The sequence below is a fragment of the Oryctolagus cuniculus genome, chromosome X (genome assembly GCF_964237555.1).
Source record: "Oryctolagus cuniculus chromosome X, mOryCun1.1, whole genome shotgun sequence".
Lineage (NCBI taxonomy): Eukaryota > Metazoa > Chordata > Mammalia > Lagomorpha > Leporidae > Oryctolagus > Oryctolagus cuniculus.
In genome coordinates this window covers 48,742,426-48,813,036 of record NC_091453.1, presented here as the reverse complement: position 1 = coordinate 48,813,036, position 70,611 = coordinate 48,742,426, and the positions used below count along the sequence as shown (strand labels likewise).

At 52.9% G+C, this 70,611-nt stretch overlaps 1 protein-coding gene across 1 annotated transcript; it reads right to left on the bottom strand.

Annotated features, from left to right (window-relative positions):
- Positions 1 to 37,786: 37,786 nt before the first annotated feature.
- Positions 37,787 to 51,029, bottom strand: EFNB1 (ephrin B1). The gene is made up of 5 exons (XM_002720061.5): positions 50,114 to 51,029; positions 41,288 to 41,565; positions 40,375 to 40,467; positions 40,038 to 40,163; positions 37,787 to 39,788 (listed from the first exon to the last, which is right to left on the bottom strand). The coding sequence occupies exons 1-5, from the start codon at positions 50,239 to 50,241 to the stop codon at positions 39,367 to 39,369; spliced, it is 1,047 nt and encodes a 348-aa protein (XP_002720107.1). The 5' UTR covers positions 50,242 to 51,029; the 3' UTR covers positions 37,787 to 39,366.
- Positions 51,030 to 70,611: the final 19,582 nt, after the last annotated feature.

Sequence of the window (70,611 nt, the reverse complement as noted above, 5' to 3'; positions counted from 1 at the left end):
CCCTCTTTCTTTCCCCTGATCCTGGAGCAAAGCTGGAAGGGACGGGGCTTTAAGGGCTGGGCACCCCTGCTCTCCCCCTCCAGGACAACCTCCCCTCTGTACCCCATCCCTTGGCTCCTGACATGCTCAGCACCCCTGCCGCCACCACCCCCCATGCCCCACCGCCCCCCAAAGCAAGCAGGAGGCAGAGGCATTGAAGTGGCTGCTGACAAGTTGGAACAGCCTAACAAATTACTTCTAATAAACTACTGGGGGCGAGAGGAGGGGAGGCCGGAAGCCAGCCTGCTCCTGAAACGGCCCCTCTCTTGTGCCCTGGTCCACCAGGCTGCTCCCTGGGCGAGGCCGTCTACTCAGCCTGGCAACGAGCACAGCCTGGGGGCCAGCCTGCAGGGAGACCTCCATGGAAAACCTCCCTGGCCCCACCCACAGGCAGCCCTGGGCTCTGAGTTTTCCCAGGCTTCTGAACCCCAGGAGGTCTGAGTTCTTGCTTTTTGTAAAAGCCAAGGCCTCGGCCCAGCTCTGCCTGGTACAGCCCTCAGCGAGAAAGACCCGTGGCTCAATGAAGAAGCCTCCTGTTTATTTGGTGTCTGGCCATGGCCACCAGCAACTGTGCTGGTGGGATGCCCCCCCCCCCCACTAGGAGCACAGCTCCGGCCACTGACCAGGGCAAATCATGTCTCCTATTGCCCTTGCGTGCTTTCTCCTGCTTCATGTGCAAGCTGCTCATCCCCTATCTGTCCACCTCCTGGGGCTGCCCTAGGTCAGAATAAGATCAAGGCCAAGAAAGGGCTTCCTGCACTTGCAGGTGCCACCCACGGGCCGGGGGTTGGCATGGCTGCTGATTGCTCCTCCTTTTCCTCCTGAATGCTTCACCTCTGGCCTCAGCCGGACTGGCCCAGCAGGAAGGCAGCGTTGACTGAACTCCAACAGCGATTAGGAACACTTGCAAAGCACTTTCGCTGAACACATCTGCCTTAATCCTAATGCATCTGATTTAATCCTCACGTCGAATGCTTCGAGGGAGGCGTCATGGTCCCCTTTTGAAAAGGAGAAAATGGAGGCTCAGAGAGGCTAGGCAACTTGCCTGAGCTCACACAGCTGGGAAGTGGTAGAGCTTAGCTTTGACCTTGGGTCTCCAGAGCAAACCTCATGCTCTCCGAATAGCCTCATTGGTGGGCCTGGATCTTCCCAGGTTGGACAGAATGAGGGTGGGGATGGAGGCTGGTTTCCACAGTGAAGGCTCAAATGCCAGGCTTCAGAGTTAGTCCCAGCCACAAGGTATGAGCTCCAATGCGGACAGCCCTGGAACTGAGTGGCGTTCCAGGGTGAGCAGGGCACTGCTGGGACATACCGTGTGCCGAAGCCTATAATCTGATTAAGCCATTAGAGCCACTGCCCCAAGCACGTGCTGCCAGGCCGCCAAGTCCCCACATTAATCCCCAGATTAATCTACTCTTTCTCCCCATTGCCTCCCCCCACCCCCAGCCCCAGGACGCCCCCTCAAGCCTGGAGGGCGGCCAGCCCACAGCAGGGGCTCCAGGCAGCTCCCCGGAGTGCCATTGCTGCTGCCCCTTGGGGCAGGGGGTTTGCACCTGAACTTGAGTCCGTCTTCCCCTTCAGCCCTTAGGCCCTCTACTCTTTCAGGGGCTTCGTTCCTTCAACAATTTATTGAGCACTTAGTACACGCCAAGCAGTGATCAGAGGACCCATAGGTGAACAAAACAGACGAGGCCCCCAGGAGAGAGGAGAGGCAGATGCAGACGGACAGCCAGTTCGGTGTGCTTGGTTCCACGGCAGGGGTGGGGCCGGGCACCAACCGTTATTGAATTAGGCTGAAGGCAGAACGGAGTATCCCATCCAGAAAGGACATGTGCAGAGGCCCCACACAGTACCGTGTGGTCCCACAGCCTGCTTAAGGAAGGTAGCTTGGAGCCAGGCACAGGCTCATGGCTCCTGAGGCTGTGGCGAGCTGCCACGCGTGTGTGTGAGATGGCATGAGTGACGCATCGGTGTCTGTGTGTGCACACGCTTGCTCAGCTTGTGAGCTTGTACGGTGGTGATTGACACTTGGATCTGAATGTGTGCTCCTACGTATGCCTAAATTTGGGGAAGGGGGCGGTGCGTGAGTCCACAACCACCTCCTCCAGGAAGTCTTCATGGGTCCTCCTGAGCCATCTCCAAAAGCCCTTTTTCTCACTGCCCCTTCAACTCCAGCAGATATCGGGGCCAGCCACAGGCTCTTCCTTAGTCAGCGAGTCTCCATATGCATTGGGTCTCCTCTACCACACTGCCAGTAATCCCAGGGGGAGCGACCAGGTTCGTCATTTCTCCTGGAAATGTTTTACCTACCAAGGATCAGGAGGCGTGCTCTGTACATGAGCAGCTTCAGGCAGAGCATCACTGGACAGCTCGCTCACTCAGACAAGCCAGCTTCCCGGTGCATGGGAGCCCCTAGCACAGGAATCCTGTCTCCCATGTCGCTCTGCCCTGATGCACCCTGCTAAGCGCCTCTCCAGCCCCACCCACCCTGGCTGACCAGCAAGATTGCTGCCAGGCCTCCTTTCTGTGTCTCGGCTTCCCCTGGACCCACCGAAGCTGCTTCTACACAGCAGTCAGGTGGACCAGTTCAAACACAGCCAGAGCCCATCAGTCGCCTGCTGCAAGCCACACAAGGCCTCCAATCTTGCTCAGAGGAAAAGTCACCATCTCTCCCGTGGCCCTTACCATGGCGCTCCAGGATGTGGCCTCACCATCCCCCGTCATCACTCCTCCGATCTCCTCTCCTACCACTCTCCCCCTTGTCCAGTGCCTTCCAGCCACAAAGGCCTCTTTGCTGCTCCTTCTACAGCCTGGGCACTTTCCTGCCTCAGGGCCTTTGCACTTGCTCTATCTTCTGCCTGTGGGGCGTTTCCTCTCTCTCTCCTCCTTCACACACCTCCTACCAGCTTTACCATGAGGTCCACCAGGACCACTCTATTTAAAATTGCAGAGCTCGGCCCACCCGCCCTGGCACTCCCCAATCCCCTGTCTCAGATCCCTGTTCTTTCCAGGGCACTTGCCAAGTTCCAACACCGTGCGTGATTGATTTTGTCATTGTCTGGCTCCCCTTACTAGAACGTAGCTCCACGTGGCTCTCTGTCAGATCTAACAGCTGCCTTCCTGCTCCCATAACATGGATTGGCACCCATGTAGGCACACAGTTGAAAGGAGACAGCCTCAGAGCCGGCGCTGTGGCACAGCGGGTAAAGCCACCACCTGCAGTGCTGGCATCCCATATGGGCGCCGGTTCTAGTCCCAGCTGCTCCACTTCCAATCCAGCTCTCTGCTATGGCCTGGGAAAGCAGTAGAAGATGGCCCAAGACCTTGGACCCCTGCACTTGTGTGGGAGACCTGGAAGAAGCTCCTGGTTCCTGGCTCCTGGCTCCTGGCTTTGGATCAGTGCAGCTCTGTTGTGGCCAATTGGGGAGTGAGTTGGTGGATGGAGGATATCTCTCTCTCTCTCTCTCTCTCTCTCTCTGCCTCTCTTTCTCTCTCTGTGTAACTCTGACTTCCAAATAAATAAATAATATCTTTTAAAAAAGAAAAGAAAGGATACAGCCTCAGCAAGAAATCCTAAGGCCAAAATTCTTCAGGTTACAGGAGCAAGCTTTCAACACGCTTTGGGATACAGGCATTCCATTCCCCAACCCCAATGATGCTTCATCGCCTCCCCTGCTACCCAGATGCTGCTAGGTTCCCCAGCATACCAAATGGGTTTAGACTGGCCAAGCAAATGTGTATGCACACGTGTGTACACACACACACACACACACACACACACACACATTGCCCAGAAGTGGGCACTGGAGCCAAGTTCTTTTTGTTAAATTTTACTTGAAAGGTAGAGTTACATAGAGGGAGAGACAGAGACAGAGACAAGGGAGAGATTTCCCATCCGCTGATTCACTCCTCAATGGCCACAACGGCCAGAGCTAGGCCAGGAGCCAGGAGCTTCTTCTGGATTTCCCACATGAGTAGCAAGGGCCCAAGCACTTGGGCCAACCTCCGCTGCTTTCCCAAGCTCATTAGCAAGGAGCTGGATTGGAAGTGGAGCAGCCAGGAATTGAACAAGTGCCCATAAGGGATGCCAGCACTGCAGGAGATGGGTTAACCTACTATGTATGCCACAGAGCCAGCCCCTGGCTCAGAGAAACCCGAGGCTGCGTCATTATCTGCCCGGGGTACCCACGCTGCTGCCTTCGTCTCCCCACTAACTGCCCTTGCTGCCCCAGAACCCCAGCACCTGTCTCTATCTGTGTTCAAAGTCTTCCCTGCTCCTCCTCCAGTGCCCCCAGGCCTTTTCCTCTCCCCCTTGCCAGTCTGTACAGTTTTTGCTCCTGTCCCCTGTTGTTCCCAGACCTTGATCCTTCCCCCTAGGAACATGCCCCAGCCACTTCCCCTCTGCTCTTAGGTTTCGCCTATCCACTGCTCCCTGTCCCTTCATGGACCCCCATCAACCCTGCCCATCTCTGCTTGGTGCCCTCAAGTTCTGCCACCCCCACACACACACTACGCTCTCTGCACACCCTCCCCATGCTGGGAAGGGTCCAAGCTCAGCTCGCATAGCCTGTGTGCATTGCTGCCTGGCCTTTGTGCCACCTGCGGGTCCACCATCCCCAAGGGCTCTCCACACAGCCACTCGCTAATTAGGTCAATTATGAGGTCAATTATCTAATCCTCTCCAATGCAGCTCTGCATTGCTCCACACACTCGAGTCCTTATGCACTTTCAGGGGCTCCAAGGCGGCAGATGCTCCGGCCCTCCCACCTCACACACAACTGCCCCCAGCCAGGCCTCCTGCCTGAGCAACTTCTGTTTTCGAACAGGACTTTGAAAGGGGCAGAAAGCACTGAAGGACAGTGGTTTCTGAAAGCAATGTGTGGGGAGTACATTCCCGAGGGATGTCCCATCATTGTGGTCATTCCCCCGCATCTACATTCTGTGTGTGTGTGTGTGTGTGTGTGTGTGCGTTGGAGATGACGGGGAGGAACCTGCCTGCCTGGAGACAATGGAAGGGGTAAGATGACCTCCAGAACAAGCCTTATCAATCTTTGCCTGAAGTCCCTGAGCCTCATGATCGTCTTCATGAAAGAAGCAGACTCTTGGGGCTGGCGCTGTGGTGCAGTGGGTTAACGCCCTGGCCTGAAGCACCAGCATCCCATGGTTCTAGTCCCAGCTGCTCCACTTTCCATCCAGCTCTCTGCTGTGGCCTGGGAAAGCAGTAGAAAATGGCCCAAGTCGTTGGGCACCTGCACCCGCGTGGAAGACCCAGAAGAGGCTCCTGGCTTCGGATCGGCACAGCTCCGGCCATTGCGGCCATCTGGAGAGTGAACCAGCGGACGGAAGACCTCTCTCTGTCTCTACCTCTCTCTGTAACTCTTTCAAATAAATAAAAATAACTATTAAAAAAAGAAAGAAGCAGACTCTAGAAACCTACACTCACACCAGTTTTCAGTTCAGTAGAAAGAACTGGTCCCCACACCCCCTGGCCATGAACTTGGAGCTGGAACATCAGATCCAGCAGTGTTCCCCTGCATGGTGCCACTGCTCTCCAACAAGCTCACCCCTGTTTTACGATGAGCCCAAGAAGCCCTCAGCCTCCTCTTGCCCTGCCCCAGAGCCACAGTTTCCATTTTGAATGTGTCTTGCCAGGAACTCCTGGTGCTGGTGTAGCCAGTATGGCAGCCAGAATTGCCCCCAGGGCCCTGGTGTGTCCATAGACAGCCTCTGCTGGAGCCCTCCGCACCTGCTGTGTCTGCCAGATAGGGCTAATGTGACACACAAGGAGTGCATCTGTGGACCAACAGGGAAGAGGCCACAGCCTACCAGCTGTGTGACTCATTAGGGGAGTCCAAGTGCAGGGAACTAAAGGGAGGTGTAGGTGGCCGGGCAAAAGTGAGAAAATGGAGAAAGAGAAGTAGGGAACCCAAGAGAGAAGGAGATGGGAGCCAGAGCAAGATGCGGAAGAGAATAACGGCAAAGAAGGCAGCAAGGAGAGGGCTTCCATTGCCATGGAAAACCCAAACAGCACCAAGTGTGACCTCCTCCATCGCACGCACAGGGTGATGGAGACCATTCTGCCTGTCCCTGACTGGGTTCCCGACACCCAGGCCCAATCACAGCCTCTCCTCAGCTCAGGGGTTCCCCAGCAGGTGAGGGGTCTGGAAGGACACACTGCCAACCTCCAAGTCTCTATCTCACTGGCCACAAACATACACACCACACCAGTGATTACAACAGGAAATTTTAAAAATCGGTATGTATTTATCTGAGAAGCAGAGAGACAGGGGAAGGAGAGAGTGAGAGAGACAGAGAGAGAGAGAGAGAGAGAGAGAGAATAAATGAGAAATGAGAGATAGAGCATTCCCATCTGCTGGTTTACTCCCTAAATGGCCTCAAATGTCTGGGGCTGTGCTGGGCCAGCCCAAAGCCAGGAACCAGAAACTCAGTTTAGGTCTCCCACATGGGAGGCAGGGACCCAAGTAGTTGAGCCATCACCGCTGCAGCCTAGAGTGTGCATTAGGAGGGAGCTGGACCCAGGGATAAACACAGGCACTCTGATGTGGGACATGGGCATATTAATCACCAGGCCCAATGCCCACTGATCCTAGGGATATTTTTAATAATAACAGTGTTGGACCAGGTAAATAAATTCTAGTTCACCCTTAGCATGGAATACCTGTTAACAATACAGAATTTATAAATTAGATATAACAGCAAACAGTGATTGTGCTATACTTTAAAGACCAGCTTATAAAACCCAAACAGTCACTACATACAAGGAAGCAAGAGCACAAGAAGGAAATACACAAAAATGTTACCACTTCTCAGGACCTACTGCGGCGCAGTAGGTTAAACCTCTGCCTGCAGTGCTGGCATCCCATATGGGTGCTGGTTCGAGTCCTGGCTGCTCCTCTTCCAATGAAGCCCTCTGCTATGGCCTGGGCAAACAATGGAAGATGGCCCAAGTCCTTGGGACCCTGCACTTGCGTGGGAGACCCCAAGGAAGCTCCTGGCTCCTGGCTTTGGATCAGCCCAGCTCCAGCCATTGCAGGCATTTGGGGAGTGATGAAAGATGGAAGATATCTCTCTCTCTCTCTCTCTCTCTCTCTCTAACTCTGCCTTTTAAATAAGTAATAAATAAAATCTTTTTTAAAATGTTACCACTTCTCATGTCTATCAGGAATATTGCAAATTAGTGTTATCATCATTTGTACATATCTACATTTTCCATATTTTCTTTAATAAGGCACATACTGCTTTGCACTTTAAAAAAAGGGCAGGAAGTTGCTATTTGTAAAAAAAAAATTCAAAATCTGTCTCCGGCTCAGACATTACTATTGACCCTCAGGCTCCACAGCTCTTAGTTGGCTGTCCCACTAGCCAGCTAGCCAGGCTCAGAGCCAGAAGACTAGGCCACAGGCTCCTGCCCGTCCAATGGCCCCTGCAATTTTATCTCCACAATGTCTATGTCTCTGGATCCCAGGCCCTTCTCTCCTTCCCATAGCCTGGGCTACCTCACGGTCTCAGCCAGGGCCCTGCAGCCTACTCACTGGTCTCCCCTCCATCCCCACAGTCAGGCCTATCCACCTCACCTTCCTGTCTCTGCCACCTTCAGAACAAGATGATGGCTCCCAAGTGTACATGAGAAAAGACCTACAGGCCTTCCAGTGTCTGCAAAGCTTGTTTCTCAGACTCACTCTCCAAAGGAGGAAGAGCACCCATCCACCCACACCCCCCCCCACACACACATGCATGCACTTTTCACCTTTGCACCTACTTGGCAGAAGCTCTATCCATGAAGATACACTTATGCTGCTTCCCTGCATGCAGGCCCTCTATTCACACCCCAAGCCATGTGTCCCCCAACTGCCCAATTGGCTACTGGTTTTATATTCTCCCCTGGCCAGCCAGAGGCTGGTTCTTACATCCAGGAGTAGAGCCCAATCTCCTAATGAAAGTGATTCCAAAGCGCAGCAGCATGAGTCTGAAAGCAGCAAGAATGGGGGCTGTCTCATGTGCCTGGCAGGCTTCACGTGCATGTGCACACGGCCCTCCCTCGTCCCTAGCCCAGGTCAGTGTCCACACGTGTCCACACCTGGCTGCACAATAGTCACCTGCCTCAGCCCACAGAGCTCCACATCCTACAGAGAACATACAATCCCCTATGCGTGCACAAAACACGCCACCCCTCCTACCACTCTCCACTCCCAGGGGCCTCTACCTGGTCCCATACTCCTGCACATCCCGGGATACGTCCCAAACCCGTTGTGTAGCCAAGTGAGAAACGTGCCATGTGGCAGTCGGGAGCATGGATGCTGAAGTCACACTGTAACGACATAGCCTAGCTCCAACACAGTCTAGCTGTGTGGTCCGGCTGCAAGGTATTTTACCTCTCTGAGCTTTAGGTTCGTCAACTGTAAAATCAGAATAATAATAACACCTACCCTACAAGGTTGATGCGAAGGACGAAATGAGTTAATGTATGTAAAATGCTTGTCACTGGATGCTTGTTGTTATTACACACTGTAAAAATGTATACCTATACATACACACTTCAGAACCTTTTTGCAAGAGTGATAGATGTGTGTGTGTGTGTGTGTGAGAGAGAGAGAGAGAGAGAGAGTGAGCGAGCTCATGTATGAATGATTACCTATGTGGTATGATTTAGAGGGGACTACCCACCCCTCCATCCACAACCAACACCACTGCCTGAAATTCCACCAAAATAGCATATATCATGGAGTCTTGCAGGCCATTCCTTTTCACCGATCCCCTATTAAAATGCACATACCCCTTAGGGGGTGTTAAGCCTTATCAACTAACACCTTAGTTGTCAGCTAACACCTTAGTTATCAGCTAACACCTTAGATATCAGTTAACACCTTAGTTGACAGCTAACACCTTAGTTGACAGCTAACACCTTAGTTGACAGCCAGCTGAGAGCAAGACCCTGCAGGACTGGTTTTTGGAAGAAGGAGGGCAGCAATGGTAGAAATAGAGGGGCTTTGATAGGGTTAAGAGGAGGGCACTGGGACCAAATACCACCAGGTTCCTAAATGCTACAAAACTACTGCTGCCCTGCCGTGTGGGGAAGGAATGGAGTCTTTCCTTCCAGCTGATGTCACGAGACATGTGTGAGGGTGAGGCCGAAAGGAAAGGAGATCATACACCAGATGTTCCCCATGGCAGCTGGAGAGTGTTGGCACAGCGAGCCTCTGCCTTCCTGAGAAAGTGGATGGCAGTTGGGAGCTGGAATCTCCGTACCTTCCACCTCTCCTGCAGTTCCCATTCCTGCTCTGTCTAAAACCCTCTCCGCCCCACCCCCAGCCAGGGGCTAAACTACCAGAGTTGGGGGAGGGAATACAGGTAGATGATCCCACCCACCCTCCATTCCCACCAACCAGAATTGCTGCTCTGGAAGCCTAGGGCTGGTCTCTGATTGGGCCCTATGGGGCTACTTCCCTCCCAGTGACCTTAGAGAGGTCAACACTGCCAGCTCCTGCTCAGAGCCATCCGTGTCTCTGGCATTTATCATTCCATCCAAAGCCATTCCTGTTTCCTGCCTGGACCACTCTTGTGTGTAATGAAAGCCATAAGCTCATTAAGTTGGGGTGAAGAAGGACTTCCTTTGATTTGTCCTCAATTTACCTCCCTCAAGCTTCAAAGAGGCCTCCCACAACCTCAGAGCTGCAGCTTTGATGGCCAAAGTAGAGGCCCCTGTTTTCACGATGCTCCCAATTTGCAACATTTAGACACAATTTATTGCTACCAACAGTGGAGACCAAGCATGCTTCGGACGGCTGAGTTAGAAAGGGGTTCAGGTATCACCTAGTCCCTAACCCCTGCCCATCCTCCAGATAAGGATACCAACGGCCAAGGAGGCTATTGATCCCTTGTATATGCACGTGCTGATTCAGCAGGTAAAGCCCTTTGGCGTGCGTTCCCTCCCTTGGAGGAAGTTGAGGGTCAAAACTGCTTAAGAACTTGACCAAGGTCTCAGCAAGCATGTGGTGGAGTGGATTCTAACCCCAGCATTCTCTCGATGGCACTTTCTGGTGTGAGGGAGTGGTTGATAGTGCAGACTTTGGAACCAAATACACGTCGGATTGAGTCGCACTTGTACCACTTCCTAGGTGTGTGGCCTTGGACTCTCAACAAGTTCCCTAAATCCTCAGGTTGCTATTCTGTAAACCCGAAGGGACAGCTACCACTCTCACAGGACTGCCGTTGGGTGGAGGGAGCTGACACATTGTCGAATATTTAGTCACTCAGGCCACAAAGACTCAGTGAGCGTCTATGGTGTGGCAGGCAATAATATTCCAGGTGCTGGGGCTCCAGCAGTGAGTAAACAAAACCAGACAGTAACCCCTGACTTGACAGAGCTTACAGTCAAGAGTAGTGGGGGAGCAGACAAATAAATGAGTGAACAAGATAGCTTCAGCCAGTGATGGGGGACGGGGGGAGGGGGAGGAAACAAACAGGGACATGGGATAGAGCAGGACTGGGGTACAAGGCAGGAGGTGACTTTAGACTGAGGAAATGGTTGAGCTGCGACCTAAAATGAGGAAAAGGAACCAGTCACATGAAGATCAGAAGGCAGAGTGTTGGGGCAGAGGGAAGAGCAAGTTCAAAGGCCCCCAAGGAGGGAGGAAGTGTTATCAAAGTGGCTAAGACACCCATGTCCCATATTAGGGTATCTGGGTTCCATTCCTGGTTCCAGCTCCTGACTCCTGCTTCCTGCTAATGTGTTAATGGACACCTTAGTAGGCAGCAGTGATAGCCCAAGCACTTTGGGTTCCTACCGCCCACATGGGACAGCTCGGATGGAGTCCCCAGACCCCAGTTCCAGGCTTCCTTCAACCCAATCCAGCCCCAGCTATTGTGTGAGCATTTGAGGAGTGAAGCAGTAGATGGAAGAGTCCTCTCTCTCTCTCTCTCTCTCTCTCTCTCTCTGCCTCCCAAATAAATAATTTTTAGAAAGGTACCAAACTGAACACTCTGATACCTTATATCTCTACTGAGCTCCAGGCAACTTGGTACCTCCACTTGGATAGCCAATGGGAACTTGAACTTGACATGGCCAAAGAAGAGTTCTTGATTCCCCCCCATCACCAAACCTTCTCTCATCCACTATTCCCCAGTTTAGTAAATGATCTCACCACCAACCCACTCAGTTGTTCTGGTCCCAAACCTAGCAGTAACCCTCGAATCTGTCTTTTTCTTACCTCGCACCTCCAATCCAAGTCAGCTGCTCTATCCCCCAAGCACTTTCTAATACATCCACCTTCTTCCACCTACTCTCCCATCATCCTGGTCCAAGGCGCCATCTTCACTCATTGGGGTTATCAAAGAGGTTTTCCAATAGGCTTCCTCTCACTGTGCCTCCCCACCCCTCTTTGCCAAGTCCATTCTCAGCACAAAGACCAGAGGGATTTGTCTCACAACAATGCAAATCAGATCCAATCACTCTCTTGTTTAAACTCCCCCACTGGCCTCTTGTCTCATTTAAGGATAAAATCCAAATCTGCCCATGGCCCTGACCTTGCCTGGGCTGATCCTGCCTGCCTCTGCCCCTCAGCCCTGATAGATGCATGGTGACCAGGCTCCACCTTACTTGCTCAGCTCCAATCCCACGCACCTGCTCCTTGCGGGAGCCTCCCACATGCTGGAGCTCTTAGCACATAGTATAAGCACTGGCAGTTGTTAGGTGGTAGAGAAAAACTAAGGAGCATGGAGCCAGGCAGAGAGGGGAGCAGAGAGAGGAGCAGGAGGAGAGACACCGGGCCTGGAGGAGCTCTGAGCAAGCCTCTCCTTTAGCTCTTACCTCTCCTGACAGAAGACAGAGGCTTCTCCCTTCACGGCCCAGCCTTAGAAGCGCATCCTGGTTCCATACACAGACAGGGCCGAGGGCACAGGAATAGGAGAGCTTGCAGTGGAGATGTTGGGAGAGGAAGAGGAGGAATCCAAAGGGAAGCACGGTGCGGCGTGAGAACGAGCAGAGAGACGGGAGGAACACAGCATCAAAGCAGCCCAGGCAGGCACCGTGTGAGGAGAGGCCGGGCCAGTGCATGCTAAGGCCAGGTGGGGGCTGTCAAGACCCAAGTGTGGGGGGAGGAGAGGACCTCCAGTCACGCAGACATCACTGGTTTCCGCAGTGACAGCAGGGAGTGGGAGGCAGGCCAGCCAGGAGACAGCCAGCGAAGAGGACTGTTTCAAGACGCTTGGCTGCGAGAGGGCAGGCGAGCAGGAGGCGGGAGCTCAAGGGGCCAGCAGGGTGGAGGGGAGGATTTTTTTTTTTTTTTGAGATGGGAAAAACCGGAATGTATTTGCAGGCTGAGGGCAAGGAGCCAGCAGAGGGGAGATAATTGCTGGAGGGGTGGCCCCCTTGGGGGATGGGCTGGTTGGACTTGGGAGGGAGGCAGAGGCCCACTCTTTCCTCCAAGGAGGGTGCAGATTGCAAGAGGAGGAGGGGAAAGTGGGCTCAAGACCGTGGCAGGCAGCCTCTTGCCCTATGCCTTCATCCCTTGGCCTGCCCCGCTTTACCCACGAGGGACTGAATGGGGGCAGCTGTTCTCCAGCTAGAACCACTCCTTTCCCCTGCTGGAGCTTGGGGAATCTTTCTAGGTTGGGCTCATGTGGCTGTAGGGAGACGAATGGAGCCCATACCTGATGTGGTCAGTCTCTCTCTGTTTCTCTCTCTCTTTCTCTCTCTCGCTCACTTGCTCGATTTCCTGAAGACTCAGCCCAGCACCTTCCGCAACCAATCTCTTTGTCCAGCCACTCAATTCCTACCCTGCCCCAGTGGTAGAGGGCGCTAAACCGGGCCCTGGGACTGCAGGCACAGTGGGGGATGTTACCACTAACCCAAGATGAATAAGCCTGCTCTGGAATGTATTCCCCAAAGCACATGTGCTGGAAGTGGAATGTTCGGGGCAACAGTGTTGAGAGGTGGGGCCCTCATGAAGTGATCAGGTTATGAGGGCGTTCGTTATCACGGGAGAGGGTTACTGATAAAAGGATGACTTCAGCCCCTTCTCTCATTCTTTCTGGCATGTTCTCATGATCTGTTGCCTTCTGCAGCAAGAGGGCCTTGCCCGAATGCAGGCCCCTAGACTTTTGGAGCTTCTCAACTCCCAGAGCTGTGATCCATAATGCATGTCTATTCTTTTCCTTGAAAGGTTTTATTTCTTCATCTACTTGTTTCTTTGTTCGAAAGGCAGAGAGGGAGATGGTGAGAGAAAGAGCAAAAGAGAGAGATGCATGGGTGTGTGTGCGGGCACATGCACACACACACACACACAAATCTCCCATCCACTGGTTCACTCCCTAAATTGTTACAACAGCCTGGGCAGGGCCAGGTCAAAGCAGGAACTGCATCTGGGTCTTCCACATGGCTGTTGGCAGGGAGCTAGATGGGAAACAGAGTAGCAGGGACTCAAACCAGCACTCCAATATGGTATATAAGCGTCACAAACATAATGCTGGCCCAAAGTCTGTTCTCTATAAACACCCAGTATTTGGTGTTCTGTGATAGCAACGCAAACAAAGACAAGCCCCAGGCTGCCTGGGGCCAGCAGACTCTGAGCCAGCACTTGTGCACACATGGGCTCTCACAATTAATGCCCCCGAAGATCCTATGAGCAAGACTGGGCCAGGCCAAAACCAGGAGCCAGGAGCTTCTTCCGGGACTTCCAAGTGGGTGCAGGGGCCCAAGGACTTGAGCCATCTTCTGCTGCTTTCACAGGCGCATTATCAGGGAGCTGGATTGGAAGCGGAGCATCTGGGACACGAACCAGTGCTCCTGTGTGATGTCCGTGTCACAGTAGTTTTCTTGTGCCCCTCCCCCCCCCTTTTTTTAACAGTGGAGGAAACTGAACTGAAAGAGATGTCTTCAATTGGCAAAAAACAACCAGGGCCATTGGTCAAGGAAAAATAGCTGCAGGAATTTTCAGTCCTAGATCTTCTAGCATGTCCAATGGTCATTGAAGAAGGAAAAGCACTCCCTCCCCCGAGACCATCTTGGTGCAACGCCCCCCCCCCCGATTATAAATGGGAAAACACAGAGATCCTGCAGGGAGGGTAACTTGCCCACAGTCACAGGTGAGTGAAAGTCGGGATCTGAGTCTCCACACTCCCTGGCCCGTAGAACAGCCAGCTGCCTTACAGGAGAGGAATAGCCAAGAATTCACTGATTTCCGTGGCAGGTCCAGGGCTGTGTGTTGTCCGGGTTCTAGGGCCAGCTCAGTTCTCAGGCATCTGCCCTCCCTTTCACTCTCCCATTCACCCTCTCACTTGCCTTATCTGGCCCTGCTGCCCTCTGGCGCATGCACAGGGAGGGGCTGTCTCAAAGCTGGTGCAGTGGGAATGTGGACTCTCCCACATGGCCACCAGCCCACAGCCTGGCGCGCACACGTACTTGGCTGCACACATACGTGCATATGCCACTCTACACACACACTGCCATGTGTGGACACTCAGGCACACAGATGGATCTGTGACAGAGATAGAAACCCACTCCAGGGGCTGGCACTGTGGTGCAGGAGGTTAATTCTCTGCCTGCGGCGCTGTCATCCCATATGGGCACTGGATCTAGTCCTGGCTGCTCCTCTTTCAGTCCAGCTCTCTGCTATGGCCTGGGAAAGCAGTAGAAGATGGCCCAAGTCCTTGGGCCCCTGCACCCACCTGGGAGACCCGGAAGAAGCTCCTGGCTCCTGGCTTCGGATTGGCACAGCTCTGGCTGTTGTGGCCATTTGAGGAGTGAACCAGCGGACAGAAGACCTTTCTCTCTGTCTCTCCCTCTCTCTGTCTGTAACTCTACCTCCCAAATAAATAAATAAATAAAATCTTTAAAAGAAAAAGAAAGAAACCCACTCCATTGGGCCCTAGGGCCAGTCTCTGGGGTCTCTTTCCTGGATGCATCCGCCTTTTCTTTGGGGTGGGAGCGATAAGGCAGGGTGGAGATTGGGGACGAGAGTGAACGCGATTGTGTCTCTTGCAATTGGGTCCAAAGAACAGGAGCTGCTGTGGTTTGGAGATCACTCCCCTTGGCTCTCTCAAGTATCAGCCTCTCTCTCTGTTGGACTTCTTCCCAAAGCTCAGCGCCCTGCCCAGTGCCCAGCCTGGGGCTCTGGCCAGGCTCTGCCCCACCCAGTCTTAGGAGCGCCAAGCATGTGGCCAGAGCTCAAGTGGCAGAGCTGGGAAACTACTCTGGGGGTGTAGGTAGGCTTTGCAGGCCAGAGGCCATCTAGCGTCCCACCCCCACCTCTAAGGGGGTGCAGCTAAGATTGTCTGAGGCCTTCCCTGAAGAGAAAGCAAGTAGGGTCCCCCAAAGAGGCAGCCATGATTACCCACCTTAAAGAGAAGCGCCAGCCTGGATCCTGGAAACCAGGACATCAGAAAGGAAGAGCACTGGGGGCCATCAGAGCTGCAGGCAAGGGTGAGCCCCATCAGGGATTGCCCGGGACCCTGGCTGTTTCTTTCCCCTCGTCCTGCCTCTCCTCCCTTTGCCATCTCTCTCCTGATCCTCTCATGAAAAATGGATGGAGCTTTTATTAAACTGTTTTCTCTTCAAAGGAGGTTTCAATTTTTAATGCCTCGCCAGGGCGGGGTGTGGGGGGAGACAGACTGGCCCAGACAGATGCAAGGAGGGGGCAGAAGAGATGTGCCCTGAACTGGGGGAGGGAGCAGCTAGGAGGAGCGGGTCGAGGGAGGCGCCTGGCCTCCCTGGGGTCAGGGATGCAGAAGAGATACCTGCCAAGAGAGGTCTGTAGATTTCATGGTGGAACTCATTTCCTGGGCTGGACACAGCTCCTCCCTTCTCCCTCTTGGAGATATTCAAGCGGAGTGCACCAGCTTGTGTGGAAAGGCTACTGTGTGCAGGGCCCAGCAGGAGCCAGGCGTTTGCGGAACTGGTGCCCCTGTGACTCAACATGGATGGGAGGCCATACAGCAGAATGATGAAGGGAAAGGCTCTGGAGTCAGCCTTCCCATGTTCAAATTCTGATCGCATTGTTTGCTTGCCACGGGACGTGGGGCACATGCCTTAATCCCTCTAAGCCTCGGTTTTCCCACCCATCAAATGGGTCCAGTAGACCCCACACACACACCTTGTAAGATTGCCATGTAGATACAACCTATCACAGTGTTGGTTACATTACATGGTTTGGTCCTGCATCGTGAATGGTCAAGTGCATATATATATATATATATATATGACCAGTACTAAGTCCTCCATTCATACTTAGGGTGATGGTGTGAAGTTCAAAGACACAGAGCCACTGAAGGTTAGAGCTAGAATTTGGATTCATTCTTTTTGGTTCCAGGGCCTACACTCATGCTCATATAGCCCACTGCCTTATTCAGCACTCTTTCCCCACCCCCCACCCCACCCCAGCTGGCACGTACTTGGCACTCAGAGAACAGGTGCCGAAGAATTGCTCCTGCTATCTTAAATGGTGTTGTCTTATCCCAGCTCACTCTCAACTAATTGTGTCCCCTTCAGCTAATCCCTTTATTGCTTTGGTGACCGAGACTACAGCATCCAACCTGCAGCCCTGCCTTTCTTGGCGGGTGATGCAGGGTGGGGGGGCATGCGAGGGGGCTGGTTACTAACAGAGAGAATGATCCCTCGGGAGGACCAGAGTCCAGGGCAGGCATCCACTGTACCAACCCCAAAATGCCTGTCACAGTGTTGGCTACATTACATGGTTTGGTTCTGCGTTTTCAACGTGTGCTTCCAGATGGTGTGTTGTAGCATTTATGTTTGCTAATTACAAGAAGAATACAATGATCTCTCAGTATCCATGGGCCATTGTTTCCATGACCCCCTGTGGATAACAAAATCCTTGGATACTTACAGAAAATAGTGTAGTGTTGGCATGGAACCCACACACATCCTGCCGTCTACTGTAAATCATCTCTCAATGACTTAGAATAACTAATACAATGTAAATGTTATGTAAATAGTTGTTATATTGTATTGCTTAGGGAATAGCAACAAGACAAATATTGGCATATGCTCGGTACAGATCCAATTTTTAAAAACTGTGTTTGATTCACAGTTGGTTGAATCCACAGGTATGGAGCCCACGCACATGGAAAGTTTGAAAAAGGGGGAAAAGAAGAGGAACTCCACGTTGAACCCACAATGGCAACAGGGTTGATTTGACCTTGACTGGTCCACATGCATCCCTTAGCTGAATTCTGTAAGCCAAAGGCTCAAGTTCAAGACCGGTATTATGGTGCAGGCATAGGAAGCATTGAAGCCCAGCTAAATTAAATTCCACTACAGAATGAGCAGTGGCCTAGGCACCTCTAGGGAGAATGAGATAAGGACTTGTGTTCCAATCGAGTTGGTCTGGCTCCAAGTGAAATGATGAAAGAAGACTTGGTTCTAAGTGGTACACTAGAGAAAAATTAATTCTCTGAGTCACTGGTGTTTTAGGGATTAGTGGTTGTGATGTACTATGAGATGCTTTAGCCAATTTTTCATCAACTTGAAGCTTTTTTAGTGCATTACGCCTGTTCAGAGGAGGAAGGGCTTTATTATTTGTTGGGGGAAATGCGTGTAATCGATTTAAACACCTCTTCTTCCTGTTCAGCTCTGCTTGGGGCAATCATTTCATGTTGGGGAAGGATCCATGCATTCAACTCCAGTGGGGTAACCACTCTGGGCCCAGAATCCAGACCACTGCCACCCAAGAGACAGAGAGGGGCGGGGGGGTGTGCCACTTTTGAAGGAGAGCCATGGTTGGAAGCACCGAGCCTCAGACAACATATACAGTCACTGAAGCAACAGGGGCCTGGTGGTCCAGTTTTCCCTCTGTACTCTGTACTTGTTGGAAGGCTGAAAGCAAATGTCTGACCCTCCGTGGGCCTTCCGCAGTGAAACGCAAAAGGGCTGGCCAAACTCAGCACTTCTGAGGCTTGGAGGCCAGCACATGAGCCTTGCCTTTTCTAGGACAACAATTCCAGCAGAAACAGAGAGAGTCTGCGAGGGCTCTCTACAGTCAGCTACAAGTCCCACCTCCAGACCTGCGTGTCTGTGCCTTGGGCAGCATTTTCAGACCTGAACACAGGCTATGAAAATGACTTGCCATTGTGAATTATAGCTGTCTTCCGAAGTGTAAGAAAATTGTGTTTAGATTACCACTGAAATAACCTTACAGAGTTCAATTCTCAAAGAACTTGGGGCCCCCGAGAATACATCAAGAGACACCCCCCAAATTGCACAAGCCCCAGGTCGAGAATCATTGCACCAGATGTTTGCCAACATGCTTTGGACCAAAGCCTACTTTTTATGGTCCATTGACTGCGTGTGTATACCTTACATCTAGGGGGACTCAGAGATTCCCGCTTTCCCTGTCGCATCCTGTCACCCTCCAGCAGTCCCCCTCGCTTCCCTTGCCAGGAACCTTAGGCAGGAGTTGGCCTGAAGCCCCACCTTTCACCTCGGCACGGGCTGGGGTCCTCTCTCGGACCAATGCCAGCAGAGGCCCCCCACCCCCGCCGTAACTGGTGGAAGGAAATGCAGAGGGGACGTGACAGTCCTCCTCCAGGATCTGCCCCTGGGTGTGTCCTAAAAAATGGCCCTGAGTCCCTAGAGCCCCGCCTCCTTCCTTGAGCAGCACCCCTCTCCTTCCTTGCCAGGTAAACTCACCTGGGGAAGAGGGAACTTGTTCTACTAGTGTGGCTGACAGCAGGGAGGGACTACGGAGGGAGGGTGCAGGCGGTGCAGCTCCATGATGGCCGCGTCTCTAGTCCTCTCTCCTGAGAGGTTGCTGCTTTGAGGGGAGCCCTGGGCTAGCACAGGGGGCAGGGTTGGGGGAGTGGAAGAGAGCCCGTGCATGCCGTCAGGGACTGGCTGTTACATGACTTCACCTCTCGGGATGTCAGTTGAGTCACTGAGCAGTGGGAGGGATCCCACTTCTGGGAGAAGTTCTCAGAAGTTAAAAGTAAGACGGCCCTCTGGAAGATACAGGGCTCTGTGTGCTGAGTGCGCGTGCCTGTCCATGCAAGCGGGCGCCTGACTGTGCTGCAGGGCGGCTCCTGTCCTGCAGGCAGCTAACACTCACACATCCTCATGCACCGGAATCCCCTGATCAGTAGCACTAGGGTGGGGCCCAGGAGTTTGCATTTCTTTTTTTAAAGATTTTATTTATTTATTTGAAAGTCAGAGTTACACAGAAAGAGGAGAGGCAGAGAGAGAGAGAGAGCGAGAGAGAGAGAGAGAGAGAGGTCTTCCATCTGATGGTTCACTCCCCAATTGGCCACAATGGCCAGAGCTGCGCTGATCTGAAGCCAGGAGCCAGGAGCTTCTTATGGGTCTCCCACATGGGCGCAGGGGCCCAAGGGCTTGGGCCATCTTCTACTGCTCTCCCAGGCCATAACAGAGAGCTGGATTGGAAGTGGAGCAGCTGGGACTAGAACCGGTGCCCATATGGGATGCCAGCCCTGCAGGCGATGGTTTTACCCACTATGCCACAACGCCAGCCCAAGAAGTTTGCATTTCTGACAAGTTTCCAGGTGATGCTGCTGCTGCTGTGCCCACAGCTGGAGAAGGACTGCTCTCACACCTACCATGGTATCTGTGCATGTTCTTGCTAGGTGTGTCGCTTTTCCTAAGGGATCTGGACATGAGATCATGGCTACCCTGAACCACGTGCACTCTCCCTGCCCAGCCCCCCTCCCTGCCAGTCCCCACATGGGCCTAGCAGGGAGAGAGCACTTAGCAAGCTAAGCCCTGGGGCTGGTGTGGTGGCCCAGCAGGTTAAGCTGCTGCCAGTGATGTCAGCATCCCATATGAGCGCCGGTTTGAGTCCTGCCTCTTCCCCTTCTGATCCAGCTTCTCTGCTAATGTGCCTGGCAAAGCAGCAGAGGATGGCCCAAGTGTTTGGGCCCCTGCCACCCATGCGGAAGATCTTGGTGGAGTTCCAAGCTCCTGGCTTCAGCCTGGCCCAACTCTGGCCATTGCAGCCATTTGGGGAGTGAATCAATGGATGGAAGCTCGCTCTCTCTCTCTCTCTCTCTCTCTCTGTAACTCTGCCTTTCAAATAAATAAATAAAGTTAAGCCCTGTCCCCCAGGCAGCCCCTGTGCACAGCATGAAAGAGCAGTTGGGAGTCAGCCACTCCCCACCTCACACACATACACACACACACACACACACACACTCATCTCACACCTGTATAACCTAGTGGGTAAATACAGACTCATGAGCCAGACTGGCAACACTGCCCAGTTTCCCTGCTTCCTGATGCGGGGCCTTGCACGAGTCCAGTGACATCTCAGTGCTTTAGTTTCGCCATCAGTGAAAGCAGGTGCTCTGTGAACACATCCTAGGGGTGCTGAGGGACTACAGCGAGATAACAAATAGTAACCCGTGCTTTAGCCATTATTGCGGTTATTCACAGCAGGCTCCAGACTCCCCAAGGAAGCCTCAGTAGGAAGAAAGGCCACGCTGGGCCATCACGATGGATGAATTCGCTCAGGTCGGAACAGCTCCCTGGCTCAAATATGACCTACCTGGGACCCAGGAGATGCAGATCCTTCTGCCAGGTGTGTTTGCAACTCACTCTGCACCCTTGGGCCAGGTCCTTGCTCTCCCTGGGCCTCAGCAGCTGCGTGTCTCCTGGAGGGGCTGAGCCAGCACGTTCAGCTGGGCTGCCTTCCAGCTCTGCCCCTCTGTGGGTTCATGCCCAGTGGTGCGTGGCAGAGGCAACAGCCACAATGCCACAGGCCCAGCCCATGGCCCAGTTTCCTCCTTACCGGAGCTGAGAAATACCGCTCACCCTCCTCTGGGTGAGACACTCTCAGAAGCTCTCATTGCCTCTCTTCTACTGTATCCTCAGCCACAAGGAGCCGCAGGGCTGCCCCAGGCCCAAGTAGGGACACCAGAGAGATGAGCCCTGAAAACCACTTTGCACCATGCTGTCCACCATGGCCTCCCAGCCCCAGGTGATGGAGAGTGCAGCAGAAAATAGAGGCCCCAAGGGGAGTTTTTGTTTGTTTGTTTGTTTGTTTGTTTTTTCCAATGTACCAGCACTGTAAGCCAGGACAGTATGATCTTAAGCCCACCACCCTGGGCTGTGACAGCAGTTCCCACATTGCTTCTACTTTCTATCTTCACCTTTGTGCCTGAGTATCACTTTCTCGATAAGATCTCAAGTCATTCCCCCAGCCCACCCCCAATCCCAGTTCGCCTTGTGCCCTAGTGTATCTTTTTCTATAGCTCTCACTGCCTGCCAACATCATGCATAGGTTATTTATTAGGTCAACTCTTTCTTTGTAGTCTGTCTCCTTCCGTTAGAGTGTAAGTTCTCTGCGGGCAGGGAGCTTGACCACATCGTTGCTTGTGCTAATTCCTTGGCCCAGCACAGGGCCTGGTGCCTAACAGGGGCTTGCTCTGCATGGTCCGAGGGTTCCCCCTTCAAAAAGCATTCATGTGTTGAATTCTTAACCCCCAAGGAGGGGTATTAGGAGGCAGGGCTTGTGGGAGGTGATTGGGATTAGTGCTCTTATAAAAGGAGCCTGAGAGAGACCTCTCCCACTCCCAATCCCTTCTCCACCATGTGAAGACACAATGAGAAGCTGTCTGTGAACCAGGAAGCCAGCCCTCAGCAGACACTGAACCTGCTGTTGCCTTTGAGCTGGGACTCCAGAACTGTGAGAAATAAATTTCTGGTGTTTATAAGGCACCTGGTTTATGGAATTGTATTACAGCAGCCTGGACGGCCCAAGACAATGCACAATAGATACTTGAAGGCCAAAAGTGCCTCTTAGCTGGTTGGTCTCCTTGGCTCCGCCCTCCTCACTGCTCTGACCAAGTCCCTCCCCAACCTCTAATCTGGCCAGGGCTTCCCATCAGCTGTGTGAAGGATAAACTGCCAGTCCTTGACTCTTGATTTTTAGGTGGCCTCCTTGCCTCTCCAGCCTCGTTTCTCAGGCTGCCCACCAACCAGAGGGGGTTTTTACTTGCAGCTTCTCCAACATCCCTGCGCTTACGCATTTCCCCATGAGGTCCTGTCTGTAGCCTAGCAAATGGTTACTCATCCTCTGCCCTGCACTCAACTTCCCCTCTCGGGAGCTGTTTCCTATGAGATGATGACTTGAAGCGACTTCTGACTCTTTCTCTCTGACCTGCTTGCCTCAGTTGCAGCACACCTATATGATCATCTGGAGTCTTCTGGCGTGTCTCACTCAGTGAGTCAGGAGCCCCTTGAGGGCAGGCACCTACCCACCAGGCCTTAGTCATCCCTGTGTCTGCAGTGCCCAGCCGCCTAGTAGAGGCATGATGGCTGCACACATGCATGAATAAGGGGTCCCCAAAGGCACTGATGAACAGCCATGTGGATCTCTATTTTCAAAAGCCCTATGGGAGAAGGAACACTTCCTTGTGGTAGGATTGTACATGCTATGACAGCAAGTGCTTTTGCCCTTAGCTATAATTATATCACCTCAATGAAACAAGCCTGGCTATCTTATGGGAAATCCAATCATATCTCTCATCTCAATGTCTGCCATCTCCGCCTATCATTGCCTGCCTCTATCTGTTTATCTAATCCATTGTTCATGCCCATGCACCCCCCAGGTGCCTGCCTGTTACCTACCTCTCAGTGGTGGTCAGAGGCAGCACCGCTGAGGGGGCGCACAGCTCGGGACTCTAAGGGGACAGCCTCATTCTCACACAAGTTAACTTAGTCTTGGTAAGCACTGGTGACAGTGAACATTCACTAAATGATGGTGGCTCTTTGAACAGTCATTTCTATCGCGTGTTATTCATCAAAGGATTTGGAGCGACCGAACAAATGCCATAAAATGGAAGATGATAAAGTACGTACTTGAGAGAGATCAAGATAAAGGAAAATAAGGTTAGGAAAAGAATAAATCCAGAGGTAAGATTGATACGCACAAAATGCCTTCTCTAAAGTGCTGTCCAGCCCCGAGAGCCTGCATTTGGCTCTCAACTCCCCTGGTAGCCACATAAAAGAGAGAAGCGTCATCAATTATAAGCTTCGCGACATCTGTAACATAAAAATAAACCAAGTATTTCCAAGGAAGCAAGGCTTTCCCGAGTCGGAAAAGGGATACATTGTTGCCTCAGCCCCTCACAAAGAGGACCTTGGGAGAAGTGGCCACCCAAGGTCCTCATTCACAGCACCCCTGCAGTGCATGCCAGGTCGACCAGCATGACTTTCTCACGATGCTTCCTCCAACCACCAATGAATGACGAGGAACTGCGGCAACTCTACAACAGGGACAATAAACCATCATCGCCATTCACCGTGGGCTAGGCACTGGATGACCCAACTTAACCCAGAAGATGAGACCTGCTCCTGTTCACTCACTTTGCAGGCGACAAAGACTGAGAAGCCAGTGAAATCCCTTGCTCGGGAACATACAAGACAGGAGGAGGTGCTAGGGCTAGAAGTAAACTCATGCCTGGTCTGTTACCACAGCCCAGGTTCATAACCACTATGCTCTCCAGCCTCCCGCAAGGCCATGGTGCGGCAGTCCCAATGGCCGGGCACCTGATGAGCTGCCTTTAGCCAAGAATAACACGACACCCGCGAGGTCAGGCTGGCCCGTCTGCCTACCAGGCAGTCCATCACGAGTGCTCTTTCTCCCAGTGGAGCTCCCAATGAGGCTGGGACTTCAGGGCTAAATTAGCTGGAGCCACAAGGCCCTGTGTTGTCACAGTGATGAGTTGCCGATGCACGCTAGAGCCCCATGGCTGCAGACAGTCCAGTAAAAGTGAGAATGTAGAAGGATCCAGAAGGCCAGGGGTGATTGTCCCAGAGGGGCCTGAGAGGTGGCCACAGATGAAGGCAGTCTTCCCCCTGAAAACAATTCTGCACTCCTTGCAATGTGCAAAGTTCTCCGTCACTGAGCCAGGCCTGCAGCCATTTCTGTCTGGAACGCTTTCAAAGCAGGCGTTACCAATTGCCACTGTGGCCATTTAAAAACTCTCAATAAAACACCCCTAGAACATCTAATTTAGGCAATATAGCTTCCTGGTGAACCCTCCAAGATGAATTAGTTGCAAATTGCACCCGCAGGTAACTGAATGATTTGACCTGCTGTATTAAATTGTTGGAGAGAAACCAATTGAATGCTGGGGGCTGCCTGCCAAGGCTGATGATCTGAGTTTTCGGGTAGTTGATCTTAAGTCCTGCTTTCTGACAATCATTGGGCGGTAGGATCAATTGTCTGCTGCAGTCAGTCCGAGAGCATGACAATAAAACCATATCAGCAGCAGAGAGAAAAATACCGATCTTTCTATTCCCACTTGCTGGGGGCCTAGTCCAGGCATCCGGTTTGCCCAGAAGTCCCAGGGAGTCATTCAAAGTCAAGTTCAGGAGCAACAGGGTTGGCAGAAGGCAAAAATCCATATACCTCTCAAATGTAGAATCTGATTTCCTAGAAGATGGGCCCTTCCTGTTTTATATATATATAGGTTGTTTTGTAGAGCTTTTACCTTTCCCAAATGGTTCTGGATCCGTGGCGCAGGGAACCTTTGAGGCTCCATCTAAACCTTGCCCTACAAACCTTCCACCCCGTGTACCCACAAACCACCTCTCCAGGGCCTGACTTGGAAGCCATCAGCTTTGGTGCTGGATTCCAAAAAACCTCCGGGGAGAGGTGGGGATTGTGTGTGTGTGTGTGTGTGTGTGTGTGAATGGGGTGGGGGATGGATAGGGGAGTAGATGTCATTCTTGGGATGGCTTTGAAGCAGGCAAGAACCTTTGGTGTTCTGGAAGCAAGGTGCCCCTTCAGATGATGGATGGAAGAGGCTTGAGTGGTATCTTTAAGGAATGTAGGCTTGATCCTGAAGGTCCTGCGGAGTCAGAGAGGGTTTCTGGGGAGGCGAAGTGATGGGGAGATGAAGAGAACAAATGTGCACCCTGTGGGGGCCTGCATTGATCTGGTGACAGTGGTGCCCTGGAAGCTGCATGGTCCCCCACCATGACACAGGGCATCTGAGGCCTTCCCAAGGCGCTGGACATGAGTACCGAGCAGCTCCAGGTTTTAGTCCCCTGGCCAGGGCAGCTGTGGCCAGGAGATGGAGCACAAAGGGATAACAGTCGGAGCCAGGGCCCGCTGACCAAGACGAGGCCTGTGGGAGTCTGCATCCAGGACCCCCCATCTGCCTGGCTGTCACTTAGGGAGATGGCTCCAGGGTGCTTCTTTTTTTTTTTTTAAGTCATAGTTACACAGAGAGAGGGGAGGCAGAGAGAGAGAGAGAGAGGTCTTCCATCCACTGGTTTACTACCTAATTGGCTGCAACGGCTGGAGCTGTGTTGATCCGAAGCCAGGAGCCAGGAGCTTCTTCTAGGTCTCCAATGCGGGTGCAGGGGCCCAAACACTTGGGCCATCTTCTACTGCTTTCCCAGGCCATAGCAGAGAGCTGTATCAGAAGTGGAGCAGCTGGAATTCGAACCGGCATGCATATTGTATGTTGGCACTGCAGGCGCCGGCTTTACCCGCTATGCCACAGCACCAACCCCAGTCCAGGGTGCTTCTGACTAGAGATGAACAGGCCAGGGGCTGCGGGAAGCAGGGCAAGAGGCCGAGGGAAGTGCTCCCCATACCCCGCCACTGGGAACAGAGGCGCACAGTGGAAGCCTATGGTTCTAAAACCCTCCCTCTGGTTACTGAGGTGCGTGGTGCGAGAGGGCAGGGCTGAACACCATCGCAGGAGCACTGCCTGAAGGCCACAGCAGCAGGCGCCATCCCTTGCCTTGCCATCCCCACCCCCATGCAAGCCAGGTCCTGGTGGAGACTGAACAAACACGAGCAGCTGGGTCCTGTCGGGGATGTCTTTGGTTAGGGCAGAGGAGAGGCTTTCTGGCCATCCCTTGCAGGCAGGTGTGACAGGAAATATCTCTCTGAGCTGCCTGTACGATGACAAATCGAAGGAATTGTCATCTCTGTATCAGCAGATCTCGGGCTGAATCCCAACTTTCCCAGCACTGCACAAACGTGGGAACGTCTGTTCTCCTGTCTAGGCTGTGGGATCCGCTGAAAGGTCTCTGCTCCTTCTTGCCTACAAGCCTATCTATAAACCAACGGAGGCCTCCATGTCTGGGTGTCTGGGTTCTGGCTCTGCGCCATATCAGTGGGTCTTGTCTTTATCCAAGCCTCCGGGGACTGACGCTGTCCTGGGCAGATTGGGGTGGGCGGTGTGGAGAAAGAGAAGCCCCAGAAGCAGAAAGCCCCAAGTGTGAAGTCTCGGCTGTGTCACAGAACCTCATCACGTGACACCGGGCGAGTCCCATGCATTGTGCCCTTAGCAATAGACAGGGAGAGAACACCACATCTCTCCCCCATACGATGCTGCCACAGAGGATTGCAGGAGATGCCACACCTTCAGCCCCCATAGTCACTCCAGGACTGCCCTCCCTGCTCAGCCCCCCCCCCCCCCCACCATGCCCCAACATAGATGCTCCCACATCAACAAGCTGGCCTGGCCAAGAAGGGGACAAGAGGGACAAGGGGCCAGACCAAGGCTTGAGAGGTGGCTTCCACCGCAACAGAGGAGAGGGTGCAAGGCAGAGAGGGGCAGAGGCACTGGAAGAAAAGGGGATCTCTGAATGGAAAGGAGGGGAAGGGGGGGCAGGCGAAAGGAAGTTTATTATTCTTCCTGCAGACCAATCATGGGGCTCCTGGAGTGTCGAATTCCAGCTCCTGCAGCCAGATGTGACCTGTTCCTGTTATCATGGAATATTAATCAGAGGGGCCCTTGGGTAATTGGGGAGTTTTGATTAGAGAAATAGCCCTTACAATAATAAGCAGGCAGGGGCCTGGGGAAACCCACCCCCTCCCTGGCCGCCCACCTCTTCGGCTCTGTGTACTCCTGAAGTGCAGGGCCCCCAGATTGCAGAGCTGGAGGGTGTGCAGAGGGGCAGGATCCCTGCGCTGTGGTGGGGATCACAGTTGGACCTCGGGGGGCAGCAGGGTAGGTGGCTGAGAACAGGGCTACAGACCAGGGGTTCTGAGGGCCTGGGCTGGCCTGGCTTCACTCACCTCCCCATCAATCATCACATTAGCTGGTCTCTGGCCTTCCCCCTCTCCAGGCCTCCCTCCCAGCCAGCCCTCTGCAGGCACTGCTGCCTCAGGCTCTGGCCCTGCTGGGACCTCAGCTCTGTTGCAGGCTGCACATGGCCCCTGGGCTCTGTATATTTAGACGGTTAATGAATCTTCCTGTTTGACTGGGCCAGGCTAGAGCCCCGGATGGAGGGAATGAAGGCAAGAATTGGCAGGCAGTGGGATGGGGGTGGGGCGGTGGTCAGAACAACTTCTTCAGCCCTAGAGACCGTCTGATCACAGGAACCCCAGACCCAAAGCCCCAAAAGAGCCCAGGATGTCCATCTTGAGCAATCCATCCTCACTCCCAACTCCCCAGGCAAGCACAGTTCAAGGACACAGGACCCGAGTTCGAGTTCTAAGTCATAATTGTCTTCTCTTGGGCCTCGGCTCCTTCTTCTCTGTATTGAGGACATTGGACTGAATTCATTCTTTCCCCAAGCTCACTCTGTGTGCCAAGCTCTGTACTGGGCACTGCAGATCCAGAGAGAAAGAAAAGCTATAGTTCCTGCCCTTGAAAATGATACAGTCTAATGACAGAGGCAGACAGGGAGCTGTCTCACATTGAAATAGTAATCGTCATCATGAAATCGATTGAGTGACTGTGATGTGCCTGGCACTCTACTAGATCTTCCTATATGTCATCTCACAACGTCTTCTCAACAGCCCAACGCCATAGGTGCCATGCTGCCAGCATCCCCTTGGCAGATAAGGAGACCGCATCACTGGGAGAGGAAGCCCAAGTGATGGCAACCCAACCTTCTGGAGTCAGGGGAGACTCGTACGGGACTCAAGAGGGGAAGATGGGAAGATTTCAAAGCAGAATACGCTCGGCGGTATTCTCCACTGACAACTTTTCAGTGTTACTGGATGTGTTTGTGTATGCCAGTACTTCAACACAGTGGTGGAAAAGTAGAATTAGAAGATAAGTTTATGTTGCTACAAAAAAAAAAAAAAAAAAACACAGAGAAAGAGAGAGAGAGAGAGAGAGAGAAGGGGCCGGCGCTGTGGTGTAGTGGATAAAGTCACCACCTGCAGTGCCGGCATCCCATGTGGGTGCCTGTTGGAGTCCTGGCTACTCCACTTCCTATCCAGCTCTCTGCTATGGCCTGGGAAAGCAGTAGAAGATGGCCCAAGTCCTTGGGCACCCGCACCCGCGTGGGAGACCTGGAAGAAGCTCCTGGCTCCTGGCTTCGGATTGACGCAGCTCAGGCTGTTGCGGCCAATTGGGGAGTAAATGAGCAGATGGAAGACTTTCTCTCTCTCTCTCTCTCTCTCTCTCTCTCTCTCTCTCCTTCTGTGTCTCTGTAACTCTGCCTTTCAAATAAATAAATAAATAAAATCTTTAAAAAAAAAAAGAAAAGAAATCATGCATGGGTTTTTCACAATATTCATTTTCCATGAACTTTCTGAAGATCTTGTGTGTGTGTGTGTGTATGTGTGTGTATTTCAAAATTTTTGAACCAATATAAACTTATCAGTTAATTCTGTTTTGCATAGACTTCTTTGAAGTATTGCGTGTGTGTGCTATGAAAACGGCTCAGTTCCAATTTTTCCATTTTAGAAAACCAACTGCAAATACACACGGCTGTGATGAAAATCCGTTCGTCCACATTCGAATTTCTGGGTCAGAGGAACTGCTTTTTAGGCTTTCCTTGTGCGCTATTATCTGAGTGGCCCCCAGAAAGGCTGTCGCCGTTCATAACAGGACTTCACCATCATAACAGGAGCGTAGAGAGGAACCAGTTAAGGTAGCACCTTCTTTCAAACAGGATTGACCTGGAGTTTGGGCTGCCCTGCTGAGCGTCGGAGCACAGTAAGATCTGGATTGCAGGCCTTCGTTAATGGGCTTTTCTTGAACATGGTAACAGATCCTTGTTGTTGTTTGAAAGATTTATTTATTTATTTATTTATTTAATAGAGTGACAGAGAGAGAGAGAGGTTGAGACAGAGAGAGATCCTCTATTTGCTGCTTCACTCCCCCAAATGGCCACAACAGTTAGGGCTGGGCCAGGCTAAAGCCAAGAGCCTAGAACTCCATCTGGGTCTCCTACATGGGTAACAGGGGCCCAAGAACCTGGGCCATCTTCTGCTGCTTTCCCAGGCACATTATTAGGGAGCAGGATTGGAAGCGGAGTGGCAAAGACTCAAACCGGGGACCAGCACTGTGGCGTAGCGGATAAAGTCGCCGCCTGCAGGACCGGCATCCCATATGGGCACTGGTTCGAGTCCTGGCTGCTCCACTTCCTATCCAGCTCTCTGCTATGGCTTGGGAAAGTGGCTGGAGATGGTCCAAGTCCTTGAGCCCCTGCACCTGCGTGGGAGACCCGGAAGAAACTCCTGGTTCCTGGCTTCGGATCAGCGCAGCGCCGGCTGTTGCGGTCAATTTGGGAGTAAATCAGTGGACGGAAGACCTCTCTCTCTCTCTCCCTGCCTCTCCTCTCTCTGTGTAACTCTGACTTTCAAATAAATAAATAAATAAATCTTAAAAAAAAAAAAAAGATTCAAACCTATGCTCCCTCATGTCGCAGGCAGCAGCTTAGTGTGCTGCGACAGAACACCAGCCCCAACCAGGGCCCTGTAGGAGTGAGTCTCCTGCTTTGGAATTGGACAGTCTCTGGCTGCTGGAGTCTGGCTATGCAGGGGCATAGGTTCTGGGCAGGAGAAATACTCACTCATTATTTATGGGCTCTTTCCTGACACCCAAGTTCACGGCCCCCAAGGAATGAACATTCTGCTGAGGAATGGAAGCACATTTACTGCCTTATTTTTTAAGATTTATTTATTTATTTGAAAGGCAGAGTTACAGAGAAGCAGAGGCACAGAGAGAGGTCTTGCATCCGCTGGTTCATTCCCCAGATGGCTGCAATGGCCGGAGCTGCGCTGATCCGAAGCCAGGAGCCAGGAGCTTCTTCTGGGTCTCCCACATGGGTGCAGGGGCCCAAGGACTTGGGCCATCTTCTACTGCTTTCCCAGGCATAGCAGAGAGCTGGATCAGAAAAGGAGCAGCTGGGACTCAAACAGGATGGAGGTGCCACAGGCAGAGGCTTAGACTACTACGCTACAGTGCTGGCCCCCACTTGCTTTGTTGCAAAACAGTCCGGCTTACAGCCTCCCATTAATATTCGATAGATGCAGAAGAAACTTGGGTCTTGAGACATGACATAATGCAAGCAGTAGTGGCAGAGTCAGGTCTCCAACGCAAGCCTGCAGACCGTGACTCTCCATTCCTTGGAGAGCACACAGCTGCCTAGGAGTTTCCTGACTTGGGCCTTCAGGCCTCAAGTCCAGGGCAGTCGAGCTCTGCGGCTGGGGTCCAGGGAAGCTTTGTAGTAAGTATCCTTGCTGTAGGCGGGGAGAGACCTTGGGCTGCCTGAAGCTGAGTGACAGGAACCAATGACTGCCTCGGGCCTCAAAGGGCAGTGAATGACACTTACTGAGCAAATGACCAGGGCCAGCCCCAGTTCTAAGAGCTTGATGCGTACTCATTCATTTAGTCCTCAGCACAGTCTCACGAGATGACGACAACTCTCCGTCCTGTCGTCCCGTCTTTGGTAGGAACACATGGAAGCACGGCGGGGTGGGGTGGAGAGGGGGGCAGGGTTAAGTTCCCTGCTTGAAGATTCCTAAGGAGAGAGTGGTGGCCGGCGCCGCGGCTCACTAGACTAATCCTCCACCTGTGGTGCCGGCACCCCGGGTTCTAGTCCCGGTTGGGACGCCAGGTTCTAGTCCTGGTTGCTCCTCTTCCAGTTCAGCTCTCTGCTATGGCCTGGGAAGGCAGTGGAGGATGGCCCAAGTGCTTGGGCCCCTGCACCCGCATGGGAGACCAGGAGGAAGCACCTGGCTCCTGGCTTCGGATCGGTGCAGCGCACCGGCCGTAGCAGCCATTTGGGGCGTGAACCAATGGAAGGAAGACCTTTCTCTCTGTCTCTCTCTCTCACTATCTAACTCTGCCTGTCAAAATAAAATTAAATTAAAATTTTTTAAAAAAAGGAGAGGGTGGTGAAGTTGGGATGGAAACCCTGAGAACCTGTCTCCAGAATCCAGCTCCTAGCTAGCTCACCAGACCACCTCTCAGCCACATGGCTAACATCAACAGCAGAGGCCCAAGACCCCAAGCCTCCTCACTCCCTAAGTGGGCACCACTGCTTTGCCTCACCAGCATGGCATAGTACCCTAGCCTTTGGACTCCGGGATTCAGGCTTGTTAAGGTTCAATCCGTGCTGTGCTGCTTCCTCACCATGTGTCTCGGCTAGGTACTTTCCCCTCTCTGAGCCTGCACTTCCACAGATATAAAGGCCAGGATCATCATAGTCCTCACTCAGTTAGGGAGCTCATGGACACATTCCCAGGCCAGCAGGTGTCAATGAGCAGTGCCTGCTCCATACTCAATAAACGCCAGCGTTTACTGTAGGGGTAATACCACAGGATGACTCCCCAGATTGGCAGTGTGTGCAGCAGAGGGCAGGGCTAGAGCCCTGGCATGACTGTCCCAGCCCAGCCCAGCCCAGCCCTAGTCCAGCCCATTCACTTTGAGTAACATTTCAAAGCTTTATTGACATTGCGTTTGGGCTAAGCTCCAGGCTGGGCATTCCTCTAGGTGAGACCCAGGCCCTACCCACCAGAAGCCTGTAATCAAGGCCAGGGGGAAAGCAGACACAAGCACGAAGAGCAGGAGAAGTGCCAGGTGAGCTGAGAAAGAGAGCGCTGACTTGGCTGGGGTCGGGCAGAGAAGGGGACTTTAAAAACATGTAGTACAGTGGGTTAAGCCGTGGCTTTTGACGCTGGCATCTCATAGAGGAAGGCTGGTTCAGGTCCTGGCTACTCTGCTTCTGATGCAGCTCCTTGCTAATGCATCCTGGGACAGCAGCAGAGTTGGTTCAAGTACTTACACCCCTGCTGCCCACACGGAGTTCCTGGCTGCTGGCTTCAGCCTGGCCCAGCCCTAGCTGTTGCAGTCATCTGGGCAGCGAACCAGCAGATGGAAGATTCTCTCTCTCTCCTCTCGCTCTGCCTTTTAGATAAATAGATAAATCTTTTTCCAAAATAAATAAATATCCATGAAGGCTCCATAAGCATTTGGGGGCCAGGGCCAGGAGGGTCCTGGGCCAGGGGCCAGGCTTTCCGTCTGATGGCAGTACATAAAGAAAGGCACAGAGGCTTCAGGACACCTGTCCTGGTCAAGCACCCATGAGTCAGGTTGATGGTGTTAGGGTGCAAGTTGTGCACAGCTGGGGGTGGGGGGTGAAGGTGATAGGTTAAAGAGACCAGACCTGAAAGCCACTAGGGGGTGAGGAACAATCGAGAAACTTGAGCAGAGGGTGGACATGACTGAGCTTGAGCTTTGGAAGGCTGCTGGGAGGGGAGAAGAAGCGGCCCCGATGCGAGCAGGGACACGGGTTAGGACGCCGTTGTCATCATCCAGGTAGGAGAGACTTGCACCGGCGTGCTTGGCAGCATGGGGGGTGGTCAGAAATGGTGCTTTTTCCGAGGAAGAACTGCAGGCAGACTCAAGGGTGAGCTGGCCACTTCTTGCCTGTGCCTATCTGTGGCAAGACCTCAGCGGAGCTGGGAGCAGACAGACACCTGTGCTCCGTAAACTCGTCTCTTTTCCCCCCTTTGGTGTTTATTTTCATTTCCTTTCATTTCCTTGCAAAGTTCATGTCAGAAAACTCCCATCTTGCTTCAGCTGCAGGGGATGGGAGATTTTTCCATCCCTTACTGGGCCCAGGCTTCCCAGCGCCGCCCGCCCAGGGCCCAGGCTTGGCTGGTGGCCACTCCAGTGGAGTAATGCTGCCCAACCTGAGCAGATCTGGTGGGGCTAGGGCCCAGGAGGCGGCTTGGCAGTGCTTGGCAGGCCTGCTGGGGGGCGATGGGGGAGTGGCTGGGTCGGGGAGGAGGGGGGAGAGGGAGAAGAGAGCCCATCTTGCCGGTTGACTGTTTCAGAGAATGGCTCCCTTGCCTGAGCGGTGGCCTTAAGTCATGGACACTTCGGGCCTTTTCTTCTCTGGATTTCACACTCCCAGGCCCCACGGAGGGGTGCCTGGGATGAGCATCTGTGCCAGAGGGAGGGATCCTGGGAGTCCATAGTAAGCAACCAGCTCCGGGGAGGCGCAGGGGGAGGACAGGCACAGGACCGGGGTGGGAGGGGGCTGGGGTGGGGGGTGAAGAGGCAAGGGGCTGGAAGTCAGAAGACCTGGGCGAGGGCCAGTCCTGGTGAACTCTCCCCGTGACTGTGGGCAGTGCCTGCTGCCCCTCTATGGGCCTCAGTTTTCCCAACCATCCAAAGAGGGGGCTGGACTGGAAGGTCTCTAAACGCCCTAAAGGCTTGAAAGATTCCATTCTCTTTTCTGAATCTGCCCAGGGGGAGGCCTTGGGGGCTGGGGCACCAGCAGGGGCTGAGAATTCCATAGCAATTTGCATGTGAAAGCATGTTACTGCCATGGCTATTAGGGTGTGCAGGGCTACTGAAGACAGGGCAAGGACAGCGAAGTGTCAGGCTGCACCAGAAAGGCCCAGGCAGCCTTGCGGTGGGGGTGGGGGTGCCCTGAGGTGTGCACGGGAGATGGACTGCCTCTTTAGGGCTCCGCTCACCCTCGACATGCCCAATCCAGGATCTGGGCCACCAACCAGAGGACTGGTCCCTAGGGATGCCACCTCCCCCCACTCCCTGCTACGGGAGAGGGGCCCTCCAGGGAGGGGGTGGGGTGGGTGGACGGCTAGTGCATTGGCAAAATCTCCTCCAAACCAGATCTAAGCCTCCCAGTACCGTATTCTTGGGATCACAATGCATCTGTCTGGTAAGTTGTCTTGTGTAAACTTATACCATTTGTCAATATAAATATTGGGTATATGTAGGTTTGTTTGGTTCATTTATACAACACACACATACACACACACACACACACACACACATTCTCTGTCCCCGCCCTCCCCTTCCCCCAAGCCAGTGGGCAAGAAGCATTAAGAGCTCCAGCCTGTGAAGCAACAAACCTGGTTCCTAGGCCTGGGGGCAGCCAGCCCGGCTGCCAGCCAGCCGGTGTCCCTGAGAGCAAGAGCCGTGTCCAGTGGAAGCCAAGGACTATGAAGACTCTGGGGCAAGGGTGGCTCGTGGGCTCTCCCTTGGCTTCTCCTGGTCCCCAGGAGCTGGAGGGGCCACATGGAGCACCCCCTAGGGGTCTGGCCAGAGAAAGAGGGGGCAGAATCCTCACTGAAGCCAGCCCCACACACCGCCTGCAGGGAGACTGGGAGACATCAGCCATGGGACCACAGGGACAGGCAAGGGCCAAGGAGTTTATCATGAGTCCATTTTGCCCAGGTCCCTGGGCTGGCGGCTGGGAATGATGGGAACAACTAGGTCTTGGGGTCCACTTTCAAAAAACAGGAAGAGTCCCCAGGAAGGCCAGCTCTAGAGCCAAGCTATCCACCCTCTACCTCATGGGAGAAACAATGACTACCGCTGATTAGCACTTAGCACATGCCAGGCAGTCAATATTTATGGGGGGCAAAAAAAAAAAAAATCGAAAGACTAATGTTAGAGCCCAAGTTTTAAAATCTGCATGTCCTCCATTCTGCCTCTCACATTCCCACCACCCTGTGATCACACAAGCAGTGTCAGGAGATAACCCAAGTACTTCCAGACCTTTCTAGAACATGAGGTCTCTGGGAGCAGGGACCTTGTCTATCCTGTTCATCACTGGACTGCCGTGCCCAGACCACTGACAGCATAGAGTAGGTGCTCAGCAAATAGTTCTCAAGTGAGTAAAACTAGCACTGTCCCCTCATTACCCAGACAAGGAAATTAAGGCCCTGCCTGGTCCAGTCCTAAAGGCTGTCATGGTAAGGCAGCCGCAGGCCCCCTGGATGAAAAGGCCCCACGGCCAGCTCCTCCCACCTCCCCATATCCCTTCACAAGTTCCCCATCTCCCCACCCCCCACTCCGGCTTGCCTCCTGCCCTTTCTCTTTACCAGCTGGATAATTGATAATTAACTGTTGGAAACAGAACTTAGAATTACTGCCTCCCGCCGGCCCTTGCATTGCTTTCCTTTTGAGCTCTGTGGCCCCTGTCCTGGGTCGGGGGTTGATCTTGGCCTCAGCAGACTCCCCAAAGCTGGGGGGCCAACCTACGAGGCACCAGCTGGGGCCCTAGCACCCCTCCCCCTCCCACACCAGATCCCACAGCCAGCTGTACAGGAGGCTGCAACAGATGGGCAAGGAGGGTCCCCAGGCAGCCTGGGGCTGACTCAGCTGGGGTGACAGTGGGGCTGTGACGCTCCCAGGCAGGACAGGAGGCCAAGGCAGGCAGGCAGGCAGGCCGGGTTTCCGAGTGATAGATGCCAGGTGGCCAGAGGGCCGCTTGCTCAGCAGGACCCAACCCAGGACGTCTCCAGTTGGGCCTGGGTCTCCCCTTGAGTCCTTGCACCTTGGTTTCACACCTGCGCCTACAGGGTGCTAGGCCCTTCACATCCCTAGCGGTGCCTCTTGGAAATTTAAAACTGACCAGTGCAATAAAATCAGTAGAGCCTGGGTCTTCCGGCTCTGCAAGGCCTGTCTCTTTAGGGAAACTGAGGCCTGGTTAGCACTTGCCTAGTTTGTCTTCACTGGGGAACTGGGCTCAGCCTGTGAGGAAGCCAAGTAGCCCCACCTGGGAAGCATCCTCTATCCCTGACTCACAGCTGGGACAGGAAGGAGAGTGAAGGGTGGGGCAGGTCCTACCACTGCAGGCTCACACCTCCTGCCTCCAGCTAGCTCAGTCCCTCCCTGCCCCAGACAGAAGGGAAGGGAGTGGGGGTGGGGAGGTGAGGAGGGGCTCCTGTTCTTCAAGACCCCCAAGGAAGAAGCAGGCTGGCTCACTCTCACCTGAGACAGAGGCAAGCACGGGGATTGGGGGAGGGGGTGGGGGGAAGGGGAGTCACACCCCTCGCTCTCAAGGAACTTCTCACATCTGCTCCTGGGATGATGGAAGGCCTGGGTGTGCATCCTGACGCTGCCATGTACCTGATGTGTGTTCTTGGGCAACATACAGCCCTCTGCAGGGTCTCTGCTTCCTCATTTCAAACAGGAAGCAAATCATTCCCCACCTACCATCCTCACAGGGCAGTTGATGAGACCCAGTGAGCTCCAACCTGTCAGGGTGTTTGAAAGCAGTGGCAGGCGCTGGCTGGGTGAGGACAGACAGTGCACTACAAAGAGCTCCAGGCAGCCCCCGCCATGGCACCCGTGCCAGGGCAAGCAGAAACAGCCAGCATGAACCTGGGCTGCCCCATCTCTTCCTTGGCCCTCTCCCTCTGGTTTTACTTTACATTCCCACAGCGGACTCCCCAGGAACTCTAGCACCCACCTGCAGGTAGTCTGGGCTAGGCAGGGCCCACCAAGAGGCCACTCCATTGGAGAAGGGTGGGGAGGGCTCAGGCTCTACAGCCAGTGAGAGACACCAACCTAGCCTGAACCAGCCCTGGTTAGAGACCCCCAGTCTGGGCGGGGCATGGTGGGAGGGGGGCAGGCACTCCAGGCAGGCAGTCAAGCAGCCAAGGCTCCATCTGATCCAGGCACTTCCTTTGGTTAATGAGAAACCAAATAAACAGCCTCTGCCCCAGCTGGCTCCGGGAGCACCCCAGGCCAGCCCAACCTCCCAGCCCCTCTCGCCACAGGTCCTGTGGCTCTCCTCTCGCTTCCTTCTCCATGGGTTCCCCATTCCCCTCCAAGAGCCTTGAGTGCTCCTTGGCTGGTTAACTGGGGCTTCCTTCTCTGGCTCACTAGCTCACCCTCCCCTTCCTTCCTCCTCCTCCTCCTCCTCCTTTCTTCTATTGCCTTCTCACCCATTTTTAGCTGCTGGGTTCTCACTTGTCCTCCTCCTCTGACATCTGTCTTAGCCATCTCCACAGGGAGTCCCCCCACAAGATTCACAGGCCACTCCAGGCTGGAGCAGGACGGCCCCAGGCACTGCCAACCTGCATTTCTGCTGTGGGATGAAGGCCAAACCCTCTTGGGGGGCCCTCGCCACACTCCCTGACCTGAGCAAGTTACTCATCAGCCTGTGCGGGGGATACCAGGTGCTCCGGGCTGCGATGGCCAACTAGAAGCCCCCAGAGTATGCCCTGGTGGTGGTGGTGGCTCTGATGTGGGCCAGCTCTGAAGACAGGAGAAAAAGGAGGATTCTTTTGGCTGAGAGGTGAGCTGGGCCAGCTGCTGCCACCACAGTCAGTACCCAGTGGGCCACAGCTGTGGCTCAGCTCTTGGGAACTTCTTTCTAGCCACCTCCAGGCAGGTGGTGGCGGTACTCTGCAGACACACCCAGGTCCCCATGGAAACACCCCTTCCCCCATCAATCCTCTCTAGCTGAGCCCGATGCCAGATTGGGCAGATGCCCGCAGCCTATGCCTCAGAGGTAGCAGGATGGCCCGGGGAGGAGGGGGAACACAGTCCCAGGCTCTGTGACAGCCAAAGGAGAGAGCAGAGAAGGCTGGGGGGAGGGGGAGGGGGACGGGGAGCAGGAGGGACGGCCCCCACTACCCTCCTCTCATTGCAGCCGCCATCACCGGTGGTTTGGCTGTGGGAAATCTCACAGGCGTGCACGTTCGGGCATGCGCACACATACGCTCGCACACATGCACACACTCTCGTGTTCGTTCCCCGACATCACGACACCATTTTACACTCATTTTCTCCATGTGGTTAATTTTTTTTTTAGTTCTCATTTTTTTTCTAAGAAAAAAGCAACAAGAAAATAATTCAGAGTTTATACAAAACATCTTTACATTATTTTTTTTTCCAAAAAGACTAGTATTTACACAAATGGCAACAGAAACAAAAACAAAAACAAAAAAACAAAAACAAAAAAAAAAACAAAAAACAACCCTTCCAGCTGCCACCTGGAAGGGGCTGGCTGTTCTGCTCCCTCTCCCACCTGGCACCGGGGTGGGCACCCAGCCAGGAGGCAGTGTGGAGGTGGATGGCATAAGGCCCAGCTCCTTCCGTGGCCGCTCTGGGAGTGCCCGCAAGGCGCTTTCAAGTGGCAGTCTGTTAGCAGCCCTGCTGGCAAGGAGCCGGGGTCAAAGTGCACGGCGGGCTGACCCAATCCCAGGCAGCCTCTGCCTCTTTCCAGGCCCCAATGCGAGACTAGGGGGCCAGCCAGCGGGGGCCGAGTGGGGTGGGGGAGCATCCACCTGTGCTGAAGCCCAGAAAAGGAGCAGGCCACCTGGCCTTATACCCGCTTACGTCTCCACCCTGGGCCTCTGTTTCCCCACCAGACCAAACGATGCCAAAGGTATGGAGAGAACAGGGCGGGGGGTGGGGGTGGGGTGGGGGGAAACTCCTAGCTCTGCAGGGCAAATAGCCACCTGGGCACCTCACCTCCCTCCACCCCCCATGAGGTCATCTGCCTGTAGCAGCTCTCCTGTTCCCCGGGCAACAGCCAATTAAGACATTAATTACCGTGAGAGTGAGGGAGGCAGGAGATGCCCAAGAATCTCACAAGGAAGGGATCTCTTTTTTTTTTTTTTAGGTGGAAGGGTGGCAGCCAGTACCCTATTGCCAGGATCAGCTTTGTAGAAGGAGGTTCAGGAGGGGAGGATGGGACACCTTGCCCAATGGCACGCTCCTCTTCCTTCACGGGCATCAACAGCCCCGGCCTGCCCTCCACCCCCAACACTGAAAGACCAAGAAGTCTATAAAAGAAATGCCATCCTATGCTTCCTGGCTGGCTAGCTCCTGCCCCAGGCCTTCTTATACTGGGTCAGGCCAGGCTCAGAAAGCCTGGGGAGGGGCTGCCTTTTCCATTTTTCCATTTTTCTTCATAAAAAATAAAAAAAACAGATGAAAATGAGTTGACAGCTAAAAAAAAATGAACACAAAAGCATTAAAAACAGTGATGATAGTGGACGAGCAGTCCTGGGGAGGGGGGGGAAGGGAGCGAGGGAGGGGCAGGACCAGGGGGCCGCCTCCCTGCCTGCTGTCCGTCAGCGTCCGTCCCTGCCTCCAAGAAGGGGCGCCCCCACAGAGCCCAGAGGCCTGGCCAGAGGGGGAAGGCACGAGAGCATGGGGATTGGGGGCACAAGCACCCCCCTCCGAAGCCCAGGGGGCAGGGGGAAAAAAAGGGAGTGGGAGATTACAAAAGCCAAGAAACTACAAAACTAAATACAAACGTGGGCACAGCTGGCAAGGGGAGGGGCCGCGGGAGAGAAGGGAGAGGTCCCGTCCAGGCCGACTGTCCCTCCGGGCTCCAAGGCCGCAAGGGCCGTCTCAGACCTTGTAGTAGATGTTCGCCGGACTCTGCGGAGGCATCTCCTGGACGATGTAGACGGGGTGCCCGTAGTCCCCACTCACCTTCTCATAGTGGGGACAGTAGTTGTTCTCTGTAGTCCGTAAGGGGATGATGATGTCGCTGGGTTCCGTGCCCGCCGTGCCGCTGCCCCCCTTGGGGCTGGCCAGGGTGCTGAGCGAGAGCGCAGCCGCCCGCTGCTGCGTGTGCTTGCGGTGCCGCTTGCGTAGCTTCAGTAGCAGAACCGTCAGGAAGATGATGATGAGCAGGAAGATGACGCAGCCCGCTCCGACGGCTGCGAACAGTGCCACCTTGGAGTTGAAGAAGCTGTCGGGGTCGCTGCCGCCGCCGCCGCCGCCCCCACTTGCTCCCGGGCCGCTCTTCTCTTCCTGGTTCACAGTCTCTGAAGGGAAAGGAGGGAAGGGACGGTGAGCCAGGGGACAGACGATGAGCCAGCCAACACCAATGCCAGACAATGCCACCTAGGACAGGGAAAGAGGCCATCGGGGCCCCGGTGCTGTCCCGACGAGCCAGGGCCAAATGGCCAATCTCAGGCGGGGGCCCAACTTGGGGCTGAACTTCAGACGTGAGGCCCAAGAGGATGACGGAGCAGCGGCCCCTGCCCTCTGGGAAACACGTCGTTGGCACTCACCGTGCTTGCCGTCAGAGTCACCCAGGCGGCCCCGACCAGGAGCATGGGTGGCTGTCTTGACAGTGTTGTCTGCCTCCTTGCTGGGCCGGCTGGTGGTCAGCTGCTCAGGTGTCACAGCATTGGGATCTGAGGGCCAGAGACAGCATGGGTGAGAGGCAGGGAGACCCTTGCCAGCATAGGTGTCTACGATCATCAACGCAAGGCTGAGAACGGCCTGGATGCCGAACCTCCATGCACTTGAACCCTCTCGCCCTGTCCTATGCTCCCAACACCCACACTCACTCAGGAACATCAGTTCCCAAGGCCGACATCCAGGGCCCTTGAACCAGGCACTCACCTTGCCCAACCTTCATGACGATCTTCATGGTGCGGGTACGGCACACACCTCCCTCGCGGTTCTCCAGCCCCTCGAGGCTGCCATTGGATGTTGCTGCAGGAAGAGACCAGAGAAGTCAGGGGGAGGGTCAGGAAGAGAGAAATGTCTGCTGGCATTACCCACAAACCCCAGTGCCACCAAGAGGGATGGAATTGGGAGTCAGGTGTGGAACGCAGCCCCTCACCTCGCTGGGACCTTTCTTCTTCCCTCCTCCCCACTGGTGAGAGTAACCCAGATGGCCCAGCCCAAGCCCCGACCCCAGGGACATTGCTCGTCTCTCATGACCGAGCCCTGGCACCTCTTGTCTCAGGGGCAACCCCTAAGGTATGCCAGCTTACTGGGAGACAGTAGTCAGAGGCAAAGAAATTTGACCTGGTACAGTGTGGGAGCATTCTACACAGACTAGAAGGAATTGTAGATTTGGGGTCAGGAGAACTGGGCTGCAGGCCCAATGCTAGCCCTGACTCCTGGATCCAGGGCAAGAAGCCTTTTCACCTCTTTGTGGGCCTCAGTTTTCCCTAAAGAAAAGCTTAACAGCTGGCCGAGCCTCCAGGGCTCTGCCAACCCAGCCACTGCCAAGACTAGATCTTGAGCAGGCAAAGCAAAGCAGAGAAGCAGCCACATGGATCAGAGGCTGCTCCCACCCAACCCCTGGAGCCAACAAGGCGAGCTGGCAGCCCGCTGCTCGCTGAATGACGGGGCCAGAATTTCCAGGCCTGGCTAGGAAGAGACTGTGCCAGTCTCCCAAGGGGGATCAAATCAGGTGGGCCTTAACTATGGGCGGCATCACCGTGAAACCTACAAGTTCCTTCCGCTTTAGGGTAGGAGACAACTCAGCCTAGGGAGAGAGCCCCAGGGCAGGGCAAGGACTCACAGGTAATGTAGTAATCGTGGTGCTTCTTGAACTCCAGGCCCATGTAGTTGGGGCTGAACTCCTGGAACTTGATGGTGAAGCGGATTTCCTGCTCTGGCCGGTTGCACGTGACCAGAACGTTGGGGTCCAGCACGGTGCTACAGGCGGCTGCCTGCTCAGGCCGTACCAGGTATAGCTTATAGTACTCATAGGGCCGCCCTGCTTCTGCTCGGGGACAGATGATGTCCAGCTTGTCGCCAATCTTCGGGTAGATCACCAAGCCCTTCCCGCTCAGGAACCTGGCCAGGAGGGAGGAGATATTTAGCCTCTGTACCCAGGGCAAGGGGTGGGGTGGGGGGAAGATGGGTGGAGGGGGGTGAGGACAGGCCATCCCCATGGAGACCTTGAGAAGAGACCTTGTGCCTTTCTACCATGCTCAGGCTAGGGGTGGGGAAAGACAACCACACTGCCAGCAGGGTGTGGAAGGGGTGGCCCATGGGCAAGGCTTCCAGCCTTTGACTGCCTGGCAGGGTGGGGCACTCTGGCTGGGGGAGCCCTTTGTCCTAATGTGGCATTTCCGCAGGGGGTTGACGTGGCCAATGGGCTGGGTACCAAGGTGCCAGGCCCAGGCTGCCTGGAGGTGGCAGTCCTGTACCCCCGCCCTCCCCCCAAACGCATTCAAGATTCCTTCATGGCTGCTGCTACCCCCTCCCCTACACACACACATGCACGCACACACACGGATACAGAGCAAGCCCACACATGCCTTAGCCACCACCCCCGCAGCTCCCAGCCAAAGGCTAGGGGAGCTCTACCTGTCCGGGACCTGTGCCTTCTCCTTCGTCCTTGCTAATCTTGGGCACGATGGGGAGACAGGAACAGGCGTGGCCTGGAGCCAAGGGATGATGGCTATGGTCTCTGGCCAGGGGTCCTACTGGTGACCCACCCCACCCCTATATTGCAAGAGGAGGAATTTCCCAACTTGACCAGTCTCACTCCTGAGGACACAGAGGGAGGGGGAAGGGGCTCCAGCAGGGACAACAGCATACAAGACAGGGCCCCAGAAACCCCCAGCTGTGCAAGAGGATAATGAAAAGTGCAAGTAAAAGATGAGTTCTTTTTGGTGCAATTTTTTTTTTCTGAAATCCTTGCACACTTTTCATCATGCACATTTTCCACAACCTTTTCAGAAGGCTCCTTGTATTCTAACCCCTCACCACCACACAGCCCCTACTCCAGATCCTAAGGAAGAACTGGACAGATGCCTTTGGAGCCAGGCTTATGTCCGAGTCCAGCAGGCCGCGCGCTGGGGGGACGGCAGCGGAGGTCGGCTGCCCCAGGCCACCTATTCGCATGCCTCTACCCCTGCCTAAGCTCAAAGTCTAAGCTATGCTCTGTCAGCCATTTCTGAGCTGGGCCGGTTGGAGCCGAGAGCAAGGCAGTGGCACTTTCAGAGAAGGAACACAGACTTTGAAAGAAGATTCTAGGTCTTGGTCCATACTAGCTCTTTCGCCTCAGATGGGCTGCCTGGGCTCACTGAGCTCCAGTTTCTGCATTAGGAATAAATGGGCAATGGTCAGAGGGGAAATGGGGCAGCACGTGGAGAGTCCCTTCTATCCAGCAGGGGCTCAAGACATTTGACTCCTCCTTAAAAGCCATGGCAGGGGTCTGTTTTCTGGGAGGAGAAATAACGAGGGAAGAAGGGGTGCCCCGCCGTCACGGATTTCACTGGCTGGTTTGCGCCAGGAAAGAAAAGGGCCCACTCTCCAGCGATAGACAGCTCCAGGATGTCTGTAGGTCAGGTATAGGGGCAGGCGTTGAAACAGCCAGGGCTAGAGGTAAGGCGAGGAAGGAGATGGCCCCGTACAAATGGCAGGGTGAAAGTGGGTGCTGGGTGAGGGACCAGAAGTGAACACACAGCACGAAAGGATGGCAGTGGCCGGGAGTACACAGACAGGAGCAGAAGAAGGCATGGAGAAGACCGGGGCAGGGGGAGACCAGACTGAACAGCCTCAAGGCTCACGACAAGGGGAATGGGTTTCGTGCCATTGGCGACAGACCCTCTAGCAGGAAGAACAGAGTGTGGCGGCGTTTTCTTAAGCATGGCCTCTAGCTCCCTGCTATCCTTCCTGCTAGAGGGTCTGTCACCACTATAATCATCTGGGAAGAGATGCCCCTGGCAGGCAAGCAGGGCATTGACCAAGTAGGGGAAGACAAGCAGCCCTCCGTTCACATCCAAAGAGATTCCACCAAGCTGATGTGGGAGGGTGAAATCCAGAACACACTGGCCTTCCCTGGTTGGCACTTTACAGATCTACAAGGCCACAGAAACATGTTGGAGGGAATGCTCCCCCTGTCCACGCCCCCCCCCCCATGTGCACCGCACAAAGCCAATACGTTTCACCAAGGTCTCTGATCACCAAGGTGTTTCTCCCTTTCCAAGTGTTCTGTCCAGCTGACAAAATTAGACAGCTTCTAACATCGTGGAGCCCAGGGGGACCTTCGGGACCAGGCCCCTCAGCTGAGGGACTGTAGGATCACACAGATGTTGCCATTGAGGAGAAGTTCTCAAAGACAACTCACGGGGCCTAAACCCACCCAGGCTGGTTAATCCCGGGGGAAGGGGGGTGGTCTCAGAAGATCTAGAACAGCGGCTTGAATCCTTGTGTAGTTGCACCTCAACAAGAGGCATAAATGCAGCTACACAGAGAGCATGGACATGGGGATAGGCCAGCTCCCCCTTCCAATCACTTGGCCCAGGCTTACTCACCAGGCAACCTTGGCTGTCCAGAGTGTATCATCCCCCAGGGATTGGAACAGGGCTTCTAGCTACTTGGGGTTCTACCTTGGACCCAGAGACATTAAGGAAGCAGATGTCTACGTGGTGGGGGAGGGGTAAGAAGACTATGGCCCCCAACACCCTTAGCTTCTCTTCAACCTCAGTGACCAGGCTTCATACATATTCATGAGTTCATTTGCATAGCAGCTGGCAGAGGGAAACTCACCTTCCCCTAAAGTGCAAAAAGGAGAGGAGCCTTCCCTGACCTTGATCATCTGTTACTGGGGCCTTCTGAGCATCTTCCCTAGCACCAAACAAACTTCATCTTGGCCTGGGGGAGCCCTTTCAAGAAAGGGTGAGGGACCACGAAGGGTGCGCACATAGCCAATGTGAGTGAAGCTCAAAGCTGGGTACATCATTGGGAATACTTTACAAGGGGGACCCCATGGGTCTCCTTGCTTACTGCCCAGGTTAGAAGTAGGGCTCGAAGGGGAGAGGGAAGAGATCAGGTCCCCTCAAGTAAAACTGTTTATGCTTACCTTTCAAAAACTACTACTTCTCTCCCCCACTACCCAATATCTAGCCAAGCCTCCCTGCCTGGGGCCACCCTCACACAAAGCCCTTTTCTGGAAAATAAGGGGATTGACATGGCCCAGCAGGACGCCTGAAGCAGGTCTCCATGGTAACTCCTGAGGCCTTCCCTCCCTAGCCTCTGATAGCCTTGGGACCCCAGGGAGCCACCCCAAGGAGCAAAAGGACTTGGGGGAGGCAGCCTGAGCTATTGCGGCTCCTGCCTTGTGGCCTGTGTCTTCCCCCTCCACCCTAGCCAAAAGCCCTCAGTCTTTTTGTGGCACTTAGAAGTCTGGCCCTGACTGCTAAAAAGAATCCTGGGATATGAAAAGTCAGAGGGGTCTGGAGACAGTAGCACCCAAAGCACTGGACTGGCCAGAATGCAACTGGCCACTCCTACCCCACACAAAAATCACAAGTTCTTTTGTCCAGATGAGCCCTTCGCCATCCAGATCCATGCCTTCTACATAGGAGAGCAGAGCTTAAAGCCGGGCCCATCATGCCCTGGGAGCTGCCTGCATCCCACCATGTCTACATTCCCTTCCCTTTGGCTCTAGAAAGTGGCCGGGTTCCAGACCATGCACCTCTGAGTTCGGAAGAAGACTTGAGAGCCACAGCCTTGATTTGGTGACTCCCACCGCCCCCTGTGCCTCCACACCTTCAACACTGGCAAGAACCAGGGAAGACAGACCCCAAGCCAGCACTCAAGTCTGCTCTCATCCCAGCTAGGGTGGGGAGCCCCCAAATTAAAGGCTCCTCTTTCACTCCCCCAGCTCCACCCAGCCCCTGAGGCAGCAGGAGCAGGCCTGGCGTGTCCCAGCAGTGCCCGCCCAGGCGTGGGTGGGCAGAAACAGCAGCTGGGTCCTGGCACACACACAGCTCTGTCGGAGGCACGGAAGCCATGAGAGTCCCAGAGGAAGTCACCCTCCCAACCTGTACTGAACTATGCCCTCCCCTCTGCCCCACCTGGCCAAAGCTAACATCCACTGTGCGGGGGGGGGGGGGGGGAGCTGGTTATCACCCCCTTCCCCGTTGTTTGCTTTCTGTGGAGTTCCTAAGAGGAAGAGCGAGTCCAGGCCCAGAAGGGACCAAAGGTACTCGTTCAGAGCTCAGGGCGGGGCGGAGAGAATACCAGGCAACAAGCTGGCTGTCTAGTTCAGTTCACCCGGCAGGCTGCTGGTCCTTGGAGCGAGGCCTCGCAAGGTGAAATGAGGAAGCCAGGGCACCGTTCAGCCCACACAGGCAGGGCCTGAGTCACAAGCACAGATGCACTGCACACCTGTGAGGTGAGCAGGGAACCAGGGGGCAAGGGGCCGGCACTTCTTCCCAGCCCCAGCTGGAATTCCCGCCTCTCCTCGAATTCCAAGTAAGCAGGCTGGTGTGGAAAGATGGCACACAGCACAGCTGTGCCTTCGAGAAGTCACTTCCCTTTTCCGAGCACATGCCGCCTTCGTCCGGAAAATGGGGCCAATGTCTCTGTCCCAGGGCGGCTGGGAGCATCCGATGAGCTCATACATGACAGTGCATTGTAAGTAGAAAGTGCTGCCCGACTCCCAGCGTGCGTGCCAAACACAGTGTCGTTTAGAAGTGAAAAGGTGAAGGAGCTCACACTCTTGGCTGCTAGCACCCTGACCCAAAAGAGCTACCACACCCAGGACGGGGCTGCTGTGGCCCACAGGGCAAGCAACCCAGCATGTGGCTGCTAAGCATCCCCTCCCCACCCCACCCCAGCCTGGTCCCCCAACAACCCAGGCCAGCTCCCCTAATCATCACAGGGTGGAACCTCCCCCAAACCTGGGGTTTCCATGGCAACCAGCAACCTCCTGGCTGGCCCACTCTCCTCCTAGCGCTAAGCACAGAAAACAGTGACACACACAGGAGTATCCAGGGCCCACCCATCCCCATTCACCTGCACTGATGAGGCACCAGGGAGCCTGAGGGAAGAAAGGGAACCCTCCATTCAGTCTCCACCCCAGCCTCACAGGCCCTTCTTGCCCTGGCCTGGCTGCCCTGGGTGGGGCAGGGTGGGGGTGGGGGAATGGGAAATACAAGGGAACAGGGAACTTGAGGAGTTGTTGGGTTCCCAGCACTCTCATGGCTCCCACCTGTGGCCAATCAGCCACAGGGTGGAAGGGTCAGGTCCCTCGCCACCCAGCAAAGAGGCCCTGGAGCTGGCCTCCCCAAGACTGTGAGCTAGAACAGCTGTGAGGGGCCTGTAAGCAGGCAAGCATGGGTTGGGGTCTGCAGCTGCCCCCACCCAGGCTGGAGTCAAGGGTCCTGGATGCCAAGCGGAACCTCTCCCCCCTTTTCCTCCCCCCCATCCGCCCCCTTGTAGGGAAGGTCTGTAATGTGAGCCCGGGCACATTCCCACTCCCTGGAGGTGGGGGAACCTGAGTGGGGGGCAGGAAGGGGTCACCACGGGACTGAGAGACTGAACTGTGGCAGCTGGACCTGGTGGAGGACTCAAGTGTGAGGCCTGCCGGCTGCCCTGGAGCTCCCCGGGGTGGGGAGGGTGGGGAGGGAGAGGCTGGGGGCAGGGGCCGCCCTGGGACCATTTCAATCACATACACACATACACACACACACACACACACACACTGCTTCCCACTCAACTCTGGCAGGACCAAACCCAGGTCCCCATCTTTGTGCTCCTGGGGCAAATCTGACAGGAGAGACCATGGGGGCAGAAGCTTCTGCCACCCAGGGACTAGCACCTCGGAAGGCCCGGGCACCCATGCGGGGAAGAGGCTGGGAGTCTGGAGCCTGCCCTTCCAGTTCCCTCTCCCCAGGCAGGGCTGGGCTGTGCACACCCTAGAACCTGGAAGCAGAGCCCCCAGCCCCAGTACTCCCTTATTTTGATTTTTTTTTTCCCAAGGAGGAAGCAATTAAGTGGGGTTTATAGGCACTGGGAGATTTTTTTTTGGGGGGGGGGGTTTGCCAGCTCCTAATAGGGCTGAGGAGAGAGACCAAAAGCCAGGGAGGGGAAGGGGGAGGGAGGAGAGAAAACGAGCCTGCGAGGGAGAGCTCGGGCATGTGCGAGAAACAAAAGGACTTGAGAAAAAGAGGCAGAGAGTGACTAAGAGTGAGAGGGAGTGCGAGAGAGAGACGGAGAGCGGGCGAGCCTAGCTGGAGAAGGGGAGCTGAACACTGCTCGCCAAGGCTGCCGGGGGGAACGGACCGGGTCCCAGAGAGCGAGAGACACACAGAGAAGCTGTTTATTTGAAAGGCTGTGGCGGCCCGAGGGTTGGGCGCGGTGGCAGAGCAGCCCCCCCACCCACCCAGAGCTCGAGGAGAGCTGAGGGCACTGCCTCCCTCCTGCCCTCCTGCTCGCAACCCCCCCCCCCACCCCGCGCCAACACACACAGACGGCTGCATTCCAGACCCCTGAGCAGAGATAGAAAAACTGGGGGGGGGGTGGCAAGCGGGGAAGAGGTGAGAGTGCACCAGGATCCCTCTCCAACCATCCTGAGGATCTGCTCCATTGCACAATGGCATTTGGACCGGTTCTGCTGAGTCTTCAGCCACCCCCCACCCCAGCCCAACCTAGGACGCCCGCCTTCAACTCGGGGTCCATGGGGAAAAGGGGTGGAGGTAGAAGGATGCAACCTCCCAAACCCGTAAAGGGGTCCAGAGGACTCCAGGCTCAAAATACAAAAAGGGGGAGTCTCAGAACAGATCTTGTTTCTCTTCAGTTTTCCCCCTCACCCCTGCAGGAGTGCTCCCTTCCAGCTGTGGAGCTGCCTGCTATCTCTGCTTAGAGACCTGAGAGAGCAATTAGGTCACTCCCATGAGCCCCTGTGAAGGGCTACCCCAGGCAGATTGTAGCTCTCTGGGCTCCAGAGAAAGCGTGGTAGCAGCCACCGTCACAGCAGGAGGAAGTGCACACTTCACAACCTTGCTTTCCCCTGGGCTTCCCTGGGGTCCCCAGACCATTCTGAGCCCCTGCTGCACCCAGTTTGCCTTCTGGGTGAGGACAGGATTCTTGCCCATTCCCTTTCGTTGTGCTGAAGCACAGAGCTCCACCCTGACCCTCGTTTAGCCATCCTCCCGATCAGTAATAGGACCCTACCTTTATCCAAGGAGAAGCAAACTAAAGAAACTGCCTGCTCCTACACCACGGCTGAGAAATACACTGCCCCTGGGGACCCAAGACACTAAGGCGGTCGGTCGGGAGCCTGGGAAGTTAGTGGAGAGCCCAGGAAGAGTGGACGGGAAGAGATCAAAGATCCAGGAATCAGGGAGCGTGGATGGAGCAGGTCAAGACCCCCCCCTAACTCCAGTTTCCTGCTAAGTGGATCTGTCTGCACACTAACAGGACCTCCAGAAAAGCGGGCAGAAGAGCGATTTTGAACCTGAGTTCCAACCCTAGTCGTGGATGCCAAGAGAGAAAAAGGTGCAGAGGTCACCGCAACAGCCCCTGAAACTCCCCATGAACAGCCCAGAAACCACTGGGTCACCGCCTGAAAGGTGTGTGTGTGTGTGTGTGTGTTGTTGGGGAGGGGGGTGCAGGCAAATGGGGAGTGGGTAGAGTTATGAAGTGGAAGGAGAAGAAAAGAAAGGATTTCCTTTATATAACTGCCCCCCCAAACCCTTGGGGAAAGCTAAGCACAGCTCCCCAATCTTGGAGACAGTGTGTGTGTGTGAGTGTGAGTGTGTGTGTGTGGGGGGGAGGGTAATGGGACCTGCCTGGACAGGAATCGCTTCTTCCCCACCCACCTCCCTCGCCCGCTCTGCCGCCACTCTCTGCTGCCGGCTCCATTGGACCCCCGACCGGCGCTGGATCGAACCCACCCCCCCACACACACAACCCCTCTTCCACTCCGCCCCTCTCCACCCGCCGCCTTTGTGAGCCTGGGAGCGGCGCCCGCCTTTCTACCGCCCCGGCAGGGAGAAAGGGGAGTGGGGAGGAGGGGGGGAGCAAGAAGAGACGGTAGAGCGAAAAGCCAGGAGGCAAACAGGGAAGAAAGAGAAATGAAAATGGGAGAAGCCCGAGCGGGGATGAAGGCGCTGCCAAGCCGCCCAGAGCGCCGGGTCCCGCGCCGCGCTGCCCCCACACCTAAGCCAACGCGGAACCTGTGTTCCGGCCTCGGCCCCCGCCTCGGCTCTGTGAATGGCTCTCGGCGAAAAACCACTACATTCCCAGGGGCCCCGGAGAGGGTTGCGTTCGTTCTCGCCCCCACCCAGTTCTCGGAGCCCAGGCTCACGCAGCTCCGCCTGCTGCGACCATCTCCACTCGATCCGGGCCGTGAGGAGGTAAGGACTGGGGTGGGGTGGGGGAGGGAGACGAGGTTGGGTCAAAACCCAGCCGAGAGCCCCCAGCCCACCTCGCCGCAGCCTGCCCCGCCCGCCCGCAGGAAAACACACTTGGAAAAAGCCGGAGATAAAAAGGGGGCGCCGCTCCTCCTCCCGACACCTCCCCACACGCACTTGGAGGCGCGCGGCCTCACCCCGAAGGAGTGCCTCCCACCCCTAGGGACCACAGCAGATAAGTTACTCACTTAGGGTTGAGGGAGCTCCAGGACACGGGCTCCAGGTTCTTGGCCAGCGGCGTGGCGAGCCGGCACAGCGCCAATACGACCATCGCCACAAGCCACTTGCCGAGCCAACGCTGCCCAGGCCGGGCCATCTTCCTGGGGGCAGGCTGCACTTCGGACTCCGCAGGCGCCTGCTTAGCAACGCTCGCCTCGCCTTCCCGGGCCGCGCGGCGCTCCGCACCGCTCAGGCGCCCATCCTCTGCAGCCGCCGGCCTTGAAGTGCTCCCCTCCCGCCGGCTTCGGCGTCGCTCTTCTCCTCCCCGCCGGCCAGGAGGACTCACTGGGCAGCCGTCCCCAACCCGGGCATGGGCTGCGGCCTCTGAGGGCTGGCTCTGTTGGCCTCTCGGCCGCACGAGGCGCGACGGGGGCTCTGCGCCCCCGGGTGATCCCGCCCGACTCCACTCGGCTCCCCAAGACTGTTCGGGACTGTGCGCCCTCTCTCCGACAGCGTCTCCCCGCCGAGGACTCGGTAGCCGCTGCGATGCCTCGATCGTCCTGGGATCGGTGCACCAAGGAAGAAAGGGGGGTCTCCCCACAACACGAGCTCGGTCCCCAGGCTCCCGACCGGGTCGCCCTGGCACGGGCTCCGTTCCTCCGGGCCACACTGGGACTCCGGGCTGCGCGCCCCTCGACAGCTTCTACTTGAGCGCGGGCCCCCGCTCAGTGTACTTAGAAGAGCGGCGAGACGCTGCCGAGTGAGCCAGTCCCATCAGTCTGCGCCTCTGAAGCGTCGGCTGGGTAGCCCAGCAGCCCGGTCGCCCAGTCCTTGCTCCCCGGCCGTTGCGCCCGAGGGTCTGCGGCCGGTGCGAGCTTCACACACCTCCCACTGCTGTCCAGCGCGCATAGACTCCCTCCGCCGCCGCCGAGCTGTCTACTCCCCTGCTCAGGCGAACGCAAGGCCAACCCTGCTTCTTCTAGCCAATAGGAAGCTCCGTGGCGGGGTCCTTGCCCCAGGCCACGCCCCTCGAGCAGGAAGGGGGCGGGGCTTGAGGGCGTTCTTAAGGATGCCGCGCTGCCGATGGCACCAATCTGAGTGTGCGGCTCGGCTCGTGCGGTTAGGGTTGGGTACCGCTCAGTCTTGTTCCCAGAGCGCTCAGCCCGTGGGAAGTTGGCGCTTCACTAGAGTTGCCGGCCTGCTCTCTTGCCTGCGCGTCTACTCGACACTCCCAGTCTACTGACCTGAGCCTCCCAGGCCTTGTCCCAAGTACCGGGAAAACAGTGCTTCCCACTCTTCTTTTTACACACACGAGCCCCGAATTCCTGCTGTATGCCCACCTCTGTGGCAACGACAGGCCGTCTGCTCCCCGTCCCGTCACCACGGGGCTCGCGGCTGAGTTTTCCTCCTCCTGCCCTCCAAATGCCTTGCACTGTCGCTTGCACTTGGAGCCAGAGTCCAGAGCACACAAGTGGATTGCGGTGGGTGATGGCGATTTGGGAGGTTCAAGGACAGGATCCGAAGGGAAAGGCCAGTTCTTCAAGCTGAGGGAACCTCAGCTTTGAGGGAGAGCTAATGGAGCCCCTGGAGCCCAAATTTACAGTTCTTTCCCTTCCGAAGACCTGGGCAAGGCCCTGGGATAGGCGCACGGGAATCAGTGCGCACCATGATCAAAGAAGACACCTGGAGGGCGAAAAGGAAAAGGCGCTAGGTAGGAGGCTTTTGAAAAAGCAAAGGGCCGATATCCTAGCCCGCGGATGCAGGACTCCAGTCTCTCTCGGCCCCCGCCATCAGGGTCTTTGTCTCCCATCTCCGGCCCTTTCTCCCCGCCCCTCCTTGCCTCTTTGCTTATAACTTGGCTCAATCCCATAGCTCAGACCCTCCCGGTCCGACCCACTCCTAAATCGGACCGCAGCACGCCTACTCGTGTGCTAATGTCTCCCCCTGCTGCTATGCCGTCACATTGCGGGCGCCTGGGCCAAATGGTGAGCTCCTACCCGCCCCCCCCCAGGCTCTGGAACGCCAGACCTGGGACAGGCGTGGCCTTGACAAGAAACCGCCGCCCGGTATGCAAACGAAGGCACAGAGCTAGGAGAAATATCTGGGTTTGGGGGTGGCTTTGAGGCTGCCGAGGCAGCTATTAAGTCATCCCTGGGGAGGATTAGGTGAGCAACATTCCCGAAGTGTTCTGCCATTTATATGTTGTCTCATGTCTGTGATCTCACTTCATAGGAGACCGAGGTACCCGATCTTCTAACGATCTCGGTAGCCGTAGGGGACAATGGCAGGGGAAAAGCCTCCACAGACAGCGCCTTAAGGGTGAGATGATTCTGGATAGGCAGGAAAGGGCAGACTAGGATCTCCCAGCTCCCACTGCAACCTTGCATTGGGATGTAAGCAAAAAAAAAAAAAAAAAAAAAAAAAAAAGAGGAGCCGAACAAGGGGCAAGGACCCACCACCGGTCTAACTAGGACATAAAAAACCTGAAGAGAGAAACGACACTTCTGTTTACTGAGTGCCTATTGTTGTGCCAAGAGCCACACTGGGTGCTCTCCCTTTCCTAAAACTTTGACATGAGTTCTGCTGTCTTCCCATTTTACCTGCCAGGAAGACTGAGGCTCAGGGAGAAGTGACTCATCTGAGATCACTGAGCTGATCCGTGGTGGAAGCAGGATCTGACTTCTGATGTATGAGAGCACTCGAGAAAGGTCGTAGAGAAATGGAATTAAAGAGAGGTTTATGGGGCCAGCGTTGTGTTGTGGTGAGTGAGGCCTCCACCTGCGAGACCAGTGTCCCACAGGAGCACGGCTTTGTGTCCCAGCTGCTCCGCTTCCAATGCAGCTCCCCTGCTAATGCGCCTGGGAGGGCACAGATGCTTGAGCCCCTGCCATCCATGTGGAAAATCTGGATGATGTTCCTGGCTCCTGGCTTCAGCCTGGCCCTGCCCCAGCTGTTGCAGTCATCTACAGAGTAAATCAGTGGATGGAAGATCTCTCTCTCTCTTCCTTTCTCTCTGTAACTCTAACTTTCAAATACAAAAATAAATCTTGAAAAAAAGAGAGTGGTTTCTTTTGTTGCAAAAAGTTTTTTTAAATCCAAGCATAATCTTTTTTATAATGCACATTTTTCCATAAACTTTAAAAAAAAAGTTTGATTTGCTGATGTATTCGAAAGAGCAACAGAGAGGGGAAGGGAGGGAGGGAGGGAGGGAGGGAGAGAGAGAGAGAGAGAGAGAGAGAGAGAGAGAGAGAGACTGTATCTACTGGTTCACTCCTTAAATGGCCACAACCTCTGGGGCTGGGCCAGGCTGAAGCCAGGAGCCAGGAACTCCATGTGAGTGGCAGAGACCCAAGCACTTGGGCCATCCTCCACTGCCCTCCCGGGCGCATTAGCAGGAAGTCGGATTGGAAGTGGAGGGGCTAGGACTCCGCATGGGATGCTGGCTTCCCAAACGATAGCTCAACCTGCTACACCAAGGGACATTCAAGGCCCTTTTATGACTGGATGGGGAGGATGGGGGTGGGGGTGGGGGGAGATATGAAGCCAGGAAGCCAGACCTGGGAAACAAAGGGAGACAGGAGCAGTTCCTGAGCGTGCCAGCACCTAATCCTGGGCAGGGACCGTGGTGGGGCAAGTGAGGAGGAATTCTGTGCCAGGGCCTGCTGCACACACTGGTCGCCCCTGCCCACAGCACAGCCTTTCTGCCCTAACCTGCCCTTGCCAAGCACAGAAGTCCCAGGAACAAGACTGAGCCTAGTTCTTGCTACAACCAACGACCAGCGAGTGACTCCAAGTTCCTGCATCTTGATCCTGTGTGGATCCGGCTCAGGAGGGAAATGGACTCCTACTAGCAGTCACCACTCCCCCCACCCCCACCAAGCCTTTCACAGTGGCAGCCATAGCTTGGAGCAGTCAAGTGCATCCCGAGAGGAGCCCCAGCCAGCGCTGCCCACGAGGAATGCCAAGCACCAAAGAAATCAGCATAGAGGAGGCGCCTGCGCCAAGGGATACAGAACAGCTGGCAATGGCAGGAAGCCTCGGGCGGGGTGCAGCCTCCAGAGCTCAGCTTGGCACACCCGCGGGAGGCAGGGTGGTAGGAACTGTGGCGGCATGCATTTCGCTGGGGGCGGGGGGGGGTACCTCCGTCTCTTTGGGCGGAGTCACGTCCCCTGCGTTTGTTCCAGTGATAGTCCCTCCTGCCCAGAGCCATGGCGAGGGGTGAATGAGAGAATGCACAAAAAAGGACTTAGCAGCATGCCTGGCCCCACTGCGGGGCTTACGGAATGGAAATTCTTATTCTTCCCAGGGCCTCCCACACAGACACCCTCACTCCCCTCGCACAGGCAGGCTTTGTGTGCCATATGCACCAACTTCCATTCTTTCTCCCTCATCCACTCAAGCAGCACCTGGTGTCAGGCCTGGGTCCTGGCCTCATGTTCACTGTCATCCTTGTCCTGGACCTCTCCCTTCCTGCTCGGCACTCAGAGACACAGAGAGGTGAGGTAACTCACTCAAGGTCACACAGCAAGGAAGTAGTCATGTCAGGTACAGCCAGAGCCAACACTCAAAGAGCCCGAATCCTAACCCCTCTCCTCTCCACTGGCTGTCATCTCTGGCTCCTCCCCCTGTCTCCTGTCTGTCCCCTAGGAGAGACAGGCTGTCTCTGCCGGCACCCTCCTCAGGGATATACACACAGGGCCAGGGAGCGCTACCACTTCTCAAGCACCCCTAGCTGCCACTAGTGCTGGGTACTGTCACCTGCTGCTGTAGGTATCTTTGTTTCATTCTCAACATACCCCTGAGGTTACTGTTTATAGACTGGTTTCAGAGATGACAAAGCGGAAGCTCCAGGCTCAGGCTGGCTTCGTGCCCTGTCCCCGCCAACCTCCGCCTGCAAAACTCTCTCTGCTTGGCCAACTAAATCCCCTCCCCTGCACACCCCTCCCCCCACTCTCCTGCTCTTTCCTCTGCCCAGCTGGGGTTCATGTTGCGCTCAGGCTGCCCTCCCTTCACCACGAACACCTTGCTTTGCCCAAGTCACTCCATCTCTGGGTCAGCCACAGGGCAAACCCAGGGTGGGGCCTAGCCCTCCCACTCTTCCTCCTTCCCTCTCCTGGCTGCACACCCCCTCCCCCCCCGGGCGGGGGGTGGACTAATTCAAAACTACCCCAGGTGGGTAAGCTCCGGAAGTCTGGCTTTGCTACAGCCATGATAATCCCCAGGAGCTGAGGACAGAGAGGGAGTGGTCCCACCGGCCAAAGGTTCAGCCAGCCCCTCCCCCTGCCCGCCCCAGCTGCAAGCCTGGTTTATGGATGTTTGCACAGAGATCTCCTCTACCTGCCAGGTGCCGCCCTGACTCCTGCATCAGGTTGATGGCAGGATGACACCAGGGATGGGAGGAGCCCCCTCTGTCCCTCCCTCTCTCTTTATCCTCTCCTTGTTGCTATGTACCCCTACCCTGGTCTCCTGGACACCTGTCTCCAACTCTCAGACCCCACACATGCCTGCCTCTGCCCGTGCCCAGAGCCTGGAGCAGGGCACGTGACAAACGGAGCAGGGCTCAGTGTGCCTAGCAGGTGGATAGCACTCTAAACTGCAGTTGGGACCCTGTGTTCTGTGGTCTCGGCTGGGCTTCCTCTGGCGGCCCCCCCTCCACGCCCATCCTCTGTGCTCTCTGGTGCAGCAGGAGGCAGCCCCAGTCTGGGGTGGGTGGGGGAAGCATGCAGCACCCGGGGCCCAGCCCACCTGTTGCTCCCTCACTCTGGTTACCTGCGGAATGCACAAGGAGGGGCCGGCCATTCGTCACTGTCAGGGGCTCAGGAATTCTGCGGAGGGGAGAAGCAGCTGTCCCCACCTGTCACCGGCTCCAGCCCAGCTCCCCTATCTCAAGTAGGCTTGCGAGAGAGGGGAACGCCAGCCCCGTCCCACGGCTGGCTCTGTAGGGAACATGCTGAACGCACCAGGGAATGAAGTCCCCGTGGAGGAGCACCCCCAAGCTGAACAAGCATGGGGGTACCCCGAGGAGCAGAGGGAAGGGGAAGCTGTGCTCTCATCTCTCCAGCCCTCTTAGCTCCCCTGTCCCCGCAGGCCTAAGCCAGCCTCCTACCTCCCACCTCACCAGGAAGGCTGAAGGGTCAGTTTCTTGGGCTCTCCTGATAACCCCAGGCCTACTGGGACAGAGGGAGAGAGAGAGAGAGGGAGGCTAGGAGCCCCTGGGGACATGCTGATAAGAGACCAGACCCAGCTGTCCAGATAATCCCTGGCAGAATTATGGCAGCCTGGCCCATCGACCCTCCAGCTGCCCCCCAGAGCTAAGCCAGCCAGGGTGAGCTGGAACCTCCCCTCCCCCATTGGCCGTCTAGTCCAGCTTCAATCAGAAAGGCCCCAGGGCATCTGGCTGAGTGCACGTCCCCCAGTGATGGCCCAGTTTCTTTCTAGGCCTTCAGACTCCCCACCTTCCCCAAGGCTGCGCTAGGGTCCTGGGAGAAGCGGACGCTGTGACAGACCCTGACTGACAAACCACCCAGCATCTTCCTGGTCAGGAAGCCAGTCCTCCAGGGGAACATAAATCTCCCTGGTCTGGCTTGTTTTTCTTTCACAATCCCTTCTCCGGGACACAAAGCAGAGCCTATGGCAGCCCCTTGCCTCAACTGGGAGGGCTGGGGGTGTGGGGAGGGAGGAATTTTCCTCCTTGGGATCCGTGTCCTGGGCAGAAGCACCAGAAACCGGAAGTGAGGGGAGCTTCTGATCTAAGAGCGCCTGACGGGATCACGGATTCAAAGACTGCGGAGGGAGGTGGTGGGACCCAAGGTGGTGGGAAACCGAGGTCTAGGCAGAACGTTGAATCCAAGAGGTGGAGTTCCCAAGGCAAACTTTCCTCTCCCTAGTCCCTCCCTATTCCTCAAACTCTGTCGACCCCTAGTGGCCATCTCAGGACTTGCAGCCCAAAAACTGACCCTCCCAGGAGCCGGGCTCCCAACAATGCCACAACTTCCAGGGACTAGCCTGAGTAGAGCTAAACCAGAAATACCCTCATTCCCCAACCCCCCTCCCCCCTCCCAATCTATCCAAGCCTGTCTTCACACCCACCTCCTCTGGGCAGCCTTTTGGAAGGGCCCTAGCCCATAGACTGCCAGTAGTCACTACCTGGATTTGTATAATTTGTGTATCTCAGTCCTTCCACTAGATACTAGCATGGACGTATCTAACTACTGAGCGCTTCTCCTTCCGCTTCGGCATCAAGACCAAGCCTAGGCGTGAGCACCTAGGGGGCGCTCTATAAAAGCGAATGGCGATCATAGTGGTGGTGGTGGTGGTCGCGATGACAGTTACCATTGAGTGAACCACATTCCAACATCCGAAACTTCTCAAGCACCAACGAGAGGCCTCAAGTGGAAAATTCCACACCTTGCCCTCATTTGACGGATAGCAGTCAAAATGCAGGTGTGCTAAAAATTGTTGTAGAATATTCCCTTCAGGCTATATGTATAAAGTGTGCATGAAACATGGATGAATTTCATGTTCAGACTTAGATCCCGTCCCCAAGATATCTCATTATGTATATGCAAATATTCCAGAATCCAAAAAGCCCCAAATCCCAAATACTTCTGGTCCCAAGCATTTTGGATAAGGGGCCGCCCCATCTATATTTTGTATCTCTTCCCTTATGCAGAATTCATCAACAAAACTGGTGCTCTTAAAAGTCAAGTGACTTAAATAACCCGAATCTCTCCCAGGAATCATCAGTGGGTCAATTCAGTTCACAAGCACTGCTGGGGCTTCCTGAGGGAGGGGGTGGAGCAGGGTCTGGCAGGAGCCTAGACCTGAGCCTTAAAGTGACAAGAAAGATGCCGAGTTACTTCCGTCACTCCATGTTGGGTCCCAGGGCAGCAAGCACCTTTGAGTAGAGGGCCTGCCCCACCCTGGGCATTACTCTTGGCCATGGCTTCCCTAAGATATTTGGCTTCTCTCTAGCAGGGTCACCTTGAAGGAAACTGGAGCATGGTCCCTTTTGCCTCACCCCTTCTCCAAGTGGGCCACACAACAGATTTTCCCTTTCAGTCAGTTCTTCATAGTCCTTGGTTTGAAGAGGATCTGCTCAAGTTAGAAAGGGTAAGATCCAGGGCCAATGTTTTGGTGTAGTAGGTTAAGCCGCCGCCTGCAGTGCCGGCATCCCATATAGGTGCTAGGTCGAGTCCCAGGTGCTCCATTTCCAATCCAGCTCCCTGCTGATGGTCTGGGAAAACAGTAGAAGATGGCCCAAGTCCTTGGGCCTCTGCACCCATGTGGGAGACCTGGAAGAAGCTCCTGGTTCCTGGCTTTGGATCAGTCCAGATCCAGCCATTGTGGCAATTTGGGGAGTGAACCAGTGGATGGAAGATTCTCTCTCTCTCTTTCTCCCTCTCTGTAACTCTACATCGCAAAGAAAGAAAAAGGGCAAGAGACAAGATCCTGCCATGGTGGGGGGCAAGGTGGTCCATGCCCCCACCCCACCCCACCCCCGTTTCCCCTGCCGGCCCTTACACTTGGATGCAACAATGCTCTGGCTTGGAGCTGAGTGTCCTGGCAAGCAGGCAGCCAGCTTGCTGGCCCAGGCACATTCTGCAAGGAGAAGCGCCTGCGGGTTTTGTGCTGGCCTTTCTATACGCACTTTATTAAGGGATTTACGGCCCCGGTGCATGATTGGTAACACCTGCTTTTAAAAAGGTACACACTGAAATCTTACCACGGCCTGGCGCTAAGGCCCAGGCCCCTGCGACCGAGCTTACCAATACAACAGCAAATCTTGGTGCAGCCAGCAGGGCCTCCCAAGTGCTCACTGATGGACAGGAGTGCCGGAGTCTTGCTCTCAGGAGTGTACATGCCTTCGCCAGGTAACCTTAACCCTTAACCCCAGCCCCTCGCTCACCCTCCAGGGGCTGACGACCTGTGCCCAGGGCTGGTTGATTGCTAAGGCTGCTGGGGGTGCACGCACCCTACCACACAGCATATGCACACCCCAGGAGCTCATGAGGGCCAGTGGGCTCCCACACTTCCCCCTAGCACACAGCACACCTCGCAGATTCAGAAAGAATATCCCCAGGAGCCTGGCCTGGAAGGCTTGCTGGCCGGCATGCTCTCCTAATACCACCCTCCCACCCCCCAAGGTACACCTTGCAAGGAGTTAGGACTCTGCATCAGTGGTGCCTGGATGGATGACATTGAAGGGACACGTGCCACCCTATACCAGTCAGCAGAGAGCTGTGCACGGGGCGGGTGAGCCACAGTCCCCAGTAGCCTACAGTGCTCACAATGACAAGCTGGGAGTCTGTTCCGGATAGTCATGGTGAGGGTTAAATGGAGCTAATCTATGGGAAGCATTTAGTGCCACGGAAGGGGTAGCCTGGATTAGCTGCCTTTTTGACCTCTTGGAATATTTATGAGGCATTTGTATTTCAGCTCCACTTTGCATATTCATCTCCATTACCTTTGTGGGTTTTTTTCTTATTAACTCAGAAGGATAATGTATGGAGTAAGAATGTTAATTTTTTTTTTTGCTCGAACTAGTCTGGATTTGGAGCACAGGTCATGTTTATTGTGTTACTTCTATTCAGATCACTTCTTATGTATAACAACTTTATAAAGACATAATTTATAGAGGTTGGCGCTGTAGCACAGCAGGTAAAGCCGCCACCTGCCGTGCCGGCATCCCATATAAGCACTGATTCCAGTCCCGGCTGTTCCACTTCCAATATAGCTCTCTATGGTGACCTGGGGAAGCAGTAGAAGATGGACCAAGTCCTTGGGCCCTTGCACCCATGTGGGAGACCCGAAAGAAGCTCCTGGCTCCTGGCTCCTGGCTCCTGGCTTCAGATCGGTGCAGCTCCAGCCGTTACATCCATTTGGAGAGTGAACCAATGATTGGCAGAGTCTCTCTCCCTTTCTCTCTGTCTCTCCCTCTATGTAACTCTGTCTTCAAATAAAGAAATAAATCTTTTTTTTAAAAGATATCATTTATATACCCTAAAACTGGCCCCTTCCAGGTATGCAGATCTGTAAGTTTCTAGTCCATGTGGATAGCTGTGTGGTCATTATTGTGTTGTGTACACGTACATGTCGGCGCCATCCCCACTCACATCCATCAGCAATCACTGTCCAGTCCTGCTTCTCCCTCTCTCTGCCCAGCCCCAGCAACTGCTAACCAACTTCATGTCTCAATGCATTTGTAGATTGTGGATCCTTGGTGTACATGAACTCATGCACCACGTGGCCTTTTGGGACTGGCTTCTTTCACTTAGCCTCATGTTGTTGAGGTTCATATGGCGTGGCATATGTCGGGAGAGTTTGTTCCTTTTGTGAGTCACCTAATATCCCATTAGATGAACACGCCATGTGATGTTTATGCATTCACCGCTTAGTGCCGCCGTGAACATGTGTGTACATGCGCATTGTGTGGATGTGGGGATGTGGTTACCGTTCTCCGGCTGAGCCACCTGCTGACTCCATGGTGAACTTTTTTCCCAACTGCAAACTGTCTTGCAAAGCGGCTGTACTGTTTTACTTCCCCACCCATAATGTGCAAGGGTTTCTGTTCTCCCACACACTCCCAGGCGCTTGGTATTTTCTGTCTTTTTGGTTATAGTTAACCTAGGGCATATCAACTGGTATCTCACTATGGTTTTGGTTTGTATTTCCTGATAATTAATGATGCTGAGAATGTGTTCACTTGCCTATTGCCCATTTGTATATCTTCCATGGAGAAATGTCTGTTCAGATGTTGTACAAACTTGGAGGTTATTTTTAACTGGGTTATTTTATATTTATATTTTATACACATATACATTTTTATATTTATTTATTATATTTTAACTGGCTTATTTTTAAAATTGCTATCACTTTTCTTACAATTTATTTTTAAACATTTATTTATTTGAAAGACAGAGTTATATAGAGAGAGGAAGAGCAACAGAGAGAGAGAGAGAGAGAGAGAGAGATCTTCCATCCACTGGTTCACCCCTCAAATGGCTACAATGACCAGGGATGGGTCAAGCTGAAGCCAAGAGCCAGGAGCTTCATCTGGGCCTTCCACATAGGTGCAGGGGCCCAAGTACTTCAGCCATCTTCCACTGCTTTCCCAGGCACATTAGCAGGGAGCTGGATAGGAATTAGAACAGCCAGTACTTGAACCAGCACCCATACAGGATGTTGGTGCTGCAGGAGACTGCTTAATCCACTATGCCACAGTGCTGACCCCTAAAAATGTGTTTATTTATTTGAAATACAGAATTACAGAGAGAGAGAGAGAGAGATCTTCCAATCACTGAATCACTCCGTGGGTGGCCAAAACGACCTGAACTGGGCTGATCCAAAGCCAGGAGCCAGGAGCTTCTTCCGGTATCCCACTTGGGTGCAGGGATACAAACATTTGTGCTACCCTTTACTGTTTTCCCAGGCCATTAGCAGAGAGCTGGATTGAAAGAGGAGCAGCTGGGTCACGAACTGGCACCCATATGGGATGCTGGCACTGCTTTACCCACTACACCGCAGTGCCGGCCCCATGTGTCTGTCTTTTCTAAGAGTGCTTGTCACAGGATTTAGGATTCGTGCAGATGATCCAGGATGAGCTCTTCATCTCAGGATCAGGATCTCATCTGTGAAATAGCCTTCTCACAAACAAGATAATAGCGATGGGTTCCGGAGTTTTGGCAATGGCCATATTTTTGTTTGGTGGCTACCCTTGAGCTCACTAGAGTAGATTACTACATTCCACACCCCATGCTAAGCACTTTATGTACAGTAAAGTACCACAGTCCCCTGAGCTGTTGCTATGACAATCGCTTCTTTCCAATGAGGTTAGATTGACTTGGGTTTCAATTCTATCTCTGGCTCTTATTACCCACGTGAGTTTCCTGAGCTTCTGTTTGCTCTATGATAAACTGGGGGAGAAAACATCTATTCCTTCACCAAATGCATACTATGTGCACCTGTCAGGGGGCTGTGCAAATTTTTTAAATTTATTTTTTATTTTTTTAAAGATTTTTATTTATTTATTTGAGAGGTAGAATTACAGACAGTGAGAGGGAGAGACAAAGAGGTCTTCTTTTCATTGGTTCACTCCCCAAATGGCTGCAATGGCTGGAGCTGAGCCAATCCGAAGCCAGGAGCCAGGAGCTTTTTCCAGGTCTCCCACATGGGTTCAGGGGCCCAAGGTCTTGGGCCATCTTCTATTGCTTTCCCAGGCCATAACAGAGAGCTGGATTGGAAGAGGAGCAGCTGGTACTAGAACCGGAACCCATATGGCGCCGGCCCTGGATTTTATTTCTAAAGACTTATCTAGCTACTTGAAAGGCATAGTGACAGAGATGGAGAGGGACAGCCAGAGAGAGAGAGAGAAAGAGAGATATTCCATCTAGTAGTTCACTCCCCAAATGGTTACAACAGCCTGGACTGTGCCAGACCAAAACCAGGAGCCAGGAACTCTATCCTCCATCTCCGACATGGGTGGCAGGGGCTCAAGTATTTGGTCCATCTTCCACTACTTTCCCAGGCTCATTAGCAGGGAGCTGGATCAGAAGCAAAATTCTACTGTGCTCCGATAAGGGGATGCTGGTGTTACAGGTGGTGGCATAACCTGCTTCTCCACAATCCCGGCAATCTGATATGCAGATTGAATTTCCTGGCATGTGCTACATGCTTGGCAAAGAGTGGCTACTATTATTATTTTGTAGTTGCAGTTCTGAGAGAGAGAAGGAGGAAATGACCATTTTTTTTAACTTTTATTTAATGAATATAAATTTCCAAAGTACAGCTTATGGATTACAATGGCTCCCCCCCACAACTTCCCTCCCACCCGCAACCCTCCCCTTTCCCGCTCCCTCTCCTCTTCCATTCACATCAAGATTCAGGAAATGACCATTACATTACATTTGTATGGAGGACAAGACGAAGTTCCAAACACCTAGAATGATGCAAATGTCAGAGAGATGATGGCACAGGGAGGCAAAGAAAGGCCAGGATCTTCTCGCCAGGTCACAGAGAAGCCACCAACAGCAGGCACAGGCTCATGTCTTCACCTGAATTTACAGAAGGCGAACACACGAGGGCGTGCGCTCCCTGCCACAGGGGGGCCTCAGAGCTGCCTCTGGTCCTAGCTGTCTCTCTCTCTCTCTCTCTCTCTCTCATCTCTGGGCAGCAGGCTCAGGGCCTATGACTGTGCAGGAGGCTGAGAGAAGGAGGAGATGGAGGAGATGGAGGGGAGGAAGAGGATTCTCTGTGGTGTCTGCAAGAACATATACCTGACATCAACCCAAAGGGAAGTGCAAAAGGGATGCTTGGATCAGTTTAGCAAATTTCAATGAGATGGGGCAAGGACAAAGTCACATTGCAGGGGACATTGAAGTGTGTGGAAAATACACACAATGAAACTCAGTATCTCTAGATGGTCAGTCTGTGGGAAAGGCTGAGTTGGTTTCTCCAGGAAGGAAGGCCCTACGAAATCAAGCCATTTCTGAGATTAAGAACCTCAAGGAGCTTCTATGACCCAAAGAGCCTGGTTTCAACTTCAGAAGTAAAGGGAGCAAGGATGGCCCCAGGATGCAGCAGCTATGGAGTCAGGACAGCGGGCATACATACACTTGCTGTCAGTAGGACCCTGGGCAACTCCGAGTTCGTCTCATCTATCTTTCTTTCTTTCTTTCTTTCTTTCTTTCTTTCTTTCTTTCTTTCTTTCTTTCTTTTTTTTTTTTTTTTTTTTTACAAAACAGGTTAAATATTATGCATTAGGCAGGTCAACTTATTCCACCCACCCTGGTGAGGGGAGGAAAGAGCCCACTCCCACAGAACTACTTCACTTGACAGGCTGTTTCTAGCAGCAATAAGTATCTTAAACAACTATCACAAAGTGTCTAGTTTGGTTCTTCAAATGGGGAAGTCACACATTTTAGAAGTAAATATAGTTTAAATTGTGAATTGGGTATAATTTGAACCTAATGAACCATGCAGGAGGCAAGGGTTAATAAACCAATGTGCTTTGAATTTGTTCAAGTACTGGTATTTCTGTGTATAAAGATACAGCATATATAACAGCTATCATGAGAAGTGAAAAAATATTTTCCCCCAAAAAATGAGAATATTAAAACTAAGTTAAAATACAATAAAGTAGTTAGTATTCCACACAGCATAAAATTCGACAAATCAAAGTTTACATGTCCCAGTTGACCATGTGTGAAAATGCAAAGCAGGTATTAAAACCAATATTATGTCCAATATTTAAAACCAGTTTGTAATTGGGGGAACATCTAAATCCTTAATTAAAAACCACAAATGAAGTGAAAGCTTTAAACTGGTACACACTGTTCACACCTATATTTCTTTTTTCTTTCTTTCTTTTTTTTTTTTTTTTTGACAGGGAGAGTGGATAGTGAGAGAGAGAGACAAAGAGAACTGGTGCCCATATGGGATACCAGCATTGCAGGCGGTGGCTTTACCTGCTATGCCACAGCGCCGGCCCCAAACAGTTTATTTTTGACAGATGTGAAGAAACAAGTCTTTTCAACAAATGATGTTGGGAAAGCGAGGTATCCACATGCAAAAGCATGAAATTGAACACTTACCTCATACCACCTACAAAAGTGAACTAAAAATGTACCAAATACATACACATACGAGCTAAAATTATATAACTCTTAACAGAAAGCATAGTACATCTTTATGGAATTGGATTTGGCAATGGTTTCTGAATGTGACACTAAAAGCCCAAACAAGAGAAAAAAGAGATTAATTGGACTTCATTAAAATTAAAACCTTTCTGGATCAAAAAATATCAAGAGAGTGAAAAGACAGCCCATAGAGTTGGAGGAAATACTTGCAAATCACGTATACCTGTTAACAATCTATTCAGAATATACGAAGAACTCGTCCATGTCAAGGAAACAAATCTTACTTTTAAAAATATTTATTTATTTATCTGAGAGGCAGAGTTACGGAGAGAGAGAGACAGAAGAGAGAATCTTCCATCTGCTGGTTCACTCCCCAAATGGCTGCAATGGCAAGGGCTGGGCCAGGTTGAATTCAAGAGCCAGGAGCTTCTTCAGTATCTCCCACATGTGTGCAGGGGCCCAAGAACTTGAGCCATCTTCTACTGCCCTCCCAAGTGCATTAGTAGGGAGCTGGGTTGGAAGTGGAGCAGTCAGGACTCGAACCGGCACCCATATGGGATGCCAGTGCTGCAGGCCTGTGACAATCTTCTATGCCACAACACTAGCCCCCAAAATCTTATTTTTAAATGAACTAAAACTATTAAGATGATAAGTTTATGTTATATGTATTTTGTCCTAGTTTTATTTTCTAAATGAAAGAAATAAAATCTCCAATAAAACAAAAAGCTATGTAATAAAGGGAAATGGTTGCGTAATAAACTATTTAACTTTGACAGGAACTACATGCACATGGCCAAACTAGTGCCACCACAGTTTATTTTCAACTTTTAAAATCAACTTACAAAGAAGTCGTGGAATATTTTGTTATGCTTATAGAAATATTATCAATCCCAAAAATTAACAGTACAGGGAGCGGGTGTTCTGACACAATGGGCAAAATCCTTGTTTGCATGCCTGCATATATGGGAGTGCCAGTTCGAGTCCTGCCTACTCTGCTTTTGATCCAACTTCCTGCTAAAGCATTCTGAGAGGCAGCAGTGCTTGGGCCCTTGCCATTCACGTGGGAGACCCGGATGGAATTCTAGGCTCCTGACTTCTACCAGGCTCAGCCCTGTTTCAAGCATTTGGGAAATGAACCAGTGAATGGAAGATTCTCATTTTTCTCTCTCTCTCTACCTCTCTCTCTCTCCCCTTCTCCCTCTCTCCCTCTGTCTTTCTTAACTCTTTCAAATAAAATAAGGAAATCTTTAAAATCATTATATTGTACACCTTAGGATGAAATTTATGGTTTTTATGTTGCATCTCAATAAAATTTTTTAAACAAATTTTAAACTTAGGACAAAACCTGGAAGGAAATATGTCAAAATGTTGATTGTGGTTGACTTTGGGCTGGAGGATGCTATGAGGGGGATGGTTCTTTTCTCCTACTTCCCAGTGCTTTTCATTCGTTCTCTGATGAGTGTGTATTATGAAAACCACTCCCTAGTTTGAAATATCAAGGAAAAGGGGAAAGATAGGACAGCTGGCATGTTCTGTGCACCAACTACGTACTAGCTATGTATCTCACTCCCTTTGCTGCTGTAGCAACCAAACATTGCAGACTGGGTAAATCATAAGCAAGAGAAGTGTGTTGGGCACATGGACCTGGAAGCCAAGAAGTCCAAGACTGAGATGCTACATCCAGTGAGGACCTCTTGGTGCATTGTAACATGATGGAAACAGTGGAAGAGCAAGGGAGCATATGCATGTGAGACAGGGCAGAGGGGAGGCCAAGCCTATGGCCATGCTCAGGGTAACCCACCCACTCCCACATTGAATGCTGCTAATCCATTCGTGAGGGCTCATAAGTTAAAGAAAAGCCCCACCTCTTAATACTGTTACACTAGGAGTTGACGCTGTGGCGTAGTGGGCTAATCCTCTGCCTGTGGCGCCGGCATCCCGTATGGGCACCAGTTTGTGTCCTGGCTGCTCCTCTTCCGATCCAGCTCTCTGCTATGGCCTGGGAAAGCAGTAGAAGATGGCCCAAGTTCTTGGGCCCCCGCACCCGCGTGGGAGACCCGGAAGAAGCTTCTGGCTGCCAGCTTTGGATCTGTTCAGCTCAGCTATTTGGGCAGTGAACCAGCAGATGGAAGACCTCTGTTTCTGGCTCTCCCTCTCTCTGTAACTCTACCTCTCAAATAAATAAATAAACTTTTAAAAAAATATTGTTGCAATGGCAATTAAGTTTCATCATGAGCTTCAAAGGGGACATGCAAGTCATAGTGGTGTGTGGATTTTTTCCAGTGCTCTATTAATATGGTTTATTACATTGGTTGATTTTTGTATGTTGAAATATTCTTGCATTCCTTGGATAAATCACCTTTGGTAACATGTATGAAACTTTTAATATGCTATTAGGTTCAGTTTGCTGTTTTTATGTTGAAGATTTTTACATCTATATTCACAAGTGATATTAATCTATTGCTTTCCTTTAAAAATATTTATTTTCTTTATTTGGAAGGTGGAGTTACAGAGAGAAGAAGGGAGGGAGGGCGGGAGGGAGGGAGAGAGAATATGGATCTTCCATTGCTGGTTCACTCTCCAGATGGCTCAGCAGCCACGGCTGGGCCAGGATGAAACTAGGAGCTTGAAACTCCATTTAGGTCTCCTGTGTGTGTGGCAGGGGCCCCAGCACTTGGGCCATTTTCTTCTGCTTTCCCGATGCCTTAGCAGGGAGCTGGATTGGAACTGGATGCTGGTATAGCAGGCAGTGGTTTAATCCACTGCACCACAACACTAGCCTCCATCTATGGTTTTCTTTGAATGTGATAACTTCGTCTTCAGTAATGCTAGTGTCGCTGAACAAGTTACAAAGTATTCCCTTAACTTGTATTTTTTCGAAGATTTTGAGAAGAATTGATGCTAATTATTTTTTAAAATGTTTGGTAGAATTGATTAATGAAGTCATTTGATCCCAAGCTTTCCTGGGAAGCATTTGATTACTGATTTAATCTCTTTACTTGTTATAGGGCTATTTATATTTTCCTGAAAATATAATTATGAACAAATATGCAACTAGCTACAGGTATCCAAATATAAGAAGTAAAAATTTACAGAAATGAAGGAAGGAATAGACAATTATACCATAATAGTTGCATACTCAAACACACCACTTTCAGTAATGGCTAGAACAACCAGGCAGAAGATCAGTAATGAAATGGAGAACTTAAACCATGTGTAGATCAATTAGATGAAACAGACATGTGAAGAGTCTCTAATAAATGCATGAAAAATGTGTGTTATGAAAAAGCTATGGCTGATTTTCAATTTTCTGTACTGAAATAAACTTATCATTTCATTTTTCCATGAACTTCTGAAGCACCCCCATAGACAGAATCCTCCATCCTAAAACATCAGAGCACAATTTGTTCATGGGCAGATGGAACATTCTCCCTCACAGCCCATCTGTTAAGTCACAAAAAAGTCTCAAATTCAAAAAAGATTGAAATCATACAAAGAACATTCTCTGAGAATTATCAAGTGGAACAAGAAATAAATAACTAAGAGAGAATTGGGGAATTTCCAATACTATTAAACAGTACACTTTAAATAACTGATGAATGAAACACAAAAAAACAAGACCAATTAGAAAATACCTTAAGACAAAGGAAAATGAAAGCATGCATACCAAAGCATATAGGATACAGTGAAAGCAACGCTAGGAGGAATTTTAGAGCTATAAATACCTACGCTAAAAAAAGAAGAAAGATTTCAGACATTATAACATTACACTTCATGTATAAGAAAAGAATAGCAAAATAAATTCAAACTACTTGAAAGAAAGAAGCCAAAAATATTAGAACTGAGACAAACAAAACAGAGAATAAAATCACAACAGCAATCGTCAAGGAAACAAAAACAATTTTTGATTATTATTTTATATACTTTCCTCTTATTATTTATTTACTTTTAGATGTATTTGCTTATTTATTTAAAGGGCAGAGTTACAGAGACATAGAGAGATCTTCCATCCACTAGTTCATTCCTTAGATGGCCACAATGGCCATGGCTGGGCCAGACTGAAGCCAGGATCCCAGAACTCCAACCAGGTCTCCCACACAGGTGGCAGGGGCCCAAGCACTTGGGCCATCCTCCACTGCTTTCCCAGGCATGTTAGCAGGGAGTTGGATCGGAAATGGAGCAGCCTGGACTTGAACTGGTACCTATATGGGATGCCAGCATCATAGGTGGCAGCTTAACCTACTGTGTCATAACATCAGTCCCTATATTTGTCTTTTTAAAATGTATTTGAGGAAAGAGGAGCTACAAATCTAAGTACAATAATAGTGGGTTTTATATTTAGTTATGCATCTTCCTTTACATTTTTTTAAAATATTCCTTCATCAAGCTTTGAATTACCATCCATTATTCATTTATTTTAATCTACAGTATTTCCATTAGCATTTCCTGTTGGATAAGTCTATTAGTGACAAACTATCTCGGGTTTTTTGTTTCTTTTTTTAACCTGGGAATGTTTTAATTTCTCTTTCATTTTAAAAATTATTTTTTGAGATAACGTATTTTAAGTCTACTCAAATTGATCTAAAGTTTCAACACAAACCTTATCAAAATGATTGCCTCATTTTCAGAAAGTGATAAGCTGATCTAACATTCATATGGAAATACAAGTGTTCCAGAGTAGAAAGAGTCTTGAGAAAGAAGAGTGAGGTTGGAGAATTCATACTTCTTGATTTCAAGACTTACTACAAAGCTACAATATTCAAAACTGTGTAGTACTGATGTAAGGATACACATATAGATCAATGGAATAGATTTGAGGGTCCAGAGACAAACCCATGTGTCTGGTCAACTGGTTTTCAACAAGGGTGTGAAGACCATTCAATGAGGAAAGAACAGTCTTCTCAACAAATTGTGCCATGACAACTGCATAGCCCTACTAAAACAAATAAAATCAGACCCTTAACTTAAAACATACCAAAATTAATTCAGAATAGATCAAAGACCTAAATGTAAGAACTAAAACTATGAAACTCTTAGAAGAAAATATAGATAAATCTCAATGACTTCAGATTTGGCAATGGATTTGTACATGTGACACCAAAGTGCAAGAAACAAAAGAGAAAGTAGATACACAAAATTTCATCAAAATTGAAAATTTCTATTCCTTAAAGGACACCATCAAGAAAGTATAAGGTTGGGCATTTGGTGTATCAGTTAAGACATCATTTGGAGCACCCACATCCCAAATTAGATGCCTGGGTTCCAGCTCTGTTCCCAATTCCAGCTTCCTGTTAATGTGCACCCTGGGAGGCAGAAAGTGATGCCTCAAACAGTTTGGTCTCTGTTGCCCAGGTGGGAGACCGGGATTGAGTTCCCAGCTTCCACTTTCAACCTGGCCCAGCCCTGGCCATGGTAGGCATTTGGAGAATCAACCAGCAGATGGGAGCTTTGTCTATATGACCATCTGTTTCTCTCTCTCAAATAAAATAAATGAATAATTTTTTAAAAGAAAGTGAAAAAGCAATCCCCAGAATTCAAGAAATAGTTTCAAATCATACTGAACTTGTACCTAGTGTATACATACAACTTCAAAAACTAAATAAGAGGCAAATAATCCAATTGAAAGCAAATTAGAGAAGACCAAGATGGAAGAATAGGGAGGGAGCTTACTGCTTACTCCTCTCTCACGGGGGAAATTAGTTAAAAAGATGTGGAGAGAGTTCAATCTCAGGGAGGAGTTAGGGAGAAAACAGCAGAGGAAACTCCACATGAATTAGAAGGACACTGTGGACCTACCTGGAGGGTATGGACACACATAACTCAGGACCCCAGCAGCTGAGAGCCTCAGCACCAGCTTTGGAGAGTGAGGTAAGACCAGACTGCAGTAGCCC

What these genes read in the sequence shown, in the direction of transcription:
- EFNB1 (XM_002720061.5), bottom strand. Translation starts at nt 50,241, where the DNA reads ATGGCCCGGCCTGGGCAGCGTTGGCTCGGCAAGTGGCTTGTGGCGATG. An exon ending in TGGAGCTCCCTCAACCCTAA is followed by an intron (nt 41,566 to 50,113) that starts GTGAGTAACTTA and finishes CCTCCTGGCCAG; the next exon opens with GTTCCTGAGCGGGAAGGGCT. An exon ending in CGTCATGAAGGTTGGGCAAG is followed by an intron (nt 40,164 to 40,374) that starts GTGAGTGCCTGG and finishes TCTGGCCCTCAG; the next exon opens with ATCCCAATGCTGTGACACCT.